This window comes from Arachis hypogaea, chromosome 5 (assembly GCF_003086295.3).
Source record: "Arachis hypogaea cultivar Tifrunner chromosome 5, arahy.Tifrunner.gnm2.J5K5, whole genome shotgun sequence".
Taxonomy (NCBI): domain Eukaryota; kingdom Viridiplantae; phylum Streptophyta; class Magnoliopsida; order Fabales; family Fabaceae; genus Arachis; species Arachis hypogaea.
In genome coordinates this window covers 90,635,662-90,707,750 of record NC_092040.1, presented here as the reverse complement: position 1 = coordinate 90,707,750, position 72,089 = coordinate 90,635,662, and the positions used below count along the sequence as shown (strand labels likewise).

Sequence of the window (72,089 nt, the reverse complement as noted above, 5' to 3'; positions counted from 1 at the left end):
TATTTTTATTAGTTTTTAGTTAAAATTCACTTTTCTGGACTTTACTATGAGTTTGTGTATTTTTCTGTGATTTCAGGTATTTTCTGGCTGAAATTGAGGGCCCTGAGCAAAAATCTGATTCAGAGACTGAAAAGGACTGCAGATGCTGTTGGATTCTGACCTCCCTGCACTCGAAGTGGATTTTCTGGAGCTACAGAAGCCCAATTGGCGCGCTCTCAACGGCGTTGGAAAGTAGACATCCTGGGCTTTCCAGCAATATATGATAGTTCATACTTTGCCCAAGATTTGATGGCCCAAACCGGCGTGGCAAATCAGCCTCAGAATTTCCAGCGTTTAATGCTGGAACTGGCATAAAACTTGGAGTTAAACGCCCAAACTGGCATAAAAGCTGGCGTTTAACTCCAGGAAAGGTCTCTACACGAAAATGCTTCATTGCTCAGCCCAAGCACACACCAAGTGGACCCAGAAGTGGATTTTTACGTCATTTATTCATTTCTGTATACCCTAGGTTACTAGTTTACTATTAATAGGATATTTTGACATTGTATCTGAACATCATGACACTCTACACGTCTCTTTGTGTACCTTCCACAGCATGAGTCTCTAAACCCCATGGTTGGGGGTGAGGAGCTCTGCTGTGTCTTGATGGATTAATGCAATTACTACTGTTTTTCATTCAATCATGTTTGCTTCCATTCCAAGATATTACTTGTTCTTAAACCGGATGAATGTGATGATCCGTGACACTCATCATCATTCTCAACTATGAACGTGTGCCTGACAACCACCTCCGTTCTACCTTAGATTAAGTAGATATCTCTTGGATTCTTTAACCGGAATCTTCGTGGTATAAGCTAGAACTGATGGCGGCATTCAAGAGAATCCGGAAGGTCTAAACCTTGTCTGTGGTATTCTGAGTAGGATTCAATGATTGAATGACTGTGACGAGCTTCAAACTCCTGAGGGCAGGGCGTTAGTGACAGACGCAAAAGAATCACTGGATTCTATTCCGGCCTGATTGAGAACCGACAGATGGATAGCCGTGCCGTGACAGGGTGCGTTGAACATTTCCACTGAGAGGATGGGAGGTAGCCACTGACAACGGTGAAACCCTTGCATACAGCTTTCCATGGAAGGAGCCTTGCGTGTTTGAAGAAGAAGACAGTAGGAAAGCAGAGGTTCAGAAGACAGAGCATCTCCAAAACCTCAACCTATTCTCCATTACTACAAACCAAGTACTTATTTCATGTTCTTTTACTTTTCACAATAAATCCTGATAATTTCTGATATCCTGACTAAGATTTACAAGATAACCATAGCTTGCTTCAAGCCGACAATCTCCGTGGGATCGACCCTTACTCACGTAAGGTATTACTTGGACGACCCAGTGCACTTGCTGGTTAGTTGTGCGGGATTGCAAAAGTGTGATTGCAATTTCGTGCACCAAGTTTTTGGCGTCGTTGCCGGGGACTGTTCGAGTTTGGACAACTGACGGCTTATCTTGTTGCTTAGATTAGGACTGTTTTGTTTTTGTTGGTTTAGAGTATTTTAGTTGAGTCTAGTTTCATATTTTAAGTTTGGTGTCAATTGCATGCTTTTGCTTTTCTTTTAGTTTTTCGAATTTGCATGTCCTTAGTCTCTTTTTTATCTTTAAAAATTCTAAGTTTGGTGTCCTCTTTGTGTTTTTCCCTTAAAAATTTTCGAAAATTAGTGTTTGATTTTCTAAAAATTTTAAGTTTGGTGTCTTTTTGTTGTTTTTCTCTTTCCTCTTTTTAAAAATCAAATCTTTTTCATAAAAATTTTCTCAATCATATCTTTTTAATTGCTAATCTCAAAATCTTTTTAATTAACTAATTGATTCAGTTTTCAATTTGCTTTGATCTTATTTTCTTTTGATTTTCGAATTTTTTATTTTATTTTCCTCTTATTTTTATATTTATTTTTCGGTTAATTCAAAAAAAATATTAAATATATTTTTATCTACTTGCAATCCATACCATTTTCCTTTATCCATTATGGACCTAAGTGGGATTGATCAGTCCAAAAGGACTCTGGGGTCATATGCTAACCCCATTACAGCTGCATATGGGAGTAGCATCTGTACACCTCCCATCAAAGCAAGCAGCTTTGAGCTAAATCCTCAACTCATTATCATAGTGCAGCAAAATTGCCAGTATTCCGGTCTTCCACAGGAAGAGCCTACTGAGTTTTTGGCACATTTCTTACAAATTGCTGACACAGTACATGATAAAGAGGTGGATCAGGATGTCTACAGACTATTACTGTTTCCATTTGCTGTAAAAGATCAAGCTAAAAGGTGGTTGAATAACCAACCTACAGCAAGCATAAAGACATGGAAACAGTTATCAGACAAATTCCTGAATCACTTTTACCCTCCAAAGAGGATGACACAGCTAAGGCTGGACATCCAAGGCTTTAAACAAGAGGATAATGAATCCCTTTATAATGCCTGGGAGAGGTATAGAGGTATGCTAAGAAAATGCCCCTCTGAAATATTTTCAGAGTGGGTACAGTTAGACATCTTCTACTATGGGCTTACAGAAAAAGCTCATATGTCTTTAGACCACTCAGCTGGTGGATCTATCCACATGAGGAAGACAATTGAAGAAGCTCAAGAGCTTATAGACACTGTTGCTAGAAATCAATATTTGTACTCTAGCAATGAGTTCTCTCCAAAAGAGGAAGTCATGACAGTAGTCACTGATCCTAATCCTCAAGAACAGATGATTGAGCTTAATCAACAATTGCTCCTGATGACAGAACAATTAGCAGAATTTAAAGAGATGCTCCATGAAACTAAAGTTGCTAACAAGAACATAGAACTGCAGTTGAATCAAGCAAAACAGCAAATATCTAAACAGATAACAGAGGAATGTCAAGCAGTTCAACTGAGGAGTGGGAAGACACTGAATAACATTGCTCAAAAGAGCAAAAGGCCAAATAAGGAACAATTGACAGAGGATAACCAACCCACTATTCAAAATCCCTCTGAGGACAGTAAGAGCCCGGAGAGGAATACTTTTGGCGTTCAAACGCCAGAGAGGGAAGGAAAGTTGGCGTTAAACACCCATTCCTTGCCCAGTTCTGGCGTTCAAACGCCAGAAAAGGGGGAAAGGTTGGCGTTAAACGCCCATTTTCCACCCAATCCTGGCGTTCAGACGCCAAGGGAAGATCAGACACCTGAGAGTGCTGACAGTAATCCCTCTAACAAGGCTTCTTCCACCACTTCTGTAAGGAATAAACCTGCAGCATCTAAGGTTGAAGACTATAAAGCCAAGATGCCTTATCCTCAAAAACTCCGCCAAGCAGAATAGGATAAGCAATTTGCCCACTTTGCAGACTATCTAAGGACTCTTGAAATAAAGATTCCGTTTGCAGAGGCACTTGAGCAAATACCTTCTTATGCTAAGTTCATGAAAGAAATCTTAAGTCATAAGAAGGATTGGAGAGAAACTGAAAAAGTGTTTCTCACTGAAGAATGCAGTGCAGTCATTCTGAAAAGCTTACCAGAAAAGCTTCAAGATCCAGGAAGCTTTATGATACCATGCACATTAGAAGGTGCCTGCACCAAGACAGCCCTATGTGATCTTGGAGCAAGCATCAATCTAATACCTGCATCCACTATCAGAAAGCTTGGGTTGACTGGAGAAGTCAAACCAACCCGGATATGCCTCCAACTTGCTGATGGCTCCATTAAATATCCATCAGGCATAATGGAGGATATGATTGTCAAAGTTGGGCCATTTGCCTTTCCAACTGACTTTGTGGTGCTGGAAATGGAGGAGCACAAGAGTGCAACTCTCATTCTAGGAAGACCTTTCCTAGCAACTGGACGAACTCTCATTGATGTACAAAAAGGGGAAGTAACCCTGAGAGTCAATGAGGATGAGTTCAAGTTGAATGCTGTAAAAGCTATGCAGCATCCAGACACACCAAATGACTGCATGGGCGCTGACATTATTCACTCTCTGGTAGAAGAGATCAATATGAATGAAAGCCTAGAATCAGAGCTTGAGGACATCTTCAAGGATACTCAACCTGATCAAGAAGAATCAGTGGAAACAAAGGAATTTTCAAAAATTCCTCAGGAGGAGGATAAGCCTCCCAAACCTGAACTCAAACCACTACCACCATCCCTGAAGTATGCATTTCTGGGAGAGGGTGACACTTTTCCAGTGATTATAAGCTCTGCTTTAAATCCACAGGAAGAGGAAGCACTGATTCAAGTGCTAAGGACACACAAGACAGCTCTTGGGTGGTCCATAAGTGATCTTAAGGGCATTAGCCCAGCTAGATGCATGCACAAGATCCTGTTGGAGGATAATGCCAAACCAGTGGTCCAACCACAAAGGAGGCTAAATCCAGCCATGAAGGAGGTGGTGCAAAAAGAGGTCACTAAATTACTAGAGGCTGGGATTATTTATCCTATTTCTGATAGCCCCTGGGTGAGCCCTGTCCAAGTTGTCCCCAAAAAGGGAGGCATGACAGTGGTTCATAATGAAAAAAATGAACTGGTTCCTACAAGAACAGTCACAGGGTGGCGTATGTGTATTGACTACAGAAGGCTCAATACAGCCACCAGAAAGGATCATTTTCCTTTACCATTCATAGACCAAATGCTAGAAAGACTAGCTGGTCATGATTATTACTGCTTTTTGGATGGCTATTCAGGCTACAACCAAATTGCAGTAGACCCTCAGGACCAAGAGAAAACAGCATTTACTTGCCCTTCTGGCGTGTTTGCCTACAGAAGGATGCCTTTTGGTCTGTGCAATGCACCTGCAACCTTTCAGAGGTGCATGCTCTTTATCATTTTCCTTTACCATTCTGGGCGTTTAACGCCAGGTGTGCAGCATCCTGGGCGTTTAGCAAAACGCCCAGTGATAAAGGAATTCTGGCGTTTAACGCCAGCCAGGGCACCTGGCTGGGCGTTAAACGCCCACAATGGGCAATCAATGGGCGTTAAACGCTAGAATGGGTGCCATTCTGGGCGTTTAACGCCAGAAAGGTGGGGGGAGCAAGATTTTGTTTTCAAATCAAATTTTTTTAAATTTCCTTTTTCTTACCCATACTTTTCTACATAAATACATCTCAACCTTTCATCATTCACTTTCAAATTTTCAAAAATCTAAAATCATTCTTCAAATCTTTCAAATCAATCCCAAATCTTGTTCAAAAACTCACCCTTCTCTCAAATTCTTTCCATATCTTCTCAAATCTTCTTTCAAATTTTTCTTTTTTTCGAAATCTCTCCTCCCCACTTTATAAATACACGTTTAGCCCCCTCATTCCTCCACACCATTCGAATTTGCTCTCCTCTTCTCTCTCTTCTTTCCTTTCTTTTGCTTGAGGACAAGCAAACCTCTAAGTTTGGTGTGCTTTTCCGTGATCACTAAGCCAAAATTCATCAAGATCATGGCTCCTAAGGGAAAACAAACCAATTCAAGAGGAAAGAAAGAGAATAATCCAAAGAATCTTTGGAACCAAGAGAAGTTCTTAACCAAAGAACATGAAGACCATTATCACAAAATAATGGGCCTGAGATCACTGATCCCGGAAGTTAAATTTGATCTGAAAGAAGATGAATACCCGGGGATCCAAGAGCAAATTCGAAACAGAGGATGGGAAGTTCTAACCAATCCTGAAATAAAGGTTGGAAGGAATATGGTTCAGGAATTCTACTCAAATCTGTGGCTAACAGATAAGCAGAGAATGACTGGAACTGCTTACCATACCTACAGAACCATGGTCAGAGGGAAAGTTATGTACTTCCATCTGGACAAAATAAGAGAAATCTTCAAATTGCCTCAACTGCAAGATGATCCTGAATCCTTTAATAGGAGAATGGTGAGAGCAGATAAAGGGTTGGATCAAGTTCTAGAGGACATATGCCTCCCTGGAACTAAGTGGATAACCAATTCTAAGGGTGTCCCAAACCAACTCAAGAGGGGAGACCTCAAACCAATTGCAAGAGGTTGGCTAGACTTTATTGGGCGTTCCATACTACCCACTAGCAACCGTTCTGAGGTCACTATCAAGAGAGCAGTGATGATTCATTGCATTATGCTTGGAAAAGAAGTGGAGGTTCATCATGTGATTGCTTGTGAGATCTACACAATTGCAAACAAGAATTCCACTGAAGCCAAACTGGCTTACCCAAGCTTGATATCCTTGCTCTGTAAAGAGGCTGGGGTAAAGATGGGAGTAGATGAATTCATACCCATTGAACATCCAATCACCAAGAAGTCAATGGAAGGACAAATGCAAGACAACTCTATCAAGAGGAGGGCGCAGGAATTCCTCCCTGAGTTCCCTAAAATTGACTACTGGACCAGCCTAGAAGCATCTATCACCAAGTTACAAGAAATTATGGAGCAACTTAAGGAAGAATAGCAGAATCAGAACTGCATGCTCTGCAAATTACTGAAGGAACAAGAGAAGCAGGGGCGTGAACTCCAAGAGTTGAAACGCCAAAATCTCTCCTCTCAAGTTGAGGGAGCATCCACTTCTCAAAATCAAAGTTGTTGAGTCCTAACTCTGTGAAAACTTCTATCATTAGGAGCCTATTTAGATTTTTGTTTTTTTTGTTTTCAGTTTTTATTTTCTAATTTCATCTTATATCTATTTTTTTTTTAGTCTTGTTTTTAATTCATAATTAATAAAATTTAAATTCATGTCTTAAAGCTATGAATGTCCTATGAATCCATCACCTCTCTTAAATGAAAAATGCTTTAATCACAAAAGAACAAGAAGTACAAGATTTCGAAATCTATCCTTGAAACTAGTTGAATTAGTTTGATGTGGTGACAATACTTTTTGTTTTCTGAATGAATGCTTGAACAGTGCATATGTCTTTTGAATTTGTTGTTTTGAGAATGTTAAAATTGTTGGCTCTTGAAAGAATGAGGAAAAAGAGAAATTTTATTGAGGATCTAAAAAATCATCAGATTGATTCTTGGAGCAAGAAAAAGCAGTGAATACAAAAAAAAAATTTTCGAAAAAAAAAGAGAAGAAAGAAAGAAAAAGAAAAAGAAAGAAATAAAGTTGTGACCCAAGGCAAAAAGAGTGTGCTTAAGAACCCTGGACACCTCCAATTGGGGACTCTAGCAAAGCTGAGTCACAATCTGAAAGGGTTCACCCAATTATGTGTCTGTGGCATGTATGTATCCGGTGGTAATACTGGAAGACAGAGTGCTCTGGGCCACAGCCAAGACTCATACACTAGCTATGTTCAAGAATCATTATACTTAACTAGGAGAATCAATAACACTATCTGAGTTCTGAGTTCTTATAGATGCCAATCATTCTGAACTTCAAAGGATAGAGTGAGATGCCAAAACTGTTCGGAGGCAAAAAGCTACTAGTCCCGCTCATCTAATTGGAACTAAGTTTCCTTGATATTTTGGAGTCTATAGTATATTCTCTTCTTTTTATCTTATTTTGATTTTCAGTTGCTTGGGGACAAGCAACAATTTAAGTTTGGTGTTGTGATGAGCGGATAATTTATACGCTTTTTGGCATTATTTTTAGTATGTTTTTAGTATGATTTAGTTAGTTTTTAGTATATTTTTATTAGTTTTTAGTTAAAATTCACTTTTCTGGACTTTACTATGAGTTTGTGTGTTTTTCTGTGATTTCAGGTATTTTCTAGCTGAAATTGAGGGTCCTGAGCAAAAATCTGATTCAGAGACTGAAAAGGACTGCAGATGCTGTTGGATTCTGACCTCCCTGCACTCGAAGTAGATTTTCTGGAGCTACAGAAGCCCAATTGGCGCGCTCTCAACGGCGTTGGAAAGTAGACATCCTGGGCTTTCCAGCAATATATGATAGTCCATACTTTGCCCAAGATTTGATGGTCCAAACCGGCGTGGAAAATCAGCCTCAGAATTTCCAGCGTTTAACGCTGGAACTGGCATAAAACTTGGAGTTAAACGCCCAAACTGGCATAAAAGCTGGCGTTTAACTCCAGGAAAGGTCTCTACACGAAAATGCTTCATTGCTCAGCCCAAGCACACACTAAGTGGACCCAGAAGTGGATTTTTACGTCATTTACTCATTTCTGTATACCCTAGGTTACTAGTTTACTATTAATAGGATCTTTTGACATTGTATCTGAACATCATGACACTCTACACGTCTCTTTGTGTACCTTCCACAGCATGAGTCTCTAAACCCCATGGTTGGGGGTGAGGAGCTCTGCTGTGTCTTGATGGATTAATGCAATTACTACTGTTTTTCATTCAATCATGTTTGCTTCCATTCCAAGATATTACTTGTTCTTAAACCGGATGAATGTGATGATCCGTGACACTCATCATCATTCTCAACTATGAACGTGTGCCTGACAACCACCTCCGTTCTACCTTAGATTAAGTAGATATCTCTTGGATTCTTTAACCGGAATCTTCGTGGTATAAGCTAGAACTGATGGCGGCATTCAAGAGAATCCGGAAGGTCTAAACCTTGTCTGTGGTATTCTGAGTAGGATTCAATGATTGAATGACTGTGACGAGCTTCAAACTCCTGAGGGCGGGGCGTTAGTGACAGACGCAAAAGAATCACTGGATTCTATTCCGGCCTGATTGAGAACCGACAGATGGATAGCCGTGCCGTGACAGGGTGCGTTGAACATTTCCACTGAGAGGATGTGAGGTAGCCACTGACAACGGTGAAACCCTTGCATACAGCTTGCCATGGAAGGAGCCTTGCGTGTTTGAAGAAGAAGACAGTAGGAAAGCAGAGGTTCAGAAGACAGAGCATCTCCAAAACCTCAACCTATTCTCCATTACTGCAAACCAAGTACTTATTTCATGTTCTTTTACTTTTCACAATCAATCCTGATAATTTCTGATATCCTGACTAAGATTTACAAGATAACCATAGCTTGCTTCAAGCCGACAATCTCCGTGGGATCGACCCTTACTCACGTAAGGTATTACTTGGACGACCCAGTGCACTTGCTGGTTAGTTGTGCGGGATTGCAAAAGTGTGATTGTAATTTCGTGCACCAGTGGCTTAGTTCTAGTAAGAGAGGTCGGCGCCACCAGAGTCGAAGTGTGTAACGACTCTCAGGTCGTCACGTTGCAGATCAATGGAACGTACCAAGCCAGGGATTCACTACTACAGAGGTAGTTGGAGAAGGTCAAAAAGCTGACCCAGGAGTTTGACGAGGTCATGGTGCAGCATGTCCCGAGTGAGAGGAACACCCAGGCCGACCTCCTATCAAATCTGGCGAGCACGAAGCCAGAAACCGGAAACCGATCTCTCATACAAGGTTTGGTGAAAGAACCAACGGTGTCCCTGCACGTATCACGAGCAACCGACCTCCCCTTCTGGGTGGACCCAATCATGGATTACCTGAAAAGAAGTAAACTTCTTGAGGACGACAAGGCGGCAAAGGCGCTAAGAAGAGAGGCGGCCAAGTATGCAATAATACAAGGCCAGGTGTTTAAGAAAGGGCTCAACAACCCCTTTTGAAGTGCTTGCACTTCGACCAAACGGACTACGTGTTAAGAGAAGTCCACAAGGGGTGTTGCGGCCATCACATTGAAGGGAAGGCCTTAGCACAGAAACTCGTCAGGGCTGGTTACTACTGGCCCTCGATGATGGCGGACTCCAAAGAATTCGTAAAGAGATGCAGAAGTTGCCAGGAGAACGCCAACTTTCACGAAGCACCGGCAGCTGAACTAAGCCTTCTCATGTCCTCCCGGCCATTCTCACAATGGGGAGTCGACCTGTTGGGGACTTTTCCGGTGGGACCTGGACAGGTAAAGTACCTAATTGTCACCATCGACTACTATACCAAGTGGGTGGAGGCTGAACCACTGGCCAGTATATCATCAGCTAATTGCCGAAGGTTCATGTGGAGGCAAGAGATAACCAGATTCGGTATACCAGAGGTCATCATTTCGAACAACAACACTCAATTCGCTGACAAGAAGTTCGGAGAATTTCTAACTGGCTTGGGCATAAAGCAAAAGTTCTCATCAGTAGAACACCCTCAAACTAACGGCCAAGTCGAGGCTGCGAATAAGGTCATCTTACAAGGCCTCAAAAAGCAACTTGACCAGAAGTAGGGAGCATGGACAGACGAGTTAGCCTTGGTTCTCTAGTCCTATCACACAACTCAGCAGTCGTCTACCGAGGAAACCCCCTTCTGGCTCACCTATGGGGTAGACGCAATAATACCCGTAGAGATCGGGGAACCAAGCCCACGACTACTTTTGGGAGGACTCGAAGAGGCCGTAGAAAAATACCTGGTGGATGAGGCTAGGGAGATGGCTCACTTGTCGGAGGCGGCATTGAAGCAAAGGATGGCCCTACGCTACCACACCAAGGTACTCAAGAGAGAGTTTGAGCAGAATGGCCTGGTCTTACGACACAACGACGTCAGACTCCCGACACCATGAGAAGGCAAGCTGGCGGCAAATTGGGAAGGCCCGTACAGGGTGAAAGAGGTGCTCGGCAACGGTGCCTACAAATTGGAACGACTGGATGGCAAGGAAATTCTGAGGACTTGGAACGCGAATAGCCTAATAAGATTCTATTCCTAGAAGGCAAGGCATGCAAACCGAGCAAGCAACCTACCATCCTAACCAACTTAGTGAGATCCATGTTACTTTATGTTGAGATATTTGCCCTTGTTATGTATTTGCTATCACTTTGTGTTTAGACCAGTTATCGCTATTATTTATCTGCTACTCATCATCTCCTTGTTCGCGTTCAATATTATTAATTAAATCGCTGTGCCGAATAAGCGACGCCATCACGACACAGTATCCCGGGACTTATCACCCCGGGAACCACCAAGGTAACGAACACCACAATGAACGGCTACTAAAACGATAAAAGCCACGACCTGGCTTCACTAATTACCAGCGAAATGGTAAACAAGTATAAGCAAATAAGCTGACTACCAAAAAAGGGGTAAGAGAACATAAAGTAAAACGATTACTGACAAAGCAAGAAAAAAGTAGTTTGTTACATGCCGACCAAATGGCAAACATATTCGCTAAAACTACTAATATTCAAAAGTCTACAAAATTACAAGAAATACAAGCTACTTTTTCGGCTTATCAACAATCTTGCGATCCCTGACTATCTTGAAAACACCAACGGCAGAGGTATCAAAATTGGGAGCCAGTAGCTTCACTTGAGCTTTGAGGGCCTCCTCGGTCATCAAGATGGCGTTCTTGCCCTTCTTCACGGTTTCTTTGTACTTCTTTTTAAACTCAGCAGTTTTATCCAGGGCCGTCTTCACTGACGAGAGGGCCTCATCGCATTCCTTCTCTAGCTCAGCCACCCGACCTTGAGCAGTGTTAAGTTGGCCTTCTAGGGTGAGCTCCCGCTCGGTAAGACGGGCCACGACAGCATCGGAGACCTTGTGTAACAGCCCAGACCACCTGCTAGCACGATATTGTCCGCTTTGGCACACAAGTCCTTACAATTTTGCCTTTGACGATAGGGATGGTGGCCAAAGTCCCCCACACTCACTCGTCAAAATGCGTCATGCTAGGGAGAGGTATCCACACCCTTATAAGGCATGCTTTGTTCCCCTCTCTAATCGATGTGTGCCTTACAATCCACCCCCCTAAGGGAGTCCAGGGCCCTCGCTGGCACATCGATCCGGGCACCGGCTTTGATACCATCTGTAACAGCCCAAACCACCCGCTAGCAGGATATTGTCCGCTTTGGCACACAAGGCCTCACGATTTTGCCTTTGACGATAGGGATGCTAGCCGAAACTCCCCACACTCACTCGTCAAAATGCGTCATGCTAGGGAGAGGTATCCACACCCTTATAAGGCATGCTTCGTTCTCCTCTCCAACCGATGTGGGCCTTAGACCTTGACCTTCTCTTCAACGGTCTTCACTTTCTCCTCAGCGGTAGCCAGCCGCTCTTGGAGCAACTTGACCTCATCTCTGTACCTGGCGTTAGCCTGAACGAAGGACTTGAGCTTGTCCTCCAACGTCCGCGCTCCCGCCAGGACGGATTCCACCTTTCTCGCCACAGCGGCTCCCGAAGAAGAGTATGATACATCCACCTAGCTTGCGAGGTGAGATCCCCACCATAGAAAAACTCCTCCGTGCCAGGAAGTAGCTGGGTATCAATGAAGGTCCCGGCATCGAAGTTCTTCTCCATCACAGTGAGAACACCTTCAGGACTAGAGAACGGCTTCCTCTTTCTCGAGTTGTCAATGACAACCACCTCTGGCTCTTCAACCTCCACCTCCGCCTCTAGTCAGGGTCCTGAACCAGCGCTAGTCCCGACCACCTCTCCCTGGGTAGGTTGGGACTGAACCTCCGGTCTGGAGACATTCTGGGGTGGCACTTCCTAGGCATGGGTAGCAGAGTCGTCATCACTGTCATCACCCAGGAAAGTATGGAACAAACCATCAAGGCCAACTACCTCGGCAGACATTGACACTGAAATAAAACACAGAAGCGAGTTAGTCGTTAAGACGGGCGGATAAATAAGGATAATAACAATACTAGATGACTATTCACGTATATAACTCCTAGCCATATCCCGATCGCCCATAAGGAGATGGGGATTACCGTGATTCTTCCGAAAGACAGGCAACAACACGTCAGCAACCCTCTTGTTCTCGGGAGATAACCCTTTATACGTTATTTTAGTAAAAGCGTTAGCTCTCGCCCCGAAACTCCAGTAAGTCAGGATACGACGTTCCCCTTCCAAATTCAGCTAAAAGGGATGCCGACCTTCAGCCGGGCGGACCTGGAAATATTTATCCTTGAAACCATGGTACAAATCCTCAAACAGGCCAAATATCCTCCGACCTTGGGCTGATCGAAAGGACATAAAACCTTTTTTGGCCCTCCCCTCCTTAGAAAGGTTTGTCAACATAAAGAGGAATAAAAACACCTCGATGGAGGATGGCAGCTCTAAGTACTCACATACCATCTCGAAACAGCGGATAGAAGCTCAACTGTTCAGATGTAACTGAGATGACGCCACATCACAACGATTGAGTAGCGCCATTTGGAAGGGACAGAAGGAGAGGTGAGCCCCCAGGCGAGTAAACATAGCCTTATACATATAGATCCAATCAAGGACCCAGGGAGAGTGTAGGTTTATTTGAAATATCCGTTCGTTGTCGGCAGGAACGAACCTCGTAATTGGTCTCCTCGTCGATCCCTCCGGAAAGATACTCGGATTATCAAAACTCGGTGAGTTCCTCCAAGGTCATTTGATTAGGGGTTTCCTTCACGTCCGAAGTCACCTAGGTGTACCGATCGTAGGGTGCTCTCGCAACAGGAACCCGCTCGACGAGACGTTGGGCCATACCTACAGTGGGGGCATGACAATCGAATTTTCTATCGGTAAAGAAATTCACAAATATAATCGCGTTGTAAGTATAGCTCCTAAACCTACAGAGAATCCTTTCGTACAAAAGTTTTGTTTGTCGCTTAAGCAAACCCAATAAAAATAAATAATCGAAGTATTCAAACCTCGGGTCATCTTCTCAAGGTATTGCAGGAAAGTATGATTTATTATTAGTTACGGAAAAAGATATATTTTATTTTGGGTTTTTGAAATAAAGAACAAGAAATTTAAATGACAAGGAAAATAAATTAATAATTATAAAAATCTTTTGGCAAGGTATGAGAACTGGAAATCCTATCCTAGTTATCCTTATCAGGTGTGATGAGAATTATTTGTTGTTCCCACTTAGTTAACCCTTACTAAATAAAGGAAAGTCAAGTGGACTAATCAATTTGATTCCTCAAGTCCTAGTCAACCCCTAAGGAAAGACTAGCTTTAGAGGGATCCAAATCAATCAGAAAACTTCAAATATTAATCAACAGCTGAGTTTGATAACTCAAGTGTCACCAATTACTTAACCAAAGCCAAAAGGGGAAAATATCTTAAATTAAATTAAAAGCATCATAAATAGAATAAGACAATCATCAATCTGAAATACCTCAAATTATATTAATTAAAAAAATCCTAACATGAATGGTTCATAAGCCAAATTGAAAAGATAAATAACAATTAAAGTAATAGAACAAATAAAAGTAGAAAATAAATTAAAGTAACATTGAACCTGTAATTTGAAAAGAAGTAACCTAAACATAATAGAAATCCTAAATCCTAATCCTAAGAGAGAGGAGAGAACCTCTCTCTCTAAAAACTACATCTAAAAACCTAAAATTATGAATTATGAATGTTGTGTATATTTTTTTCATTGAGTCTCTGCATGTTCCCTGGCTTTATTCTGTGTTTCTGGACCGAAAACTGGGTCAAAATGTGGCCCGAAATCGTCCCTAGCGTTTCCTGAATTTTCTGCTGATTGCGCATGTCACGCGTACGCGTCTGTCACGCGTACACGTTATTCAGCGTTTTCCTTTCCACGCGTACACGTCGTCCACGCATTCGCGTCGTCTGTGTAGACTCCAATACACGCGTTCGCGTCAGGCAAGCGAACGTGTCATTGCGATTTTCTCCATTTCACGCGGTCGCGTGAGCCATGCATCTGCGTCGGTGTTCGCTGGTCATCTCCTTAGTTTCTTGTGTTCCTTCTAATTTTGCAAGATTCCTCTCCATTCTCTAAGCCATTCCTGCCCTATGAAGCCTGAAACACTTAACACACGGATCACGGCATCGAATGGTATAAAGGAGAATTAAAATACGTAATTAAAATATCTCTAGGAAGCAAGTTTTCAACCATAGAACTAAACTAGGAAGGAATCGTAAAGTCATGCAAATCATATGAATAAGTGGGCAAGAATTTGAATATAAACCATAAAATAGTAGTTTATCAACCTCCCCACACTTAAACATTAGTAGCTTAAGGAGATAAAATAAATGAGTAGGGAAAAGCAAGACTCATGCAATGCAACCAATGAATGTGAATGCAACTACATGCTAAAATACAACTACCAATTGAGCTTTACACCAACCCTTGCGTTTAAACTTTGAGCACACAACGATGTTGAATCTTGCTTGATAACTCCAACCACTAACCACCTTCCTCTTGCTCTTAATGCCACAAAGAGCTTTAAGTTGACCATCCGTCTCTAGAAGCCCATATTCAAGTGGGAAAGTAAAGGTCGAGGATAAGAATTTTACCCACTTGAACGTTGTGTTGGACGGTAATGGCTTTGGGAGAGGTGATTCTAATGATCTTGCAAGCTCCACTCCCTTGTGCTTTTCTTTAACAACTTCCACCTCTTTGCAAGCTTTTTCAATATCAACCTCTTCCTCTTGGTAGCTTTCTTCCAATTCAGTCTCTTCTTCATTGCTCACCAAGGGCATGGGAGGTTGTGCCTCTTCTTCTTGAATCTCCATCTTTCGATAAACCTCTTCCAAGTCTTCAACTATGATATGTCTTGGAGGTTGTACACCTTCCTCAACATCAACATCAAACACCTTGGAAGGAGGCTCTATGACTTGACCTTCCTATGGAGGTTCAACATCTCCTAAGTCTGCAACCACTTTTTTCCTTTTCAATACTTGCTTCTTTGTCTAGTTGTTTAAATATAAAATCGTACTCCTCCTTGATGATTTCTTTTCTATGACAACTCCCTTCAACTACTCCTTCATATACAAAGGTCTCTTCTACCTTCACCTTTAGTGCCTCCTCTAGCTCCTTATGAAGTATGGATTCGCGAAGATGATCCCTTCTCTCTTGTTCCATGTCAATAGCATAATTGGGATCATGTTGCTCTTGGATTGATGGATATGGGTGCTCTTCCATGGATGGTGGTGATGGGATGGAGAGATCATTCTGTGGTTGAAAAGGAAGTGTACTAGAGCTTGATGGTTGATTGTTGAAGGTATTCGGTGGTCCAATTTGGGTGACGAGAGCTTGTATAGCGGAGTTTAGATCGGTAAGTGCTTTCTCCATGTAGGTTTGGGGTGGATAGGAGGGTTCATTTATTGGGAGAAAGGGTTCATGGTAGAAAGGTGGTTCATCTTGATAATGATAAGGAGATGGTGTATATTGAGGTGGTGGTTCATGAGAGTAATTGTGTTGGAATTTGTGTGGATATGGGTTAGGGTCATATGGAGGTGAATGGTGGTATGGGGCTTGTGAGTTTAGTGGTTCAAAGCTGTGTTGAGAAGGTGGTTCATAGGCATATGATGGTGGTTGTTGATAATCAAAAGAGTGCTTACCATAGCCATTGCCTTGATATGCATCACAGAATGCTTGTTGATAGTCCATTGGAGGTGGTTTTTGCCATAAGGGTTGATCAAATCCTTGTGGCTCTTTCCATCTTTGATTGTCCCAACCTTGATGCATGTTCTCATTGTAATCTCCTCTTCTTGCAACATAATTGTAACCAGACTCATAGCCAAAGGGGTGAGAGTTCATAGTAGTGAGAGAAAATAAAAACAAAAATTAATAAAAAAGAAAATATTTACAATAACTAATAATAAGGCACACGTTTGCAATTCTTCAGCAATGGGGCCATTTTGACGATCGGATTTCTATCGGTAAAGAAATTCACAAATATAATCGCGTTGTAAGTATAGCTCCTAAACCAACAGAGAATCCTTTCGTACAAAAGTTTTGTTTGTCCCTTAAGAAAACCCAATAAAAATAAATAACCGAAGTATTCAAACCTCGGGTCGTCTTCTCAAGGAATTGCAGGGAAGTATGATTTATTATTGGTTACGGAAAAAGATATATTTTATTTTGGGTTTTTGAAATAAGGAACAAGTAATTTAAATGACAAGGAAAATAAATTAATAATTATAAAAATCTTTTAGCAAGGTACGAGAATTGGAAATCCTATCCTAGTTATCATTATCAGGTGTGATGAGAATTATCTGTTGTTCCCACTTAGTTAACCCTTACTAAATAAAGGAAAGTCAAGTGGATTAATCAATTTGATTTCTCAAGTCCTAGTCAACCACTAAGGAAAGACTAGCTTTAGAGGGATCCAAATCAATTAGCAAACTTCAAATATTAATCAACAGCTGAGTTTGATAACTCAAGTGTCACCAATTACTTAACCAAAGCCAAAAGGGGAAAATATATTAAATTAAATTAAAAGCATCATAAATAGAATAAGACAATCATCAATCTTAAATACCTCAAATTATATTAATTAAGAAAATTCTAACATAACTGGTTCATAAGCCAAATTGAAAAGATAAATAACAATTAAAGTAATAGAACAAATAAAAGTAGAAAATAAATTAAAGGAACATTGAACCTGTAATTTGAAAAGAAGTAACCTAAACATAATAGAAATCCTAAATACTAATCCTAAGAGAGAGGAGAGAACCTCTCTCTCTAAAAACTACATCTAAAAACCTAAAATTATGAATTATGAATGTTGTGTATATTTTTTCATCGAGTCTCTGCATGTTCCCTTGCTTTATTTAGTATTTTTGGGCCAAATACTAGGTCAAAACGTGGCCCAAAATCGTCCCCAGCGTTTCCTGAATTTTCTGCAGATCGCGCATGTCACGCGTACCCGTCGGTCATGCGTACGCGTTATTCAGCGTTTTCCTTTCCACGCGTACGCGTCGTCCACGCATTCGCGTCGTCTGTGCAGACTCCAATTCACGCGTTCGCGTCAGGCATGCGAACGCGTCAGGCACGCGAACGCGTCACTGCGATTTTCTCCATTTCACGCGGTCGCATGAGCCATGCGTCCGCGTCGGTGTTCGCTGGTCATCTCCTTAGTTTCTTGTGTCCATTCCATTTTTGGAAGCTTCCTCTCCATTCTCTAAGCAATTCCTGCCCTATGAAGCCTGAAACACTTAACACACGGATCACGACATCGAATGGTATAAAGGAGAATTAAAATACGTAATTAAAAGATCTTTAGGAAGCAAGTTTTCAACCATAGAACTAAACTAGGAAGGAATTGTAAAGTCATTCAAATCATATGAATAAGTGGGCAAGAATTAAATCACTCAATTAAACACAATATAAACCATAAAATAGTGGTTTATCAACCTCCCCACACTTAAACATTAGCATTTCCTCATGCTTAGCTTAAGGAGAAAAAATAATTGAGTAGGGAAAAGCAAGACTCATGCAATGCAACCTATGAATGTGAATACAACTACATGCTAAAATGCAACTACCAATTGAGCTCTACACCAACCCTTGCGTTTAAACTTTGAGCACACAACGATGTTGAACCTTGCTTGATAACTCCAACCACTAACCATCTTCCTCTTGCTCTTAATGCCACAAAGAGCTCTAAGTTGACCATCCGTCTCAAGAAGCCCATATTCAAGTGGGAAAGTAAAGGTCGAGGATAAGAATTTTATCTACTTGAACGTTGTGTTGGACGGTAGTGGCTTTGGGAGAGGTGTTTCTAATGATCTTGCAAGCTCCACTCCCTTGTACTTTTTTTTACAACTACCACCTCTTTGCAAGCTTCTTTAATATCAGCCTCTTCCTCTTGGTAGCTTTCTTCCAATTCAATCTCTTCTTCATTGCTCACCAAGGGCATGGGAGGTTATGCCTCTTTTTCTTGAATGTCCATCTCTCGATCAACCTCTTCCAAGTCTTCAAATATGATATGCCTTGGAGGTTGTACACTTTTGGTGCACGAAATTGTGATCATCAATGGCGCCATCAACATGGTACGCTCAATTGCAATCTCAACTCTTTATCACAACTTCGGGCAACTAACCAGCAAGTGCACTGGGTCGTCCAAGTAATAAACCTTACGCGAGTAAGGGTCGATCCCACGGAGATTGTTGGTATGAAGCAAGCTATGGTCATCTTGTAAATCTTAGTCAGGCAGATTCAAATGGTTATGGAGGATTGATAATTAAAAGATGAATAAAACATAAAATAAAGATAGAGATACTTATGTAATTCATTGGTGAGAATTTCAGATAAGCGTATGGAGATGCTTTGTCCCTTCCGTTTCTCTGCTTTCTTACTGTCTTCATCCAATCCTTCTTACTCCTTTCCATGGCAAACTGTATGTTGGGCATCACCATTGTCAATGGCTACAGTCCTGTCCTCTCAGTGAAAATGTTCAACGCGCTCTGTCACAGCACGGCTATTCATCTGTCGGTTCTCGATCATGTCGGAATAGAATCTAGTGATTCTTTTGCGTCTGTTACTAACGCCCCACAATCGCGAGTTTGAAGCTCGTCACAGTCATTCAATCCCTGAATCCTACTCAGAATACCACAGACAAGGTTTAGACCTTCCGAATTCTCAAGAATGGCCACCAATAGATTCTAGCTTATACCACGAAGATTCTGATTAAGGAATCCAAGAGATATCCACTCAATCTAAGGTAGAACGGAGGTGGTTGTCAGGCACACGTTCATAAGTGAGAATGATGATGAGTGTCACGGGTCATCACATTCATCAAGTTGAGGAACAAGTGACATCTTAGAACAAGAATAAGCTGAATTGAATAGAAGAACAATAGTAATTGCATTAATACTCGAGGTACAGCAGAACTCCACACCTTAATCTATGGTGTGTAGAAACTCTACCGTTGAAAATACATAAGAACAAGGTCTAGGCATGGCCGAATGGCCAGCCTCCCAAAGAGGGTTCAATCATAAAAACATGATCAAAAGATGATCCGAAGATTGAAAGATTCTCCAGATGAAAATACAATAGCAAAAGGTCCTATTTATAGAGAACTAGTAGCTTAGGGTATACAAAAATGAGTAAATGAAGCTTTCATGTGTAGAGACTTTTCTTGGAGTTAAACGCCAGCTTTTGTGCCAGTTTAGGCGTTTAACTCCCACTTTTGTGCCAGTTCCGGCGTTTAACGCCGGGAATTCTTGAGCTGATTTGGAACGCCAGTTTGGGTCATCAAATCTCAGACAAAGTATGGACTGGAAAGCCCTGGATGTCTACTTTCCAACGAAATTAAGAGCGTGCCAATTGAGCTTCTGTAGCTCCAGAAAATTCACTTCGAGTGCAGGGCAGTCAGAATCCAACAGCATCTGCAGCCCTTTTCAGCCTCTGAATCAGATTTTTGCTCAGGTCCCTCAATTTCAGCCAGAAAATACTTGAAATCACAGAAAAACACACAAACTCATAGTAAAGTCCAGAAAAGTAAATTTTAAATAAAAACTAATAAAAATATAATAAAAACTAACTAAAACATACTAAAAACATACTAAAAACAATGCCAAAAAGCGTATAAATTATCCGCTCATCACAACACCAAACTTAAATTGTTGCTTGTCCCCAAGCAACCGAAAATCAAATAGGATAAAAGAAGAAAATATACAATGAATTTCAAAAACATCTATGAAGATCAGTATTAATTAGATAAGCGGGGCTTTTAGCTTTTTGCCTCTGAACAGTTTTGGCATCTCACTTTATCCTTTGAAGTTCAGAATGATTGGCTTCTGTAGGAACCCAGAATTCGGATAGTGTTATTGATTCTCCTAGTTAAGTATGATGATTCTTGAACACAGCTACTTTATGAGTCTTGGCCGTGGCCCAAAGCACTCTGTTTTCCAGTATTACCACCGGATACATCCATACCACAGACACATAAATGGGTGAACCTTTTCAGATTGTGACTCAGCTTTGCTAGAGTCCCCAATTAGAGGTGTCCAGGGTTCTTAAGCACACTCTTTTTTACTTCGGATCACGACTTTAACCGCTCAGTCTCAAGTTTTCACTTGACACCTTCACGCCACAAGCACATGGTTAGGGACAGCTTGGTTTAGCCGCTTAGGCCAAGATGTTATTCCTGTAGGCCCTCCTATCCACTGATGCTCAAAACCTTGGATCCTTTTTATTATCTTTTGGTTTAAAGGGCTATTGGCTTTTTCTGCTTGCTCTTTTTTTTTTGAATTCACTGCTTTTTCTTGCTTCAAGAATCATTTTTATGATTTTTCAGATCCTCAGTAACATGTCTCCTTTTTCATCATTCTTTCAAGAGCCAACAATTTTAACATTCATGAACAACAAATTAAAAAGACATATGCACTGTTCAAGCATACATTCAGAAAACAAAAGTATTGCCACCACATCAAAATAATTAATCTGTTATAAAATTCGAAATTCATGCAATTCTTCTCTTTTTCAATTAAGAATATTTTTCATTTAAGAAAGGTGATGGATTCATAGGACATTCATAACTTTAAGGCATAGACACTAAGACACTAATGATAATAAGACACAAACATAAATAAAACATAAAGCATAATTTTTGAAAAATAGAAAAATAAAGAACAAGGAGATTAAAGAACGGGTCCACCTTAGTGATGGCGGCTTATTCTTCCTTTTGAAGATCTTATGGAGTGCTTGAGCTCCTCAATGTCTCTTCCTTGCCTTTGTTGCTCCTCTCTCATGATTCTTTGATCTTCTCTAATTTCATGGAGGAGGATGGAATGTTCTTGGTGCTCCACCCTTAGTTGTCCCATGTTGGAACTCAATTCTCCTAGGGAGGTGTTGATTTGCTCCCAATAGTTTTATGGAGGAAAGTGCATCCCTTGAGGCATCTCAGGGATTTCATGATGAGGAATTTCCTCATGTCCATGAGTGGGATCTCTTGTTTGCTCCATCCTTTTCTTAGTGATGGGCTTGTCCTCATCAATGAGAATGTCTCCCTCTATGTTAATTCCAACTGAATTACAGAGGTGACAAATGAGATAAGGAAAGGCTAACCTTGCCAAGGTAGAGGACTTGTCCGCCACCTTATAAAGTTCTTAGGATATAACCTCATGAACTTCTACTTCCTCTACAATCATGATGCTATGAATCATGATAGCCCGGTCTATAGTAGCTTCGGATTGGTTGCTAGTGGGAATGATTGAGCGTTGGATAAACTCCAACCATCCCCTAGCCACGGGCTTGAGGTCATGCCTTCTCAGTTGAACCGGTTTCCCTCTTGAATCTCTCTTCCATTGAGTGCCCTCTTCACAAATGTCTATGAGGACTTGGTCCAACCTTTGATCAAAGTTGACCCTTCTAGTGTAGGGGTGTTCATCTTCTTGCATCATGGGCAAGTTGAATGCCAACCTTATATTTTTCGGACTAAAATCTAAGCATTTCCCCCAAACCATTGTAAGCCAATTCTTTGGGTCCGGGTTCACACTTTGGTCATGGTTCTTGGTGATCCATGCATTGGCATAAAACTCTTGAACCATTAAGATTCTGACTTGTTGAATGGGGTTGGTAAGAACTTTCCAACCTTTTCTTCGGATCTCATGTCGGATCTCCGGATATTCACTCTTTTTGAGTTTGAAAGGGACCTCGGGGATCACCTTCTTCATGGCCACAACTTCATAGAAGTGGTCTTGATGCACCCTTGAGATGAATCTCTCCATCTACCATGACTCGGAGGTGGAAGCTTTTGCCTTCCCTTTCCTCTTTCTAGAGGTTTCTCCGGCCTTAGGTGCCATAAATGGTTATGAGAAAACAAAAAGCAATTTGCTCGTCCTCGAGCAAAAGAGGAAAGAAAAGAGTAGAAGAAGAAGAAATAAAGGAGATGGATGGGGCTTTTGTGGTTCGGCTGAGGGGGAGAAGTAGTGTTTAGGTTATGTGAAAATGAAGGAGTGAAGAAGGATTTATATAGGGGTGGAGAGAGGGGTAGGGTTCGGCCATTATGGGTGGGTTTGGGAGGGAAAGTGGTTTGAATTTGGATGGTGGGGTAGGTGGGGTTTTATGAAGGATGGATGTGAGTGGTGAAGAGAATGGTGGGATTTGATAGGTGAGGGGTTTTGAGGTGAAGAGAATGGTGGGATTTGAGGTGATTGGTGAATGGGTGAAGAAGAGAGAGAGTGGTGGGGTAGGTGGGGATCCTTGGGGTCCACAGATCCTGAGGTGTCAAGGATAGCTCATCCCTGCACCAAGTGGCGTGTAAAATGCCCTTTCTGCCAATCCTTGCGTTAAACACTGGGCTGCTGCCCTTTTCTGGCGTCAAACGCCAGTCTGGTGCCCCTTTCTGGCGTTAAACGCCCAGAATGGTGCCAGATTGGGCGTTAAACGCCCATTTGCTGCCCTTACTGGCATTTAAACGCCAGCAAGCTTTTCCTCCAGGGTGTGCTGTTTTTCTTTCTGTTTTTCATTTTGTTTTTGCTTTTTCAATTGTTTTTGTGACTTTACATGATCATCAACCTATAGAAAACATAAAATAACAATGGAAAATAGATAAATATAACATTGGGTTGCCTCCCAACAAGCGCTTCTTTAATGTCAGTAGCTTGACAGTGGGCCCTCATGGAGCCTCAGAGATGTTCAGAGTAATGTTGGAACCTCCCAACACCAAACTTAGAGTTTGAATGTGGGGGTTCAACACCAAACTTAGAATTTGGTTATGGCCTCCCAACACCAAACTTAGAGTTTGACTGTGGGGGCTCTGTTTGACTCTGTTTTGAGAGAAGCTCTTCATGCTTCCTCTCCATGGTTAGAGAGGGATATCCTTGAGCCTTAAACATAAAAGATTCTTCATTCACTTGAATGATCAATTCTCCTCTGTCAACATTAATCACAGCCTTTGCTGTGGCTAGGAAGGGTCTGCCAAGGAAGATGGATTCATCCATGCACTTTCTAATCTCTAGGACTATGAAATCAGCAGGGATGTAATGGTCTTCAATCTTTACCAGAACATCCTCTACAAGTCCATAAGCTTATTTTCTTGAATTTTCTGCCATCTCTAGTGAGATTCTTGCAGCTTGTACCTCAAAGATCCCTAACTTCTCCATTATAGAGAGAGGCATGAGGTTTATGCTTGACCCTAGGTCACACAGAGTCTTCTCGAAGGTCATGGTGCCTAATGTACAAGATATTGAGAACTTCCCAGGGTCCTGTCTCTTTTGAGGTAATCTCTACCTAGTCAAGTTATCCAGTTCTTTGGTGAGCAAAGGGGGTTCATCCTCCCAAGTCTCATTACCAAATAACTTGTCATTTAGCTTCATGATTGCTCCAAGGTACTTAGCAACTTGCTCTTCAGTGACATCTTCGTCCTCTTCAGAGGAAAAATACTCATCAGAGCTCATGAATGGCAGAAGTAATTCCAATGGAATCTCTATGGTCTCAGTGTGAGCCTCAGATTCCCATGGTTCCTCATTAGGGAACTCATTGGAGGCCAGTGGATGTCCATTGAGGTCTTCCTCGGTGGCAATCACTGCCTCTTCCTCCTCTCCAAATTCGGCCATGTTGGTGGCCTTACACTCTCCCTTTGGATTCTCTTCTGTATTGCTTGGAAGAGTACTAGGAGGGAGTTCAGTAACTTTCTTACTCAGCTGACCCACTTGTGCCTCCAAGTTTCTAATGAAGGACCTTGTTTCAGTCATGAAACTTTGAGTGGTTTTGATTAGATCAGAGACCATGGTTGCTAAGTCAGAGTGGCTCTGCTTAGAATTCTCTGTCTGTTGCTGAGAAGATGATGGAAAGGGATTGCCATTGCTAAACTTGTTTCTTCCACCATTATTGTTGTTGAAACCTTGTTGAGGTCTCTGTTGATCCTTCCATGAGAGATTTGGATGATTTCTCCATGAAGGATTATAGGTGTTTCCATAGGGTTCTCCCATGTAATTCACCTCTTCCATTGATGGATTCTCAGGATCATAAGCTTCTTCTTCAAATGAAGCATCCTTAGTACTGCTTGGTGCAGCTTGCATTCCAGACAGACGTTGAGAAATCATATTGACTTGCTGAGTCAATATTTTGTTCTGAGCCAATATGGCATTCAAAGTATCAATCTCAAGAACTCTTTTCTTCTGATTCGTCTCATTGTTCACAGGATTCCTTTCAGAAGTGTACATGAATTGGTTATTTGCAACCATTTCAATGGGTTCTTGAGCTTCTGTAGGCGTCTTCTTCAGATGAAGAGATCCTCCAGCAGAGCTGTTCAATGACATCTTGGACAGTTCAGACAGACCATCATAGAAGATACCTATGATGCTCCATTCAGAAAGCATGTCAGAAGGACACTTTCTGATCAATTGTTTGTATCTTTTCCAAGCTTCATAAAGGGATTCACCTTTCTTTTGTCTGAAGGTTTGGACTTCCACTCTAAGCTTACTCAATTTTTGAGGTGGAAAGAACTTTGCCAAGAAGGCATTGACTAGCTTTTCCCAAGAGTTCAGGCTTTCTTTAGGTTGTGAGTCCAACCATATCCTAGCTCTGTCTCTTACAGCAAAAGGGAATAGCATAAGTCTGTAGACCTCAAGGTCAACCCCATTGGTCTTGACAGTGTCATAGATCTGCAAGAATTCAGCTAAGAACTGATGAGGATCTTCCAATGGAAGTCCATGAAACTTGCAGTTCTGTTGCATTAGAGAAACTAATTGAGGCTTAAGCTTAAAGTTGTTTGCTCCAATGGCAGGGATAGAGATGCTTCTCTCATAGAAGTCGGGAGTAGGTGCAGTAAAGTCACTCAACACCTTCCTTGCATTGTTGGCATTGTTGTTGTTTTTGGCTGCCATATCTTCTTCTAGTTTGAAGATTTCTATTAGGTCCCCTTCAGAGAGTTGTGCTTTTGCTTCTCTTAGCTTTCTCTTCAAGGTCCTTTCAGGTTCAGGATCAGCCTCAACAAGAATGCTTTTGTCTTTGTTCCTGCTCATATGAAAGAGAAGAGAACAAGAAAGTATGGAGTCCTCTATGTCACAGTATAGAGATTCCTTGAGGTGTCAGAGGAAAAGAAGAATAGAAGGAGAAGGTAGAAGAATTCGAACTTATCAAGAGGGATAGAGTTCGAATTATTCATAGTGGAGGAGTGTCAGTCCTTAAATAGAAGGATGTGAGATGAGGGGAAGAACTTTCGAAAATAAAATAAAAGACTTTAAAATGATTAAAAGAAATTTTGAAAATTGATGAATTATTTTCGAAAATTAAAGTTGGGAAAGAAATAAAGTGATTTTGAAAAAGATTTTGAAATTAAAAATAAAAAAGATATGATTGAAAACTATTTTGAAAAAGATGTGATTAAAAAGATATGATTGAAAAACAATTTAAAAAGATTTGATTTATAAAATTAATGACTTGGCTAACAAGAAATTTAAAAGATATGATTCAGACATTAAACCTTTCTCAACAGAAAAGGCAACATACTTGAAATGTTGAATCAAATCATTAATTGTTAGCAAGTATTTTTGAAAAATGGAAAGAAATTGATTTTGAAAATATATGATTGAAAAGATATGATTTGAAAAAGATTTGATTTTGAAAAATTATGAAAACTTGAAAAAAAATTGAATTAAAAACAAAAGCTTCCCTTTTGTGCCATCCTGGCGTTAAACGCCCAAAATAGTATCTATTCTGGCGTTTAACGCCCAAAATGCTACCCTTTTGGGCGTTAAACGCCCAGCCAGGTACCTTGGCTGGCGTTTAAACGCCAGTTTTCCTTCCTCACTGGGCGTTTTGAACGCCCAGCTTTTTCTGTGTAATTCCTCTGCTGTATGTTCTGAATCTTCAATTCTCTGTATTATTGACTTGAAAAGACACAAATTAAAATTTTTTTGAATTTTTAATGATGAGGAATAATCAAAATAAAACTAAGATCAAATAAACAATGCATGCAAGACACCAAACTTAGAAGTTTGTATACTATTGACACTAACAAATTGAGAATGCATATGAGAAACAACAAAACACTCAAGACAAGAGAATTTAAAGATCAGAGCAAGAAAATCATCAAGAACAACTTGAAGATCAATGAAGAACATAATGCATGTAATTTTCAAAAATTAGAAGACTAAAAACATGCAATGGACACCAAACTTAAAATTAGACATTAGACTCAAACAAGAAACATAAAATATTTTTTATTTTAAGATTTTATATTTTTTTTTGGATTTTTTGAGAATTGAGTGTAAAAGAAAATAAGGATATCAAAATTCTTAATGAGAATTCCAGGAATCATGCAATGTTAGTCTAAAGCTGCAGTCTAAAAAGATTAGACATGGCTAGCCAAGCTTCAGCAGGACATTACATTCAAGAGCTAAATTGATGAGAATCAATCAGCTTTGGTGATGATGAAAACATCATCTGAAACTCTAGAATTCATTCTTAAGAACTCTGAAGAACAAAATAAAATAAAATAACCTAATCTAAGCAATAAGATGAACCGTCAGTTGTCCAAACTCGAACAATCCCCAGCAACGGCACCAAAAACTTGGTGCACGAAATTGTGATCATCAATGGCGCCATCAACATGGTACGCTCAATTGCAATCTCAACTCTTTATCACAACTTCGGGCAACTAACCAGCAAGTGCACTGGGTCGTCCAAGTAATAAACCTTACGCGAGTAAAGGTCGATCCCACGGAGATTGTTGGTATGAAGCAAGCTATGGTCATCTTGTAAATCTCAGTCAGGTGGATTCAAATGGTTATGGAGGATTGATAATTAAAAGATGAATAAAACATAAAATAAAGATAGAGATACTTATGTAATTCATTGGTGAGAATTTCAGATAAGCGTATGGAGATGCTTTGTCCCTTCCGTCTCTCTGCTTTCTTACTGTCTTCATCCAATCCTTCTTACTCCTTTCCATGACAAGCTGTATGTTGGGCATCACTGTTGTCAATGGCTACAGTCCTGTCCTCTCAGTGAAAATGTTCAACGCGCTCTGTCACAGCACGGCTATTCATCTGTCGGTTCTCGATCATGTCAGAATAGAATCCAGTGATTCTTTTGCGTCTGTCACTAACGGCCCACAATCGCGAGTTTGAAGCTCGTCACAGTCATTCAATCCCTGAATCCTACTCAGAATACCACAGACAAGGTTTAGACCTTCTGGATTCTCAAGAATGGCCGCCAATAGATTCTAGCTTATACCACGAAGATTCTGATTAAGGAATCCAAGAGATATCCACTCAATCTAAGGTAGAACGGAGGTGGTTGTCAGGCACACGTTCATAAGTGAGAATGATGATGAGTGTCACGGGTCATCACATTCATCAAGTTGAGGAACAAGTGACATCTTAGAACAAGAATAAGCTGAATTGAATAGAAGAACAATAGTAATTGCATTAATACTCGAGGTACAGCAGAACTCCACACCTTAATCTATGGTGTGTAGAAACTCTACCGTTGAAAATACATAAGAACAAGGTCTAGGCATGGCCGAATGGCCAGCCTCCCAAAGAGGGTTCAATCATAAAAACATGATCAAAAGATGATCCGAAGATTGAAAGATTCTCCAGATGAAAATACAATAGCAAAATGTCCTATTTATAGAGAACTAGTAGCTTAGGGTTTACAAAAATGAGTAAATGACGTAAAAATCCACTTCCGGGCCCACTTGGTGTGTGCTTGGGCTGAGCATTGAAGCTTTCATGTGTAGAGACTTTTCTTGGAGTTAAACGCCAGCTTTTGTGCCAGTTTGGGCCTTAAACTCCCACTTTTGTGCCAGTTCTGGCGTTTAACGCCGAGAATTCTTGAGCTGATTTGGAATGCCGGTTTGGGCCATCAAATCTCGGGCAAAATATAAACTATTATATATTGCTGGAAAGCCCTAGATGTCTACTTTCCAACTCATTTAAGAGCACGCCAATTGGGCTTTTATAGCTCAAGAAAATCCACTTCGAGTGCAGGGCGGTCAGAATCCAACAGCATCTGCAGCCCTTTTCAGCCTCTGAATCAGATTTTTGCTCAGGTCCCTCAATTTCAGCCAGAAAATACCTAAAATCATAAAAAAACACACAAACTCATAGTAAAGTCCAGAAAAGTGAATTTTAAATAAAAACTAATAAAAATATAATAAAAACTAACTAAAACATACTAAAAACATACTAAAAACAATGCCAAAAAGCGTATAAATTATCCGCTCATCAACCTTCCTCAACATCAACATCAAACTCCTTGGAAGGAGGCTCTATGACTTGACCCTCCCATGGAGGTTCAGCATCTCCTAAGTCTGCAACCACTTTTTCCTTTTCAATAATTGCTGCTTTGTCTAGTTGTTTAAATATAAAATCGTACTCCTCCTTGATGATTTCTTTTCTATGACAACTCCCTTCAACTACTCCTTCATCTGCAAAGGTCTCTTCTACCTTCACCTTTAGTGCCTCCTCTAGCTCCTTATGAAGTATAGATTCGCGAAGATGATCCCTTCTTTCTTGTTCCATGTCAATAGCATCATTGGGATCATGTTGCTCTTGGATTGATGGATGTGGGTGCTCTTCCATGGATGGTGGTGATGGGATGGAGAGATCATTCTGTGGTTGAAAAGAAAGTACACTAGAGCTTGAGGGTTGATTGTTGAAGGTATTCGGTAGTCCAATTTGGGCGACGAGAGCTTGTATAGCAGAGTTTAGATAGGTAAGTGCTTTCTCCATTGAGGTTTGGGGTGGATAGGAGGATTCATTTGTTGGGAGAAATGGTTCATGGTAGGAAGGTGGTTCATCTTGATAATGATAAGAAGATGGTGTATATTGAAATGGTGGTTCATGAGAGTAATTGTGTTGGAATTTGTGTGGATATGGGTTAGGGTCATATGGAGATGAATGGTGGTAGGGGGCTTGTGTGTTTAGTGGTTCAAAGCTGTGTTGAGAAGGTGGTTCATAGGCATATGATGGTGGTTGTTGATAATCAAAAGAGAGCTCACCATAGCCATTGCCTTGATATGCATCACATAATGGTTGTTGATAGTCTATTGGAGGTGGTTGTTGCCATGAGGGTTGATCAAATCCTTGTGGCTCCTCCCATCTTTGATTGTCCCAACCTTGATGCATGTTCTCATTGTAATCTCCTCTTCTTGCAACATAATTGTAACCAGACTCATAGCCAAAGGGGTGAAAGTTCATAGTAGTGAGAGAAAATGAAAACAAAAATTAATAAAAAAGAAAATATTTACAATAACCAATAATAAGGCACACGTTTGCAATTCTCTGACAACGGCGCCATTTTGACGATCGGATTTCTATCGGTAAAGAAATTCACAAATATAATCGCGTTGTAAGTATAGCTCCTAAACCAACAGAGAATCCTTTCGTACAAAAGTTTTGTTTGTCACTTAAGAAACCCAATAAAAATAAATAACCGAAGTATTCAAACCTCGGGTCATCTTCTCAAGGAATTGCAGGGAAGTATGATTTATTAATGGTTACGGAAAAAAGATATATTTTATTTTGGGTTTTTGAAATAAGGAACAAGTAATTTAAATGACAAGGAAAATAAATTAATAATTATAAATTTTTTTGGCAAGGTATAAGAAATTGAAGTCCTATCCTAATTATTCTTATCAGGTGTGATGAGAATTGGACTCTGCTCCCATTTTAGTTAGTCCTTACTAAATAAAGAAAAGTCAAGCGGACTAATTAATTTGATCCTCAAGTCCTTGTCAACTCCTATGGAAAGACTAGAGTTATTGGAGTACAAATTAATCAGCGAAGAATTCCAATTTCAATCAATAGCTGAGTTTGATAACTCAAGTGTTACTAATTACTCAACCAAAGCCAAAAGGGTAAAATAAATCTAAATTAAATTAAAAGCATTCATAAATAAAATAAGGAGAAAAATAAAATCTGAAATACCTTAACTTGCATTATAAAAGATATCAAATGTAATATGGAAAAGTTCATAAATTAAATTGGGAAAATAAATAAAAGGAACATTAAACCCGAAAATTGAGAAGAAGAAATCATAAATCCTTTAAGAGGAATCCTAATCCTAAAACTTAAGAGAGATGAGAGAGCCTCTCTCTCTAAAAACTACATCTAAACCTAAAATTGTGAAATATGAATGTTGTATGAATTATTTTATGAATGGATGCATTCCCCCACTTTATAGCCTCTAATCTGTATTTTCTGGGTCGAAAACAGTCTAGAAATCACCCCCAGCAATTTTTGATACGTACAGGTCGCTGCAAAGCCACACGGAAGCGTCATCCACGCATTCGTGCGGATTGGGTTTTTGCTAGGTCACGCGTCCGCGTGATCCACACATTCGCGTCGCCTGGCTTTGGGTCAGCTATAGCAAATTATATATCGTTGCGAATCCCTGGATGTTATCTTTCCAATGCAACTAGAACTGCGTCATTTGGATCTTTGTAGCGCAAGTTATGGTCGCTTTAGTACCAGGAGGTCAGGCTGGACAGTTTTAGCAGTTTCTTCAGATTCCTGTATTCCTTCCACTTTTGCATGCTTCCTTTCCATCCTCTAAGCCATTCCTGCCCTGCAATCCTTGAAATCACTTAACGCACATATCACAACATCTAATGGTAATAAGAGAGGATTAATATTAGCAAATATAATGCCAAAGAAGCATGTTCTCAATCATAGCACAAAATCAGGAAGGAAAATGTAAAGCCATGCATTTTGTATGAACAACTGTATGAAAATTGATAAAATCCACTCAATTGAGCACAAGATAAACCGTAAAATAGCGATTTATCAGGGCACCACTCAGAGTCAGTCTAAGAGACCGGGAGACTGGGACTAGCCCCGAAAACTACAGTTTGCCTACTCCATAGCTATGATCAAACAGGGGATAAATCTACAGCCAAAACAAGGCCAAGAAAGCAAAATCCTAGAATGGTAACCTTCCTAGTATATCTACTTAATGTTAAAAAAGCCAGCGAACATGCAATTCAACCACATGGGCAATGCGCATACAGAACCAGAAAAATAAACAACGCGTCAGCAGAATAAACTACACAGATTAAGGGAGGGAAGAAGAAGCTTACTAGGATAGTGATGATGGTTGAAGAGGCTGAGAAATCAGGGAAGATTTGGGTGAAGCAGAGGCTCGTAGTAAAGAACTTTGGAGGAGAAGAGAGAAGGCAAAAGAAACGTGATAACAGTGAAAGGAAATTGAAAGGGAAACCAACTCTGAGAAGTGTGAAAGGCAGGGATAGAATAGTCATTTCTCGCAAGATTTTGAATCACCCATTAAGAGCATTAAATGCTCGGCGCAAAGAATGAGGCGAGAAAGGACACTCCTCTACAACGAAGAAGCCTACACATGCGCAAGAGGCGCGTCCTGACCACGAACGACCGACGAGACGACAACACGCGAAGGAGGAAATAGAACACGCCAACAACGGCGTTCACGACCATAACTGGCGCGTTGTGGGGCACTGTTGCGGCCCAACCCAGCTGGCCGATTGGCCGACTCGGCCCATTGATGACCTGACCTAAGCGGTCGGATCGGCGGGCGTAACCCATCCGGTTTACGACCCAGACACTAGCATCCCTGCTGCCAGCTACATGGCAGCTATGGGAGAGAAAGTTCCTGAAAGGAGACCTTTCTTGTGGGACCCGTCATACTAATAGGGTATATATGGGGAGGGTCTTATCCCTCCCCTAGGTACGTCAGCATACTCCTTACTCTCAGACTGTCTGCGTACTTTCTGACTTAAACGTTGGAGTGTCTTTGTAGGTGATATCTCTCTCACCTCTCAAAAAGCGCGGGAAGTCGACCACATCCGCATCTCACTCTGCAGACCCAAAACGAAGCTGATTCTCACCTTTACACCCAAAAGACAACCCCGACTTGTCCGGAATCCGAGAAACCGAACATCATTAAAGTGCGAATAAACTTGATTCATTAGAAACCTAATTTACTGTAGCTTAGGGCAAGCGCTCCAGCTCTTAACAATTTGAATAAGTCAATATGAGAATAAAGGGATAATTATTAATAATTACTTTGAGTCTTTGACTTCTATCTGTTCTATCTGACCCTTGGTGCGTGGTTTTGATAGGGGATATAATTTTTAATTTGCTGGTTAGTATCATATAATATATAGACTAAATACATTGACCAAAATTGGTGGTGGTATTTCAATTTTAATTTTGCAATTATTTTGCTGATGCAAGTTAATCTTTTTTACTGGTGCTTCAATCAAACTTTATTATCTAAGAAACTGAGTTTCATCGTGACAAAAAAACCGTGGCCCAAAATATTGTAGTGCACACAAATTAATTTGAAAGTAATTGTCTATATTCTATAAATCTAGACAGAAAAAATTGATACATGACTATATAATTAATAGCTAGTCCCATAAAGTTTTTAGTGGATGTGAATTATGTGATGACATTTTTTGACACACCATCAATATATCTAAAACCATCTAGAATTTTCGCTCCGTTTTATTTATATTGTAATATATCGAAAATGTGAATCATTTTTATTGTTTAAAATTAAATTTTAAAAATTTTAAAATTATATTCTTTGAATTAAACACTGCTTTTATCAAGTCACCAAAAAAAATACTGTTTTTATCCTCACATTATTATTATTATTATTATTATTATTATTATTATTATTATTATTATTATTATTATTATTATTATTTGGACAGAATAATTCTCACATTAGTAATGTGAGGATGAGGAGGTGTAATTGGAAAGAATACATGACAGCTTTAGTTTGCATTTGAAATGACAATTTTGTCCCAATACCACTCATTTTTTTTTTTCAATAGGACTCTAAAATATAAAAATATCCTCAAATGCTAAATCACTCGAAAAGCTAATTTTGTTGGTAATGAATTAGAGGAGTGTGTTATGAATCATTATAAAATGTTGATCTGTTTTTTATGAGTATAAAAATAATTTTTTTAATTAAAAACTACAAATTAAACACTTAAATTTGAGTGAAAGTAAAAAATTGAGAGTCAGAAGATAAAAATAAAAACATTGAAAATGAAATTTAGGTGGAATAAAAAATTGAGAGTCAATTTTGAATAAAAAACAAAAAAAAATTAAAAATCCAAATAAGAGAGTCCAACTTTATTATTCAAACAATTTTTTAAATGTTAGAATAAACACATAACCCTCAGATTTAATCTAACACTCGGAATTATAGTATTCATACAAAATTAAAATACATTAAATTTGTATTTAATTAAAAAAGATTTAGATTCTCTAAATTTTGAATTTAATTTTAGAGGGTAAAGTATGATCTATCACCATTTATTTTTTAAGTGGGACCAAGAGAATATCTGAGAGAAAAAATATTCAATAGTGGAGATCTCACTTTATCCTCTAAAGTAAAAAATCTAAAATTTAGAGTTCAAGAAATAAGAACCCCCACCCGAAAACCTCAAATTCTTCATCTTCATTCTGCAGAACACTCCCTTAAACCCTGACAACATTTTCTTTCACTTGCGCCACTAGTCCACTCCAACCCTCTGCCGCTTTTACACCCTCTCTTTTTGCCTCCTCCACCATCCCCGTCGACTAGATAGACTTCGTCTTCACTTGCTGTCCCTGTTGTTCCTGCGTCGCCCTTCGCCCTTCGCCGCGCCATTCGCCGGCTGAGCTGTACCCTTTGTCGCCGCCTCCCTTCGGCTTCACCTGCTGTTCCTGCATTTTTGGCTTCCCTTCCTCTTCTCGGCTTCGTCAACACTTCACCCTGCTCCATTTGCTCCACGGAACTTTGTCACCCATCTCCTACACTCTGCTTCCGCCAAGAGAGAGGGAGCTTCTGCGCCACAAAGTATCTCACCCATCATAGGATTGAGTTTGTTCAGGAGACGAATCCTCAACAACTAGCTTTTCTCTTTTTGGATTGCACCCTGGGAAAAAAAGTATGAATCAGAAAAACAAAATAAAATTGATGATAAATACTATCTAAACCAGTGCTTACTTTTTGGGTGTACTCTAAATTTTTTCTTTGTTTTTTGTTTTTTTTATTGATGATGATTCTTCACTTCTGAAAGTTAATGAGAAACACTCTGTTAATACATCAAATTTTGAAAATAAATGGAAAAGAAAGTGATGATAATTTCAGAATATTACTCATCATTCAATTCAGTTTCTGAATTGGAATCCTTCAGAATCTGCTTCCTTTTTTTGGATTCCATTCTGGAAGACAAACAATCATTAGTAAAAAACACCCTAAAAGTGACAAAATACACCCAAAAATATTACTTACTTTTTGGTCGTTCTAGTGGGTTGTTTCCTTTTTGGTTCCTCTAAGTCTTCTTCAGACTTAGAGGAAGAATCAACTTCAGTTTCGGATGTATCACTCTCAGATGATGATGAACTTGCCTTGTTCTTTTTTTCTTTTGTCTTTCTTTTCTTTTTCCTTCATTTGTTCCAACTTCTTTTTTGTTTCTGCTTTCTTTGTGATGCCCTAAAACAGTAGAAATGTTAGTTTACAGCATCTACATAAATAAAATACATGCAAATTAGAGAAGGTATTCAGTTCACTTACCATATGTTCATCTTCTGCTCTCATCCTTGCAACCAACTGCTCTCTATTCTAATTGCTAACCCAGGGCAGTCCACGTTTTCCTTTTCATTTCTTGTTTTTGTTTTTTGCCAAATGGAAATAGATTATCATCAAGGCAAAGAGGCAGCCGTCAATTGATTTTTTCTTTTTCAGATGGTAATTAGTTATGCCTTTGATGATGAAATTCAGCACTACATGGGCTCCCCAATTGCCCTCAATTATTTTGTCCATCTTAAAAATTGGAGCTAGGTACACAGGAGAGATTTTGTTTATTGTTGTTGGCAACAAGAATGCCATCTGAATATAGAGGATGAAAATCCTCTTGAACATCAGACGATCTTGTTCATTTTCAACACCAATACTCATCATCTCATCGGTCACATTCTTTAGAGTCTTCCCCTGAAATCTTCTAAAAATATGTTTGTTTTCTTCAAAAAGTTTCTTATAACTCACTTTCTCAGGAAATAGATGTCCTACAAAAAAAAAACAATTTAGACTACAAATCACTTGAAATACACCCAAATATCACTCATATACACCTATATTTGTTTCTTGATTACATGATAGCAGAATAAGATATTACGAAGAATGGAAGTATAGAGGTTTTCTGTAATCAATTACCAGATGCATTGAGGTCAAGGGCAGCCCCTATTGTGCTGGGTTTAACTCTAAAGGAACCATAGCTTGTTTTGAGTGTGTTTTTGTCCAAATTAAAGGAGTTAGTCAACTCCTTTAATAGTTTGTTGATGAGCGGATAATTTATACGCTTTTTGGCATTGTTTTCAGCATGTTTTTAGTATGTTTTAATTAGTTTTTATTATATTTTTATTAGTTTTTAGTTAAAATTAACTTTTCTGGACTTTACTATGAGTTTGTGTGTTTTTCTATGATTTCAGGTATTTTCTGGCTGAAATTGAGGGTCCTGAGCAAAAATCTGATTCAGAGGCTGAAAAGGACTGCAGATGCTGTTGGATTCTGACCTCCCTGCACTCAAAGTGGATTTTCTGGAGTTACAGAAGCCCAATTGGCGCGCTCTCAACGGCGTTGGAAAGTAGACATCCTGGGCTTTCCAGCAATGTATAATAGTCCATACTTTGCACAAGATTTGATGGCCCAAACCGGCATTGCAAATCAGCTTCAGAATTCCCAGCGTTTAATGCTGGAACTGGCATAAAAATTGGAGTTAAACGCCCAAACTAGCATAAAAGCTGGCGTTTAACTCCAGAAAAAGTCTCTACACATGAAAGCTTCAATGCTCAGCCCAAGCACACACCAAGTGGACCCCGGAAGTAGATTTTTACGTCATTTACTCATTTCTGTATACCCTAGGCTACTAGTTCACTATTAATAGGATCTTTTGACATTGTATCTGTACCTCATGACACTTTACACGTTTTTCATTGTATTTTCTACAGCATGAGTCTCTAAACCCCATGGTTAGGGGTGAGGAGCTCTGCTGTGTCTTGATGGATTAATGCAATTACTACTGTTTTTCATTCTATCACGCTTGTTTCTATTCTAAGATATCACTTGTTCTTCAACCTGATGAATGTGATGATCCGTGACACTCATCATCATTCTCGCCTATGAACGTGTGCCTGACAACCACCTCCGTTCTACCTTAGATTGAGTGAATATCTCTTGGATTCCTTAATCAGAATCTTCGTGGTATAAGCTAGAATTGATGGCGGCATTCAAGAGAATCCGGAAGGTCTAAACCTTGTCTGTGGTATTCTAAGTAGGATTCAAGGATTGAATGACTGTGACGAGCTTCAAACTCCTGAGGGCTGGGCGTTAGTGACAGACGCAAAAGAATCAATGGATTCTATTCCAACCCGATTGAGAACCGACAGATGATTAGCCGTGCTGTGACAGAGCGCGTTGAACATTTTCACTGAGAGGATGGGAGGTAGCCATTGACAATAGTGAAACCCTACATACAGCTTGCCATGGAAGGAGTCTTGCGTGCTTGAAGAAGAAGACAGTAGGAAAGCAGAGATTCAGAAGATAAAGCATCTCTAAAACCTCAATCTGTTCTCTATTACTGCAAAACAAGTACTTATTTCATGTTCTTTTACTTTTTACAATCAACCCCGATAATTATTGATATCATGACTAAGAGTTACAAGATAACCATAGCTTGCTTCAACCCGACAATCTCCGTGGGATCGACCCTTACTCACGTAAGGTATTACTTGGACGACCCAGTGCACTTGCTGGTTAGTTGTGCGGAATTGCAAAAGTGTGATTGCAATTTCGTGCACCATTTGTGATGCACCCTCATTGGCGGGATGTGCATGAGTCCACTAAAACTTAATTCCCGAACAATCGTTTTCTTTGCCTTGTTCATATTTTCAAATTTTTTACTCAATAATCTGGTGGCACACTTCAAGTCTTTGGTTTGCTGTAAAAAAAAAAAGCAAAATTAGAGTCATTTAAATAACATATATTTGTATTAGAAAAAATTAACTTGTTCTAAGACATATATTTATGCTTACATTGTATTTTTTTTCACTTTTGTTCTAAGACATATATTTATGCTGTCAATAGATAAAAAATACACCCAAATATGAGAGACATACACCCAAATATCAATCAGATACACCCAATTATCAGCCACATACACCCAAATCGAGTCCTATAAACATTTTATTTTTTTAGTTAAACAAAATTAAATGAGTTCAAAATCATATTCAATTAAACTAAACATGCATAAAATGATACTACAAGGTCAAGCACAATTAGAACAGTACCAGTTAGACTTCAATACTCCTATAATATATATATATATATATATATATATATATATATATATATATATATATATATATATATATATTATATGACATTATATGAGTTCAGAAAGATATTTAAGTTCAAAATGCCACTAGAAGCAACAATTGCATTCCAAGTCCGACATATACACCCAAAAATCCGCCATATACACCCAAAAATCATTTAGAAGAGGAAGAGTCTTTCATGTAAGCATGCACAAACCTACTTAAAAAATATGTAAACATGCACAAAACATGTACCAAAACATATCAAAACACACGTTAAAACATTCACTAGAAGTACATAAAATAGCGTAAACGAAGAGCAGTTTCATCAGAACATTAATATGAGATCTAAACCAAGAACAGTAAAATAGAGAGAGAAATACTAACGATATAGTGTTTTGATTTCGAAATAAGAAATAGAAATGTGAAAGCCCTAGAAGAACAGTAAAACAGTACCTTGAATAATGTTTGTTCGTTCTTTCTGGTGATTTTTTATGGAGATTTGTATGTTTTCTTCTTGATTTCTTCTACTCTTCGCGAGGAGTTGGAAGGTTTCTTCAGAATCGTAGTTGATTTCGAATGTGGCTTGAATCTCGACGATTTGGGTATTGATTGAGGAAGAAGAGGAAGAGTCTGTCATAATGAGTGTGGTTTGGAAAAATGCAATGGTTGATTAAGGCGCGTGTGTTTACGCTCGATTATAGAGGAGTGTAGTGCGAGTGCTTTTGTTTGGGTTTGGGCCAATTCACTACTAGAAAATTAGTTATTACACACGGATATTTCCGACGGATTTTATCCCACAAAAATACAGACGAAATTTCAGAGGAATTTTTTGTCGGAAAACAAAAAAAATGAATTAGCATAAATTACAGACGGAAAAAAGAATCCGTCGATAATTCCATCGAAAAAATTAATTTTTTTCGTGGAAAATGGTTACAGACGGAAGATCCGTCTGTAATTTAAAATTTTCTGTCGGAAATATTAAAATAAAGTTCAGCAAACTAACTCCTCATTTCACATATTCTTCCCTGCGCCTCCACACCCTCCCCTCCAAATGCTCTATCAGCGGCACTTCTCAGCCTTGCACCGCCGTCGAACCTTGCGCCTCCGCCGCACCGAACCTCCATTGCACTGAACTTCTATTGCCCCGTCACACGCCTTCCCGGCTCTTCTATGTGTGTTGCTCGCGTCGTTCCCTTTCTAACCCTAATGTGCATTTCTCCGCCACCGTCTTCATCGCCTTCGTCTACCTTCGTGATTTTATAAAACTACAGCACTGATAGCTCATTCAGCGGCACTAACCATAACCAATGGCATCCGCCGAGCAGCCATTGAAGAAGCGAAAGCACGATACTCTCCTGAAATCCCCACTACCACACCACCGCCACTAGCACCGCCGCCATAATCTCCTCAAACCCTAGCTCGTCCGCCTACTCCTCCTCCTCCGCCTCTGTCACATGATGAGGTCGTCACCAAGCAGAGGAACAAAGATGAGGTTCGAACCATGTTTGAGAGCTACCGTCGCATCAAGCTCTTCTTAGCAAAGAAGGAAGGTGATTTCATCCATGACCTTGAACAGAGCTTCTTCGCTCTCGTAAATGCTTCCAGAGGTAAACACTACTAAACAACACTTCATAGTTCATTCTCTATCTTTTTGGAGGGTATAAATTTAAAATCAAGGTTAATGAATTTGAGTTTATTTATACCATTCAGACCCTAATGTACCATTCTTCTCTTCTTCAGAATATAGCATTTTCTCATATCTTTCTAATTCAGTATTGCTTACATCACCATTTGCAGGTCTGTGAACTGGACTTGATATTCAACTTCTATAAGGTTTGTCCCTGCAACTCCATGTCATAATTTATGTTAATAAACAAATAAATTGTAATAATAATTAGTTATTTCCATTGATTCTTCAAGGTGGCCACCCTGAACAAAAAATGCTATGTTTCCCTAATTCCCTTAATCAAATATTGTTTCGTATTTTCAATGCTTGGTTCATTTGCCATAACTAAATAATCTTATAAGAGTAGATACTTTATTTGAATTTTGATCTGAGCTATCATTTCCTGTGTATAATATTGCCTGAAAATTATTCCCAACTATTAATAATGTTAATGTCTTGCTTCACGATGCAAAACTAGAAAGAACAAGTTGCTAACATAGACCTTAATCACGCTAACACGATGATCTTCACGGTTAACAAATGGATGCAGTTTCTCAGTGGAATAGAGAATTAAGGGAATAACAAAGTACTTCCAAGTCTGCAATGATAAAAAGGTAGGTCATTCATATTCTTTTGTTCTTTGTCTTTATTTGATAATGTTTTGAATACTAATTAAAATGAAAATCAAGACTTGAAACTAGAGTTTGTGAAACTAAAAATGAAGCTAAAAGAGATCAAGAATTCCACACTGATCAAATCAGGAATTAGCAACCCTATGGTAAGTGCCTTGCTTTCGATGCATTGAGGCTCTTTATGATTTCCAAAGCATCTTGGTACCTACTTTCTCTGGCTTGGGCATGGACAGGGACTGCAGTAATTGGAGTTAGTTCAACATGCATATTTTACTTAATCCTTATTGTCTGTTTGAAAAATTCTTCTCACTCCTATCCCTAAGAAACTCATCTACACTTAACATCTTTGTAATGCTCTCATTTTGCTGTTTCTTTGTTATAGGCCATGACTATCCTCACAAGTCATTTTCAAAGAACAAATTGGTTGAGGACATTGTTGGAGCTCTAATTTCTTTGCCACTAATTTTTTCATATGAGCCATGGTGATTTAAGCATGACAGACACCATGCAAAGATGAACATGTAAGTAGTGTTTCTCAATAATAATTTTAGTGGAAGATTTTGTAAATTATCAGCAGTTTCCTTCTTATTTTATTGTGCTTTCAAAACTATAATATCTTCATTGTTATAGGTTGTATGAAGATATTGCTTGGCACCCTGTTTGGAAAGATGAGTTTGATTCATCTCCTGTTTTGCAAAATGCAATAATATATTTCGAACATGGATGTCTATAGCTCACTGGTATGGTACATTATGAGATTTTTATTCTATGTGATCAACTATGCCCTCTGGCAGGTTAATGTAGCACTTTGATTTGAAGAAGTTCAGGACAAATGAAATAAAGAGGGTCAAGATAAGTTTAGCTTGTGTTTTTGCCTTTATGGCGATTGGATGGCCGTTAATTATTTATAAGACAGGAATCATGCGATGGATCAAATTTTGGTTCATGCCATGGCTGGATAATTTTACTTTACATCTAAAATTTGATATATGGTTATACCATTGGAGTTGGTAACATAGTTTTCAGTATCATATCATATCATAAGCCGCACTGATTATTTTTTTTATAAAAGATGATCATTTCAATAGTGTTTATAAATTGTAAAATGGATACTATTAATTTATTCTCATACAATCTGACAATCCCTTTTTCAGGCCTTTTCCTAACATATCTTGGGCTATACTTGATGAAAGGTCATGGACAACTGGCACTTCTCTACCTTGTTCCATGTACCTTAGGTAAGTAAATTAGTAGTAGTAGTAGTAAAAGTACATGAAAAACTAATGAAAATGTTCCTTATCCATTCTCGTGTTATGTTATTTGCTGAGAATGTTTAATAATTTTTCTATTTTGCAAAGTTGTCACAAGTGTTGTAGACTTAATTGAAATTTTTTTCATGTCTTTTTTGTTGTTGTATACTTATAATTAATGTAATAAATATTATTGTTATTATTATCTAAATTAATAACAACTTATCTTGTAGGTTGTTGATGGAAAACTTTCTCAAACTTGCTACTTTATAGCTCTGGATTTATGCTATAAATAGCTCAGTCACAAGTAAGTGTCTAACTAATTTTATTTCTAGTGGTCTCGTGATTTTCTATGCACAGTATTTGCAATTTCTGTTATCAAAATATTAGTAACTAGCAATCACCTAACTCTATTTATCTTCAGATATGTTATCCTTTTAGCTTTTTGCTTCTTCCCATGACCCAATCAGGAATAATTTAACAGCCACTTCCCTTTATACAATGAGTATAGCTAATCATGTCATGGAAAACTAGGACAGGTTTAAGCTAGAGACTAACAAGTTCATGCTAATACAGAAAGAAAAAGCATAATATCATTTATCTTGAAGGAGCCTATTAGTGCAATAGGATGGTTGTTACTCAAAGAACGAAGATAGTTATGCTATTTGTCTAAGTTGTTAGTTATTGTATTTTAATCTTTTGGATATTTATCTAATAATAATAACTTCACTTGCACCCCATAATAAAAAAATTCTTATATATACTTGCTTCGTGTTTTTCATTATTAGTGAGGTAGATCATGAATAATTTGACTTTCTTTCCTGCTTACATCATCATTACTGTTCATCTAGGAATTGTTTTGAAAATGGCTCGCTTAATTAAGAATGGTTCTTTAAGAGAGCAGAAGTCTAGTGCAGAACCTGTCAGCAAGGCTCCTTCTAAGATCTTTAATTGTTTTGAAAAGGATTTTTATGGTATATTCATATGTAGCTGTTGCTATAATCTTGTTATTTTAGCTATAGGTTTTCTTTCCTGTTTTTCTTATTTATTCCGATTTCTTCATAGGCTATCCATTTTGGTTTTAAATTGGCTATTTTCTTATTTATTCCGATTTCTTCAAGAACCGTGTAACCTATTGTATGGTCATATCATGTATGCCTCATGCTTTCCATTGTTTTCCTCCATTCTAAAATATCTGTCACTTTGAGAATTTGGTATCTTGATTTCGGTATTCTCATTTTCATTGAATTTTACATTGTTAGGTTTAGTTTTAGGACAGGATGATATATATATCTTTTCTTTGTTGGCTTAGTTTGCTAATGCATTATTAATCTGTTTGATTAGATACATGATTTATGTATCTATTTTACTGAAGTCCATATTGTAGTAATGCTTGATGCTACATGAATATCACATTGATTCTTTTGGAATTTTATTCTGGTCAAATACATAATATAATACCACTTTATCAATTTAGCTATTAGTCTGAGTGTCTAGACTTATGGTATGGAACACATTGCATTGTATACTGTTGACATCTGAATATTAGTTTGGATTCAATTTTATAAAATTCAAATCAAGTCAAAGGGAGTTACTATGACAGCATTGCTTGCCAAGGCTACAGCACTTGCTCTGGTTAAACACCCTGTTGTTAACTCTAGTTGTAGATATGGTAATAGCTTTACCTATAATAGCAGCATCAACATTGCAGTTGCTGTTGCTACTGAAGGCAGACTGATTACTCCAGTGCTTTAGGATGCTGATAAGAATTTTTAACCGGTTTTTTTTTTATTTTAAATGTACAACCCTAGAACATAGATATTGAACCAAAGCTTATCCAAATAAGTTAGTATGCTAGATCAATAGAGGCTGTTGAACTTTAGCAAAGATTGACTTCTCTGTCCAATTAATCTCAAAATTTTAGGTTTAACTTTGCTCTGAGTGCAAAATACACATTTATAGACTCTGGGTGCTAATTCTTCATTAAAATACAAACTAGGTTGATGTAATTAAAATTGAATAATACAAACTAGGGTATATAGATATCTTATTCACCGCTTTTAATTTCTTGCTACAATAATAATACATTATCAGATCTCTTAATAGCCTGCATAGCTGCATATATAAATCTCTATACATTTTTTTTAATTTATATAATGGGAGGTTATTTAATTAGATCAGATCTCTTACTGAAAAATGGTCTTTTGGTGTGAGTAATAACTTGAAAATAGTCCCTAAAAAAAAAGTTGTTTTATTCTTTTTCAGTTTGAATCGGTTATGTTTTTTATATATGTAGGACTTGGTTTACCCCAAATATATATACTTTGTTCATAACTTCATGCAATCTTCTTCTATACAGGATAGAGGAGCTCACCTCCGATTGTGTTAAAGTGAAAAAGTTTAATGATGCTCGTAGATTGATCTATCAAAGCAGATTGAGCTGAGTGTAAATTTCAAGAAGGTAATATTTTGAAGAAGAGAGTAACTATACTGGAAAAGAAACAAATGAGTACTTTTAAAATTAAAAGGGAATTAATCGTTTAATCTATTCTATTTTGGCTTCTTTTTTTTCCTTACTTGTTTGGTTATTTTGCATTCCGACGAGTAATTTGCAGAATTCAATGGACCAAGTGGTTGATAATGGCATAGCAAACCTAAAGATTATCACTCTCAGTATAAGGAGCATATTATGAATTTACTAAATGATAGAGAATCAAGTGTTAAATCCATAATCAATGTGATTGATGAAAGAGTCAGGAGTTTTGATCAGAGTACTATACCATATTTGATCCTCCAAAGAGATGGACAACTAGAAGATCATGAATGTCGAGATGTGCATATAAGCCCTCAGGAATGGATAATGCTGGCACTGGCACGACACATCAGGAATGCACTAAAGGACTATGATGATGATGAGGATGAAGATGACACTGAAGACTATAGCTGATAGTTTTAGTATGGTTGAACAATATACTAGGAATTATAGTTGATGATCAATACACTTTGTTTATGTTTTGAATTATATTGACTTGCTTGTTTATAGTACTTTTCTTTTAGTTTGATAATACCATGAATTTGTTTATTTTTTGAAATATAAATATTCGAATACAAATTAGATAAAAAATTTGTATTAAATTTATATTTATTTTGTATGAAAACAAGTTTATTTTGTAATTGATAAAATAAAAAAATTCTATTTTACCTTACTGACGAATTTACAAACGAATTTTCTGTCTGTATTTATAGACGAAAAATCCGTCTGAAAATCCGTCTTAATTACCGACGGAAAATCTGTCGGAAAGTTGGTCGGCTTCGGGAAATGGATGGAAAATTTACAGAGGGAAAATCTGTTGGTAACTGGTAAAATCCGTCGGTAATTTTTCGACAGAAAAAAATCCGTCGATAAATAATTTTCGATTTATAGAGGGACAAAATTCGTCGATAATTTCGTCTGTAACTAAAAATTCATCTGTAATAAAAACTAAATCTATCTGTAAATCTGTTTATATTAATTTATTTTTTAGTTGTAATTTGTATAATTTGTAAGCTAAAAAAATTTATATATATAGCAGGTCTGATAGATAATATATATAAGGGGCCGATTATTGTATGTTTCATATGTTTAAGTATAAGTTACATTAGAAAAGACAATGTATTCTACAAGCTATCCAAAAAGTAGTCATTAATTATGAACTTAGGACAAAAGAAAATTAAAGGGGAAAGAAAAACATGCAATTTCAATTAAGAGTGTACATATCAAACATTGTTTCCAAGACTTTTCCAAATGAAGAATAGCAATAAAAATTTGTACATATGCATGTGCTTCTTAATTAGCTTGCTGACTAAGATACTAATAAAACCATTACAGTACATTCATTAATAATGCTGATAATTACGTGGAATTCGATCTAGTATATATAACTTAACAAGGAAAATTCTATCGGCCAAAATAATTGACTTGAAATTTATTTTCTTTTCCCTCCTTGCATAATTATATTTTTTGTGGCTTGAAAGAAAATAAATAACAATAAAAATAAATAAAAATAAATAAAAAAATTGCTTAGAAAAGGTATTCTTATTGAATATATTACTTTTAAACTTCTTTTAAGGCAACGAAAGTTTCATTTAAGGAGAAACAGTTTTCATTGTAGTCTTTATCATGATGTCTGCTACTGTGTTTGCATCTCTCAAGATTAACCGGAGATCAGCACACTATTTCCAAGACATGATATCTTTGATTTTTAACACTAAAGAATCAATAAAACCAGAGTAATTTTGTAAATTATTGACAATAGTAAAAGCCTTCACACAGTCTGTCTCACATATAATGTCTCTTTGCCCGAATTCCATGCTAAAAGAAAGTCTCTCCAAATAGCAAACATCTCTCCTTGCAAAATGTTACGACCCTCAATTGTTCCCAAACAACCTCGTTGCCACCTTCCCTTCCAATCTCTGCTAATACAAACAAAATCAACTCGAGCACCATTAGCGGGATAGCTAGCATCACAATTAATCTTAAAGGTATCCACTGAGGGGAGAATCCAAAAGCCACTAATGGTGAAGGGGATAGACAATCGTTGCAACTCAAAAATATTCCGGAGGTCTAATGCTCGTGAGGATGAAAGATCTTGTTATTCCTTGAAAGCCAAATCCACCAGAGAAGAGAAAAGAATCTAAAGGGGCGCTGTTTGCTATTATGTAAGTACCAATTCATCAAATTCACTGGTTGATAGGAGATTCCTAAAACTTGCCGAACTAACTGGGCTTTTGGACAATCCCAAATGCAATGTAAAACCGATTTCTGACCTAAAAAATATTGTAAATAGTTATCCATATGCAAAATGCCCTTCCTAAAACGAAATGTAGCAGTAGAAAGAGCCTCCAAAAGACATATCCATGCATAATTATATACGTTGCTATATGAATTTTCTTAACAAATATTTTAAGAACTTTTTTTAATTATAAAAAATTAGAAGCCATTTAAATTTAGTTTGTATTCAAAAGTCATTAAAAAACCCCCTAAATTTATTAAAATTTTAATTAAATATTTCCATTTTTAGGTTTATAAATAATATTTTAGAATATTTATTAATACTTTGATATAAATTATATTGAAATTTAAAATTCGTACTTGTCATAAATTTAATATCATAAACTCTCGTATAAAAAAAAATAGATTCTCTCAATTTTTTAATTATTTAATAAATTGTGATTTCTCTTTTCTTACACTTTTCAAGTGAGATAAAAAAATATATAAAAAAATATTAAATAATAATCACACTTTAACAAATTATTAAAAAAAATGGAAAGAATTCCTTTCTTGTTCGTTGTATAAATATGTGCTTTCCATCAACCAAGATTTACATACACATCATTTACCATCAGATCAACCAAAATGACGTCACTAGTGTTTCTTTTTGCTCTTCTCTTTGCTTTGTGCACTCATCCATTTCTCGGTGAAGCTCAAGGAGGGCCAATCATGGAACTAGTGATTGACACAGATAACAATACTCTCCAGGCCGGCAAGGACTATTATATCCGGCCCGTCTCCATCAGACCATCCATCATATGTCGCTGGCTGCCATGTACAGTTGGCGCCGGCTTAGCCCTTCAATCAACAACACCAAACAAAACCTGTCCTCTTAACGTTGTGGCCGAACGTGGGACAGGTCAGGCAGTAACATTCACACCGGTTAACCCTAAAGCAAATAGGGAAATCTACACTAACTCCGATTTGAACATCAAATTCGACGTTAAGTCGAATTGCTCTGAATCCACGGTGTGGAAGTTAGTGAGTGATGCTTCAAGTGGACAAAGGATTGTGACAACTGGTGGTGTTATTGGAAACCCTGGAAAAAACACAGTTAACAATTGGTTCCAGATTCAGAAGGATGATAATGATTACAACTTCTATTTCTGTCCTAAGGTTTGTGAAACTTGCAAGCCAGTTTGTGGGAACATTGGTGTGTTTCAAGATAGTAATGGGAGTTCGCTTGTTGCTATCACTGATCAACCATACAAAGTTCGGTTCCAGCCAGTATCTTCTTAAATCGGTCAAATTAAAGCTCCAATTAATTAATAATGATATGACAAATAAATAAAGTATTTGCATGTGTATTTCTTTGTTTTTACTATATAGTTTGTAACTTTGTGACACTGATATTATATTGTTCAGTGTTGGCTTGGATTTGTTGATGATATATACACAAGAGATGGAATAGTAAATAAGTCATCTAATAATTAGTGAAATGCATCTCATGCTGGAATAAAATTGCCGTTCATGTCATGTTGTTATCATTAAAGTGCGAATAAACTTGATTAATTAGAAACCTAATTTACAGTAGCTTAGTGCAAGCACTCCAGCTGTTAACAATTTGAATAAGTCAATATGAGAAGAGAATAAAGGGATAATGAATAATGACTTTGCTGCGTGGTTTTGATAGGGGATATGATTTTTAAGAAAATTGATACATGACTATATAATTAATTGCTAGTCCCAAAGGTTCCATAAGGTTTTTAGTGGATGTGAATCATGTGATGACATTTTTTGACACACCATCAATATTCTAAAACCATCTAGAATTTTCGCTCCGCTTTATTTATATTGTAATATATCGAAAATGTGAATATTTTTATTGTTTAAAATTAAATTTTAAAAATTTTGAAATTAAATTCTTTGAATTAAACACTGCTTTTATGAAGTCACCAAAAAAAAAAATACTGCTTTTTATCCAGTGAATAATTTGGTGGTCCTTACTTATTTTTTCACTAACTGTGGTGAAAATTTAAATAAACAGTTAAATCATTATTAAATTTGATTTAACAGTAGGTTATATTTTGTCAATTATAATTAATTTTTTTTTTGCAATTAATGGTATATGAACTACAGTCTAATAGAATTTGTTATTTCGATAAAAAATTTTGTTGAATCCTAAATTTCACCTACACAAAATTGAATTTCATAATTTTCAACTAATTAAACATACAATTGTCTCTCTTCATCAACATCAATGTCATCATCTTTTTCACTCTAATCTTAATTCTGTTGATGTTCAACTACACATCTCCTAAATTTCATATTTTGCATTGTTACAAGCTTATTTCTTTATCAAATTTACGGCGTATATCTTATCTCTCAATCTCTTTACTTAGAGGAAGCAATCCGAATTCCAATGTCTAATGAGGTAAGTTTTTTTATCAATCTAAAACCCTAAATCATACTCTTAGGATTAATTTTGATAAATTTCTTGCATCATGTCATCAAATACCTAGCCTAAATTAAGATTATTTCTAGCATTATTTACTTATTTAATTAGATTATTATTTATCTACTGCAAGCAATGTTAAATTATTAACGACTTTAGATGAGGAGAGAACTGTCGAAACTGTATTCTTGTTGGGTGCATAGCATCGATGGAAGACAGTCACCTGTATGGGGACGATGGTGGCGATGAGTATTGTTGACTCATCGATTGTTCTAGAAATACTCTCTTTTGCACTACCCGTTTCCATTATTTGAATTGTCCCTGTTCGATTTTGGCACAAAATTTTTCAATTTTGTAGTTTTTGATGCGGTGGACGAGAAAATATTTTTTCTACATTACAGTGATGGACCAAATCTAGTAAACTCCTCTGTCTCCATGACTTAGCAGTAAACCAGAAAAGCTTCACCTTTATGAGATAATATAACCCTGTTCTTTACATTTTCCATTTTATCACTTCATATTTAATTTATGATTTTTATTGATTATTCTATTTGTAATTGTGACTTCAACTGAAACTGGTTTTAATTTTAAAGTAACTACTATAGCTTATGTTTCTACAATAATGTGTTGAAAAAGGTAAAGATTGTGTGTTACTTATTATGCTGCAAATTAAAAATTAGCTCCCCTTTATCGTAAAATCTAACTAAGAATACATTATGCATATATATATCTTCAATTGTTTTTTGAACTTATACAAATCTTTGAGGAGGGGTTGGCTTCAAATCTTCTTGTGTATATAATTATCAGCTTCGCTGAAATACTTTACATTAATTAATGCATTTTTTTAAGGTAAATAATTCTGAATTTTTAGTGAGTTGATGAAGTAAATTTCGCTCATAATACTTATCATTCATTGTATTAAAAGACAAATTGAAGGACTTTGATATAATTCTTTTGAATTGCATAATATGTAAAGCTTAAATGAGCTTCCTTCTAATATAAATAAATCAATTTAAATAAATATTATCTTTTTCTTAATGCTATAATATAGATTATTAACACTGAAGTTATATAAGATCTGATTTAAAACTGTTACATTGTTCTTTGTGATTTAGATTTATGTTTCTAAAATATTTTTCTTTATTATCTTTTCCAGTTGCACAGTTTGGATTTTGGATCACCAATATAGATAATATCCATTTTTTCTACTAGTTATGAGTCTCAAGATAAAGGACCATCAATTAGAGCTTGATTAATTATGTTATGTTATTTAATTTAATTTCATAATTATGTGTAATTGACATTGTTACGCAGCCAATTAAGACTCAATAATTAGTATCTTTGATTTTATGTCCAACTTAAGGCCACAATTTCATGTTGCTAATACTCTTGAATTGTGATGTAATGTCATGTTATTTACTATTGTGCATGAATTAATACTCAGTACTTTTATAATTATATGATTGTGTCACTGAGTAACATAAATAGTTAGCAATCAATACATGTTTAATTTTGTAAAAGTATGTTCATAAACTCTAAAAATAAATAGTGTCATGACTTCAAATACAAGTCTTTTAATTAGTGAATATAGATATAAATTTAGAGAAATTTCATATAATAAAACTACAAAATTAAAAGCATGTATTTTATAACATTTTTATGAAAGAACTCCTAAGGATAATGAATGTTGACCGACCAATATTTTGATTGCTATAAAATAAAAGAAAAAGATAAATAAGTGATTCATCCATAATATAGATAATAATTAAAGTTAAAATCTTTGTAAGTACACTCATAATATCCAAACTGACACAACTAAAATAAAATTAGATGATAATTAAAGCTTGAAAATAAAATTAGTTTATAATTAAAGCAAACTACATAATACGGACTACATATGCCAATAAAAAAATGCTTAGGTATTGGTCCTTCATGCTACCACCTGGTGATTCTCCCACTCAATTGCATCTTTAAGAATCTCATTCTTTAACTGATTGAAGAGACTAGTAACCAAGTCCACCGCTAAGAAGCAAGTTGTGTTCCAACTGTTTCATGAGTAAAAAACAATAAAATAAGAACACATAGTTTAAAACACTATGTTATTAACATAAAAAGAAACATGTTATAGAAATGGTCACAGAGATTATGATAAAGGATAACAAAGGACCATTTTATATTATTTTCTTCTATTTTTATAGACTCTAATGTGTGATAAAATAATTAACTCATCCCAATTTCTCAAAAATTGAGATGAATTAAAAAAATTGAATGGCTCTTGCAAGTCTCTTGTATCTCATACTCGTGAAAAGAAATACTTCAAAATGGAAATATAATCACAAAACAATAGACAACTTAGAATAATGAATTTAAAAGGGTCAATTGTTGTCTTTGTATGATCTATCACTAACTAACCTGCATAGTATAACTAATGAATGAATTGAAGTTAAAAGAATTGAGTTACCAACTAACTTACATAACATTACTAGTGCATAAATTTGAATATCCTTATTATTATATAAAGAATAATATAAGATCCAAACATTCTGATATAAAGCACTAAGAAAATGAACCTCCCTTAATTGCTTCTAGTAAACTTTTTAATAACCAAACATATGTTTGCTGCCACTCATCACACACAAAAGTGGCCACAAAGACAACTGTGCGGTTATGGTTATTAACACCCGAAAAAATAACAAAGCAGACAATGATATTTGTTCTTTTTGTAAGTTGCGTCAAAAGCCAATACATCACTAAACAATTGATAATCCATTTGGCTTATTTCATCACACCAAAATAAATTTTTTATCGAGTGAAACCTATCAACCTCATATCTTATAACCATGAGAGTGCTGCAAAAATATGTGCAGTGCCTAATCCATCCTTCTTCAATATATTTATTTGCTCAATGTCTGCAACAGGTATTTTTCTGTGATCAGGAAGCATTGCAGTAAAAATTGGAGAAAGAACGTAAAAGGTCATGATTATGCAAATCAGAAAATTTGGAGATTGAGAGATAAGATATACGCTTTAAATTTGATAAAAAAAAAAAGCTTGTAATAGTATATGAAACTTAGAAGATGTATAGTTGAACATTAATAGAATTAAGATTAGAGTGAAGAAGATGATGACATTGATGTTGATGAAGGGAAACAATTATGTGTTTAATTAATTGAAAATTATGAAATTCCATTTTATGTGCGGATAAAATTTAGGATTCAACACAAATTTTTATCCAAATAACAAATTCTATTATGCTGTAGCTCATATACCATTAATTACAAAAAAAAATTTAATTATAATTGACAAAGCATAACCTGCCGTTCCGTTCATTTAAGTTTTTACCACAGTTGATGAAAAAACAAGTGAGGACCACCAAATCATTCATGTTATTATTATTTTTTTGGGATAGAATCCTCACATTACCAGGATGAGGAGGTGTAATCAGAAAGAAGTCAAAGAATAGGATTTGGATCCAAAGTTTGAATTTCACTTTAGATAATAAAGTGTGATCTCTCACCATTGATTTTATAGGTGGGACCAAAAATAAATATAAAAGAGAAAATATTCAAAGGTAGAAGATCTCACTTTACTCTTTAAAATGAAATTCAAACTTTAGAGGATCTAAATCCAAAAAACACATGACGGCTTCGTCTGCCTTTGAAATGACAATTTTATTCCAATACCACTCGTTTTTATTTTATTTTTTTTCTAACAAGACTCTAAAATATCAAAAATATTCCCAAATGCCAAATCACTCGAAAGGCTATTTTTTTTTTTGTTGTGGATTGAAAAAGTGTGTTATAAATAATTATAAAAAATTGATATATTTTTTATAAATATAAAGATAATTTTTTTAATTAAAAATTATAAATCAAAACTCAGATTTAAGTGAGAATAAAAAATTAAAAATTAAAGAATAAAAATAAAAAAATGAGAATCAGATTTGGGTGAAATAAAAAATCGAAAATTAATTTCGAATAAAAAACAAAAATAAAATTCAGAAAATTCAAATCAAAATCCAACTTTATTATTTAAACAAATTTTCAATGTTAGAATATAAATTTGAGCTTCAGATTTAATCTAACACTCAAATTTATAGTATTTATACAAAATTAAAATACACTAAGTTTCTACCTAATTAAAAAACACCACTTGTAGTACAATACAAAAAAATAAAAACCCCCACCCGAAAACCCCAAATTCTTCATCTTGATTCTGCAGAACACTCCCTTAAACCCTGACCACATTTTCTTCCACCTGCGCCACCTGTCCACTCCAACCCTCTGCCGCCGTTACACCGTCTCCTTTCGCCTCCTCCGCTGTCCCCGTCGACTAGATATACTTCGTCTTCGCCTGCTGTCCCTGCTGTTCCTGCGTCGCCCTTCGCCATTCGCCGGCTGAGCTGTACCCTTCGCCGCCGCCTCCCTTCGGCTTCGCTTGCTGTTCCTGCGTCTTCAGCTTCCCTTCCTCTTCTCGGCCTCGTCAACACTTCACCCTGCTCCATTTGCTCCACGGCACTTCGTCACCCATCTCCTACACTCTGCCTTCACCAAGAGAGAGGGAGCTTCTGCGGTGCTACGACGATGGCACTTCAGATTTTGTGATGGCAGTTTTGGGCGGAGAAATGTGGCCGATTTGTGGTTCTCTGGTAATTTTAGTAGATTTGAGTTTCATTATAAAATTAAATTTACTACCGAAAGAAACAAGTTTTCAATTGAATTCCATCAATGATGTTGCGTTCTTCAACAAGAGCTTCTCTGCGTTTCTTTCCGCAGTATACTCAATTAGGTATTCTTTCTAGTCCCAAATCCTTCCGTTTTCCCATTACTCCCTCTTATTCCACTCATATTCATGCCCTTAAGGACAGACCCTATCTCGTAGATTCTATTAGGAATCTCCAGAACCTTGATTCTGCTCTGCATTTGTTTCACAAAATGCTTTCCATGAACCCTTTGCCATGCGTGAATGACTTTAACTTCTTGTTTAGCTCTATTGTTAAGATGAAGCATTACATAGCTGCCATTTCTTCAATCAAACATGTGTTCTCCTTAGGATTCAAATCGGACATTTTTACTCTCAATATTGTCGTCAATTGTCTGTGCCGTTTGAATCACACACCCTTTGCCTTCTCCGTGGTGGGGATGATGTTCAAAATTGGCTTGGAGCCCAATGTGGTCACATTGAACACCATTGTTAATGGTCTTTGTATTGAAGGCAATGTGGATTATGCTATTTGGTTTGTTGACCACATGGATAACATGGGATATCAACCCGACAACCACTCTTTTGGAGCAATCATAAATGGTTTGTGCAAAATTGGCAAAACCCCTGCTGCCATTATGATTCTAAGGAAGACAGAAACAAGAAACTGCAAACCAAGTGTTGATGTTGCAGGTTATAACGCAATTCTGGATAGTCTTTGCAAGGATGGGATGGTATCTGAGGCTTTGAGTCTATTCTCGGAAATGACAACGAAAGGTATACAACCCTCTACGATCACTTACAATCGCTTGATTCAAGGACTCTGTACTTTCAGCAGATGGCAAGAGGCTGCGTCTTTACTGAGCGAGAGGAAACAAAAGGGAATCATGCCCGATAAATATACTTTCAATATTTTGGTGGATGCTCTTTGTAAAGAGGGAAAGATTTCAAGTGTTAGAGCCATACTTGGTCAAATGGTTCGAATGGGAGAGGAGCCTAACGTTGTCACCTATAACTCAATGATTGCTGGTTATTGTTGCCAAAATCAAATGGAGGAGGCCATGAAAGTATTTGATTTGATGGTTCACAAGGGATGCCTACCAGATGACAACACTTATACTACATTAATCCATGGATGGTGCAAGATCAAAAGGATTGATAAGGCTATTTATCTCTTGGATGAAATGATCAATAAAGGTTTAAATCTGAATGTTGTGACTTGGAATACTCTTATCTATGGATTTTGCAGAGCGGGGAAACCGTTAGCTGCTAAAGAATTGTTTTTTACAATGCACAAGTTTGGTCAACATCCTAATCTACAGAGCTGTGCCACTATATTGGATGGCCTATTCAAATGCCATTTGTTTTCTGACGCAATATCATTATTTAGAGATATGGAGACAAATAATTTGGATCTTAATATTGTAATTTACAACGTGGTGCTCGATGGGATGTGCAATACTAGAAAACTAAATGATGCATGTGAACTCTTCTCTTGTCTTCCAGCAAAAGGCTTGAAACCTGATCTATATACTTATGCAATAATGATCCAAGGTCTATGTAGGGAAGGACTTGTGGTTGATGCTGAAGAGTTACTGATGAATATGGAAGAGGATGGCTGCTTGCCAGATAGCTGCACATATAATGTCTTCGTCCAAGGATTACTGCGTAGAAATGATGTGCCAAGGTCAATAAAATATCTTCAGATTATGAAAGACAAAGGTTTTGCAGCAGATGCCACCACCATGGAATTGCTTGTAGATTATATCTCTGCCCACAAAGAAGAGAATGCTTTTCTGGAATTTGCACAGAAAATTGTTTGAATATATGAATATAATCTTAGTTCATTATTTGATTTGAGGATTTGATGTTTGGATAAGTTTGTCTGGACTTGTTGAAGAATATGAACTGACACTACCATGCTGCTCTTTGATTTCAAATTGTCCACAGCAGAGCAAGAATCTCCTTCCTGAGAAGGTTAGCTTATTCTTCATATTTCAACCAAAGCTCAATGATGCAAAATCACATATCAAAGATGGAAATTTGTTCAATAACATAAACTCCCAGCCAGTGTGGAAGATATTATATGGTCAAAGAAGCATTCTATATGAGCAAGATATCATTGATAATTGAAAATATGCGATGCCTTGGTGTCTCTTGGAAATTGTAATTATGTATAAAGTATTTTGTTTATCACAGCTTACATGCCATTGTAATGGCCATTTTGCCCCTAATACTTGCCGAGGACTTTTTATGTCATGTCATTTTGTAAATGTTGAGGCCTGGCAGCCGCTGGTGGGTGCAAATGTGTACATATGAAAATGAGAATATGTGAAATCAGAAATGTTGCCATCATATATTAAAAAGATGCACAATATATCACATCGCAAAACTATATATTGCCACGATAAAAATGAAGGTTAGATACAAATAAGTAGATTACGCGAGTTAAACCTTAAAATGATCTTTAACATCGGCCGTGAGTATTAAAAAGATCTCTGAAATTTTAACTACACTAATTTAATATGTGAGATTCGAAAAATTATACCACATTAATTTTGAAAAAGTATAGGGAACCAATGGCCTAAGTGTACAATGTGTACAATGGAGGTTTAGGAAGTATTAAAGATATGACCATTATTGTTACATTGTCCTATTAGGTTGTGCTTTTGGGATGTTCATTTTATTCATAGACCAAAGATTTAGCCCATTGTACACATTGTATGCTTAGGTCATTAGCTCCCTAGCACTATCCATTAATTTTATATCCTTTTTCGATTAACTGAGTCATGATTCGGTTAGTGAGTTGGCAGAGATAAGGGTCTCTCATCCCCTTAATTTCAAGGTGGCTACTCCAATGAAGATTTAATGATTATCATCATGTGAAGATACATCATTTTGACCATTGGATGATAGATTGTAGGGCTTGATTTGATTTGAAGTAAAAGTGTTACTTTTATTTAAAATGTTGCTAAATAAATAAGTTACACTTTTTGAACAAGGATCATCATGAGAAGATGTTTTTGCCATCTTCATGGGAGTAGTTGCCTAATTTCAATTGGGGTGTACAAAACAAACTTTACAAAAGACTTTCCCAACTGAATATCGATATAGAGTAGCAATGATACAAGTTTGTATTCTTTGCTGGCTCAAGTGCCGAATCAATTACCGACATGACTTGGAAAATTGATGTAGTAGTAAAACTTAACAAGGAAACTAGACACTATTGATTTGGCCATAATAATTGACTTGAAACTTTTTCTTTTTCTTTCATACATAAAGATTGATTTTGAGATCGGCACAAGTCACTAATTCAATGCTCTATATATATGACTTCCATTCAACCAAGATTTACATATACATCTTAACATTTATATTTTAACCATGATGAGAACACTCCTTTCCTTTGCTCTTCTTTTTGCTTTATGCACCCAACCCTTACTTGGTGAAGCTCAAACCAACCCTGGTGGCCCAATAAGTGAGCCAGTGAAGGACACAAGTGGCAATAATGTCCGGGCCGGCGCGGACTATTTTATCCGGCCGGTCACAACAATCCCAGCCATTTGTCGCCGGCCGGGATGTGGCACTGGCTTTGCCCTTGCATCAACAACACCAAACAAGACCTGCCCCCTCAATGTTGTGGTCGTAGGGGGCAACGGCCAACCGGTGAAATTCACACCGGTTAGCCCTAACAAGGACGGTGTCATTACAACCTCTACTGACTTGAACGTCAGATTTGATGTCAAGACGAATTGTGCCGAGTCCACGGTGTGGAGGCTACAAAGTGATGGCTCAACCGGAAAAAGGATTGTGAGCACTGGTGGTGTTATAGGAAACCCTGGAAAGAACACAATTAGTAATTGGTTCAAGATTTTGAAGGATGGTAATGATTACAGCCTTCAATTCTGCCCTACGGTTTGCAATACTTGTAGGCCAGCTTGTGGGAACATTGGTGTGGTTCAAGATAGTAATGGGAACGTTCTTGTTGGTATCTCTGATCAACCATACAAAATTCGGTTCCAGAAATCTTCCTAAATTAAACCTCCAATCTCGGGACAGTATTTAATAAAGTTTGTTCAGTGTTAGCTTTATTCACATGATACATACTACTAAATAAGTGGGTGAAGACTCGTGTGTAATTTATTTTTATGTGAAATTAATAATAAAAAATTATTAGATAATTAATTATTATATAATAATTTTTTATTATTAATTTTACAACAAAAGATAATTACATATGAGTTTTAATTTGTAATCTGAAAAAAATAAGACCATGTTAAAATAAAATTTGTCCTTTTGCGTTGTCATCATGTCCTTTTTCTTTCCAATCAATATACTAAAGTATCATGTCCTTTTTCTTTCCAATCAATATACTAAAGTATCATGTAGTAGCTAGATGCTCTGATTTAACTATATTACATACATAACTTTATACATGGTTTATTTATGCATCCTTTTGGTCCTAAATAACTGAATAAGTATTTAATCAGAATCATACATAAACATATACAGATTAAGGAAATAATTTAAAAAAATTGGTTTTTGAAAAAATGAAATTGTTTGTACAAAATTATCTTTAACAACTTTTAAATTTCTCATACTTTCTTTTTTTTAATTTATTTTCTCGTTCTTTCATTTAACTAGCATAAACATTCATATATTTATTATTAAATAAAGTCAAAAATAGACATTTGTTGAGTGGACAAAATTAAAGGTAGTAAAGGCTATATAGTACGTAGCAGCCAGACGATGATATATATGGTTCATCTTTTCGGTTCACTAAAATCCATGCGCACTTTAATATTGGCACTTTGGCAGTGAGATAATTGAAGTCAATCATGAATAATGTCCAGATATGGTTGGATTAATTAATTGACCAGAATATCATAAGTATACGATATGATGGGGATGCTCATGGTTAGTAATTACTTTACGTCACTGCCTTTGAAAATCCAAAACTTTCTACACATCCTTATCCACATGAAAATTCGAGCAATTAGCCGAAGAAGAAAAAGTTAACGTGTTCCCATTGTAGGGACAAATTAAAGAAACTATACTCGTAAAATACATATAGTACATGTGTGATGATGTTGATGGCATGCAATGACACCAGTTCGTTTGATTGTGACCTTCAAATGTTTATAGCAAGGTTCTGAAAATCGAACCGGTCATCAAACCGTTTTAATTACTGGTTTATTGGTTTATAGATTTAATCGGTTTGACTGTGGTTGAATTGAAAAAACCGTTTTATAATAAAATAATAAATAAAATATAAATAAACATACCAAAACTATATTCTTATCAATTTATAAACTCAAAAATTTTTAAAACACTCTTAAAATATATGTTTCCAAGCACTTTTGTCATCATCATCTTCAACTTTACACTCATCACTCAATTAAAAAATCCACAACCCTAATTTTCTATGATTTCTTTTGGAAAAATAAAATCTCATTCAAGAAGGAAATCATAGCTGTAAGTAATTGAGAATATTTGTGAGACTCAGCACCAAGACATAGAACAAGTATACATATAGAGAAGTATCAACAATCCAATTCTCAATTTCATGAATCACCCTAAACTCTGAAATCAATAAATCTAACAACAAAATTCAAAAATAGCATACTCATCAATTAAAAAACAGCAGCAGCAGGGTTTAGAACAAACATTTAATCACTAACAATACAGAACCTTGTGTATTATTAGTTGATATGATGCAGGGTACTTTTCTGGATTTTTATTCTCCCTCTCTGAAAATGACAGTTTTTCATACAAAATTGCCCCTAACAATACAGAACCTTGTGTAGAATTCTGCACAAATATTACAAACAGGATTATATATTATCAGTGGCAATATCCAAAAGTTTAACAAAGGAGAATATACCTTGGGAAGCTTATCTTTCGGTGGTGGACCCAGATAAAATCCTTCTTTTATACTATCAATAAACAAAAATCAACATGACAACAAAAGAAAACATACAAATGTAGATAGTTATGAAGGAATAGAAACTCATTCATACCCTGGAAATAAGAATGACGATTTAAAGGAGCCATTTCCAATCACTGGGCCATCAGGTTGAAAGAAAAAGGATAGCTGAATGATTTCCTGAAAACAGAGACAAGAAAAAAAAATCTATCAACAATTAATCATGCTTCGCCCTTCAAGCAATCAGCTTCAAGCCTTCAACAATCAATCAGTTCAGTTTCAGTAATCAGTAAACAACAATTATTAACCAAAGTTCACAGTTCAGTTTAGCAGGATCAGTTGAATCAGTTCACAGAGTTTCACACTACACAGTTCAAAGAAAAATAAAATAGGGAGACAGAGTTTCAAAGTTTACAGTTTCGGTGTTCATCATGTGACTGTCACAGAGCTTCACAAAATCAAAGATTCAAAGAAATACTCAATCAAACTCATCAGGAATCAAACAACCATAACTAAAAAAAATATTACCTGGAACTCTGGAAGCTCGAAGGCACCTTCAAGGCTTCAACAGAACATGCAATAAGGAGAGTGGGAGACAGCAAAGGGACGACGGTGAGAGTGAGGCGTTCTCAGTTCTCGACGGTGAGAGTGAGGCGTTCTCAGTTCTTGACGGCTGCTGCGGTGGCTCGACGGCGGTGACTCGACGGCCGTGGCTAGACCCGTGTGAGAGTGAGGCGTTCTCAGTTCTCGACGGCTGCTGCGGTGGCTCGACTGTGGTGGCTCGACGGCGGTGGCTCGACCCGTGTGAGAGTGAGGCACTGAGGCGTTCTCACCTCTGAAGCAGCTTCACTGAAGCTCGATGAATGAGAACTGAGAAGGGAATTAGGGATTTGGTAATTGATTTAGCCTTTTAGGGTTTCAGAACCTTGGAAACGGCAGCGTTTTGTTGACAGCCAAAAAACCGGCCGGATCACGGTTCGGTTCGACCGACCGGTTCACCGGTTCAGTTTCGGTTTTCAAATTTTACGGTTATGCTGATTGACCGAATCGTTTTTTGGTCCGGTTTACGGTTTGACCGGTTCGACCGGTCGGTTCGAACCGATTTTCAGAACATTGGTTTATAGTAGAAAAAATTTTAAGTGTATCGAAGAATACATTATTTTAATTATTTTAATCGTTGATTTTAATTAATATATATTATATATATTTTTTATAATTTAGATTAACGGTTAAAATAATTGAAACACCGATATTTTTAATATATTTAAAATTCTTCCGTTAGTATAATATAGTGTTTTTATTTTTAAATCATTTTCATTATCTATCCAAAACGTATGTAAACAAAGTATCTAGAGTAATCTTTAATTTTTAGAACAAAAACAGATGTCGTATATATGTGCAGATCTCACCAAAATAAAAGGACAAAAGAAACTAATGACTTGAGACAAGCTATAACGTGCTCGTTTCAATCGCAAAGGGGAGATGAATTAAAAACTTCAATGTAATTAGAAAGTCTTGAGTTCGAGTAGGAAAGATATTGGAGATATAAAATGAAAAAATATTTAATAATAAAAAAATATTAGCCAAAAACTACTAAATAAAAATAATAATGCTGACATAGTTTAGAGGTGTAGAATCTGATATACATAAATTGATGATAATATAGTTTAACAAGATAAACTTTGTTGAGTTTGGCCAAGATTGTTGACTTGAATTTCTTTCTAAATTCATGGTTATACAAATCCATAGGTTGAGGTTATCAACTCATATACATATTATTGGCCATCCAGCCTCCTATATAAGCTCCCACATCAACTCAACTCTACATAATCATACATCAAAATTGTATACATATAAATTTATAACTTAATAATGAAATCAATAATTTTATTATTGATCATTCTTTTTGTTTTCTGTACTCAATTTTTGTTAGGTGAAGCCGGTCCTTCACCTGAACAAGTAGTTGATACAGAAGGCAAAAAAGTTCGAACCGGCATAGAATATTACATCCGACCGGTTCCTACGACTCCATGCGACGGTCGAGGACCATGTGTGGTTGGTAGCGGCTTTGTTCTCGTAGCACGGTCAGCAAACGAGACTTGTCCTCTAAATGTTGTTGTGGTGGAAGGTTTTCGAGGTCAAGCAGTGATATTTACACCGGTTAACCCTAAGAAAGGCGTTATTAGGGTTTCCACCGATCTGAACATAAAGACCAACTTGACAACAATTTGTACCGAGTCAACGGTGTGGAAGCTTGATGACTTTGATTCTTCAAGTGGACAATGGTTTGTTACAACCGGTGGTGTTATAGGAAACCCCGGCAAAGATACAATTAGCAATTGGTTTAAGATTGAGAAGTATGATGATGATTACAAGCTTGTGTTTTGTCCCACGGTGTGTGATTTTTGCAAGCCACTTTGCAAGAATGTTGGTGTGTTTGTGGATAGCAATGGAAACCGCCGTGTAGCTCTCACCGATCAGCCATACAAAATTCGGTTCCAGCCATCAGCTTAATAATTAATTAATTACGGGTTTCAATTTGTGAATAAATTTGTTGAAATTTCAGAGACAGTTAATTTCATGTAAAATTAATAATTAAAAATTGTTAAATAATAATTTAATTAAATCTAATAAATTATTTAATAATTAACTCTCATCTATTAACTTCATTTAAACTACGTTAACTCTACCTGAGTTTTCTTAGTTGAATTTGTTGATGTGATGAGATACAATAAATTAGTGATCTTATATTATTGGGAAGCAACCTGCTGGAATCTCATATCCTTTTTATTTTGAAGGGGTTTGTAAACAAAGTCTTTTATTCTTGTATTTGATTTTATGATGATTAAATAAATTATTTTATTATAATGTGAACTTGAATACTAACTTTATATATAGTAGTGTTACAACTATATAGAGAATAAAAGCATGTTGTCTACTCCGCCACTTAATTAATTAGCAACTAAGTGTTCGTACAAAACTAGAAGTAATATAAACACGAGTATTAAAAGTTGTAACAGGGGAGTGAATATGAAAATTGTGAAATGTCTTATGATACTTTTTCCGCTTCTTGCATTTCTTCTTTTATTCTATGAATTCTATTTTTTTTTTTTATATATCCCTAGCTAATTTTCTAATTTTAGTGAATCCTTTCTCAATACCGTCAAAATAGTGTTTTCATTGATCATTCTATCTAATATTTGAAGTGATTTGGTGATCTCAACTACGACCATTTTGTATGACAAAAAAATTGCAGATTAAAGTTCAGATTGAACAATCACTGCTTAGCATTGGCAACAAAAATTCAAGAATTAGTGATGAATACTAAACATACACAAAGCTGAAGAGGACGACTCAGATCTATTAGGACTTGAAGTAGCTAGTAAAGGTGAAGGAGGTACAATGTAATTAACTACGAGATTTTGGAGAACCATTAAAAAAAAAATAACTCATATGGTGAGACAGTTAAAGATTTTATAAAATTCTCTTTTAGGTGTTGGCCTTGTGTAGAGACTCTGTTTTAAGTATTATTCTCACGAAATTTATAACATAACATACATTTTTTTTTAAGTGTTGCCATCAATGACACTTTACTCCATTTTTTATTAGTCAAAATAAATTTTATTAGTTAAAACTTTTTTTATAAATAACGCTTTTCAGTTGACTGACTCTTAACGAGAGCACTAATGTAATGAGAATACTATTATCACAAAAACTAGTTCATATGATTGGAAAATTCAAATTTTACAAGATTTTTTGTAAGTTAATTTTCCAATGTAGGACTCTTTTTTTGATATTGATACTATGAAACTCATAACATAATAATCTCCAATATATTGATAATATAAAATAATGCTCACTAAATATATTTGTTCCCAATTGCTTTAATTTGATTTAGGTGGAAATTTAGAATATGTCAAAACGATATACGAAATGATGAAGTCAAAGGACCAAAAAATATAGAAAAATATGTTGTTCATTAATACCATCACAAGTATAGTACGAAGCTTAGTTTGAAATTTTGAATCCTTCACATGGCCAGTTGTATCTTATTCTATGAATTGAAATCTAAGACTACTTTTTATAAATTACATACCCACAGATTATAGATAGCTAGATATGTTAACGTAGGTAGATCCATTCCTGTCTATAAATTCAATCTCTTCTTACACCTTCTTTGACTACAACAGTTCGGTACAACATGAACACAACATTTATGGCACTATTGTTCCTTCTTATTTTCTTGATCACAAAACCAATGTTAGGTTCAGCCGGTGGTGCACCGGAACAAGTGGTTGACACATCCGGCAAGGTCGTTCGAGCCGGTGTAAATTACCATTTTGTCCCTGCTTCTCCGAATGTAATAGGTGGCCTTGCCTTCACTAGCATAGGTATATTCACATGTCCTCTTGCTGTTATATTTGCCAATGACTCCAAAGGCCTACCATTGGTCTTTACCCCAGTTAACTCTAAGAAAGGCGTTGTTCGTGTCAACACAGATCTCAACATTAACTTCGCATACGGCGATTCGATGTGTCCTCAGTCCACAGTGTGGAATGTTGGCAGCCGTGATAACTCGACCGGACAGAGGTTTTTGACCATCGACGGCGTTATCGGAAACCCTGGTAGAAAAACTGTTGCTAATTGGTTCAAGATTAGGAAGTATGAGAATGGTTATAAGCTAGTTTATTGTCCAAGTGTGTGCAAAGATTGTTACTATAAGTGTAGTGACATAGGGATATATGTCGACCAATTTGGTAATAAGCGTTTAGCTCTTAGCAATGTTCCATACAAAGTTTGGTTCCAACCTGTGTGAAGCAAAAGATCAGACTCCAATATTTACCAAACAATCTTTATGAATGTTTAGTGTAATAATAATGCCGGAGCCATTAATCGTTGCAGATTTAAATTTCATTTAAGAGTTTATTATGATCAATAAGTTATTATATGTATAAAATAAGATAAGTGAATTAATTATTCAACTAACTCAAATTAATTAAAAACATCTTTTCTTTTTAAAATGTATTATCTTCACCAATTAATACTTGACGTGACATTTGTCAAACTGAAATATGGTGTAAAAATACAGTAATGCACTAGTTTTGTACTTTAATTTATGTATAAGTTATAAGATGCAATTAACATTTCAGTTCAAATTTTTAGAAATATAAAAATATTTTACAAATAATGCACCTTAAATATAAAGGAAAGTATAGGTACGGTATACAATGAAAATTAAATATTAAATAATATAAATAATACATATATCGAATATTCAATTCATTAGATATGTAGATGATTTTTCTAATATTAAAATTTAGGTGAGTAATTTAGAGTGTAGTGTATTTTACTTGAATTGGGTCAATTTTAAAACTCATTATTCATATTGTTTAAGAAAGTCATTAATTACCTAACACAACCCTAAATATTATCATGACACTTAAATTAAAGTTAGAAAACCAAACAAGTGGCTGATGAGAGAGAGAAACAAGCATAGCAAGTGTATTTCGAGTTATTGATAAATTAAATCTTTATTATTATATATTAGTCCATTGTATGAGTTGAAATCAATGACCAATTGACCTCATTCCACACTAATTAGACCATTGAATTAGACCCAATTATTAACCCACACTCGAGCACTACAAGAAAGTATTAGAATGACGATTGATTTTAATGACTGAAAAAATTGATTGTTAATAACAACTAAATTAACGACTGATAAATTATAATTATAATCAAAATAAAATTGGTCACTAAAATTAGTCGCTATTTTTTTATTTGGCGACCAATTTAGTAATTAAAACAGAAATAATATCTTTGAAATTGTTGGTGACAAAAGCGGTCGTTATTTTTTATTTTAGTGACCGATTTTGCAACTGATAGTAAAATAGGGTGAACAATTGTTTGGTCGCTAATTCAGTCGCTAAATTATTGGTCGATAAATCAGTTGCTAATTGTTAATTTAACGACTGATTTTAGTGATTAACATAATCGGTCACTAATAGCCACCGAATTAGCGACCGACTAGTTTCATACAACTAAAATATAGACGGTTGCTAAAATCGGTCGCTATTTTTTAATTTAGCGACCGAAGTAGCAACCAAAACAAAAGAAGAAATGTCCTTGAAACTCTTGGTCATAAAATCGGTCGCTATTTTTTAATTTAGCAACCGATTTTGCAACCAATTTATAGGTAAGTAGAATAACGTCATTGGTTACTAATTCAGTCACTAAGATTATGGTCACTAAATCGGTTGCTAATTTTTAAATCAATTATCGATTTTATAAATTAATCAGTCACAAAAGCGGTCGCTAAGTTAAAAAAAAAAGATATTATCTAAATTACCCAACCTAACCCTAAGCCACCCACACCATTCTCGTCTCCTCCAATCTTCTGCGCGCGTTGACGTCTCCTCCAACCTAACCGTCGGCGTCGTCTTCTCCGGTCGTCAGCGCCATCTCCGGTTGTCTTCTTCATTTGCATTGAGGCCAGCTCACGGAGGAAGAAGCAAATCAGATCTGTTTCAAAGAGGTAAATAAAAACGCTCTTTTTCTCAAATTAGATCTATTTTCAGGTTTTGTTTTGTTCTCTGTTTTTTATTTCTTTGTTCTCTGATATGATTCTACAACCCTTCCAAGAGAAAGAAATCGAGTGCTCCACACACACCCTATCCTATCATACTTATTCTTAATTAATAATAAAATAAATTATTCCATTGAGAACTTCATAGATTTATAGAATCGGTTACTATAACTAATTTACTAAATCGCGCAAAAAAACAAAAAACCCAGAAATATTAAGTGATTAGTCGATATTCAAAATAAAAGATTTAATAGACAATTGAAAAAATAGATGGTTGAATCAAAATAATTCCTTTCAAGTTCTATTTATTTTGAGGGCAATATGAATATTCTATTATGTTCCATCAAAACATTAAAAAGATTATATGAGATATCTTCCGTGGAAGTAGGTCAACATTTCTATTGGCAATTAGCGGGGTTCCAAGTGCATACCCAAATACTTATAACTTCTTGGGTCGTAATTGCTATCTTATTGGTTTCAGCCATTTTAGTTGTATCCTTATACCCGTAATAGGTATTGGTATTTATCCAGATTTTATTTCTCATTCTCGGTTGACAAGGTTGAAGCCATTCTATCAAATTTTTTCTAAATTTTTTTAATGAAAATTAATACAACCCCCAAAAAAGAGAAATAAACCACATAACAAAATTGGAATTAATTATATATAAATATGTTTGTTGTTTGTGAGAACCCCTTGAATCATTACATTACTACTTAATTTAAAGGGTTCTCGACAATTCCATTTTTTCTTTATTCTTTCTATATTCATATCAAATATATTATATATAAATAGAATATCGAATATATACTAAAATTTCTAATATATTTTATATATTAATATATTAGATATGTATATATACTTATCTCTTATGATGTATATATTCTCTCTCTCTAATACCATTGTAAAGGTTTTTCGATTAGATTTCCAAGCACGGATCGTGAAACCTTCTCGAAACTTCTTCCTTCTTATTGTTCCAATTGTGTAAAGGTAATTGCTTTCTTCTAATTCTTTTATTTCGGTTATTTTATTTTGGCGTTGGTGAATTTATGAGAATTTTTGTTCTACGATCAGCTTGATATGCAGTTTCGTTTTTTTTTTCTTGAAAGAAAAATTATATGTAATGTAATGTGAAGCAGTATAAATTAAAATTCATTATTAATTGGTTGTTTTTGAAACATTGAAGGATGTGTGTGAAGTGTGAACTATATTATAGTACATTAAGAAAATTTTTTGCTAATCCGATAATTTCTTGTAGTGAAGCCTATATTTTTAAATGCACTTGTAGCAGCTATAAACATCATAACTCCAATAATATAAAAACAAATTTAATTGAATTGTGTTTTATGCTATCTACAAAATACACATATTTTAAGTTTATAAAAAAGTGAATTCCATCATTCAACACTTAGATAATTTAAACACAAAATTTATAGATACCATAAAGTTGTCCTTTAGTTGAACACTGTGGATCTCAACATTGTTCGTGTTGATACGGATCTCAACATTGACTTTCAAGACTATTTAGTTGTTCCCGGAGTTCTTTGCTTTGTGGAGGTTCAAGGACTGTGATTATTCGACTCAACAGTGGTTTGTGTCCACTGGTGGATTCTTAGGCAATCCCGGTAGAGACACCATTGATCCGGATGTGTGCCCTAGTTGTAGCCATCCATGTATCACGTAGGGTGTAATTGGTTCGGTTTGGTTTGGTTTTGGATCGAAAACTAATCGAACCGACCTATTTGGTTTTACAATAATGCCAATCGTTTGGTTTATTGTTTTTAGGACAACCAAACCAAACCGAACTAACAGCGGTTTGGTTCAGTTGATTTTTTTGGTTTTTTTAAATCTAATAATCAGAATTAAATCATCAAAAAATGAAGTTTAAAATCGTCAATAAAATAAAATAACAAGCAAGAGTATATAACATCCAAATTCAATACAAATTCAACTTGTCTCAACAATAAAACATAAAACAAAGACAATTAAAAATGTCTAGCAAACAATAAAAACAAGCACACTTTAAAAACTGAACAGCCACTTTAAACCAAATAAAAACCAAAACAGCCACCATGCTTAATCTGAATCCACATCAGACTCATCATCATCTTCTCCGATTGATGCAATTTCTATAAATACAAAACAAAGAAATCAATATAGATTATAAACATTAACATAATATAGATTATAAATTATAAACATAAACTATGAATACATAACAAGGAATAACAAATACAGCAATTTTATTAAAAAATCAGCATTTAAATTTGTTCAAAAAGCCACTTCCAGCATTTATGCAACAACAACAAATTATGAAACATACTAAGTTCAAAGCACAGTCATGAAAGCAAAATAAAGCAAGCAACTATTAGGTTATTAAAGCGACAGCAACATACTAGGTTATTAAAGCAATAGCAATACATAAAGATAAAAGAGGCCTGCTACACATACAAGTCTTTTTGACTTACAAGTCTTACAAGTTGCTAACGGGTCTTTTAATGCGTTATTCATCCGTTTCCTGTTTTCAAAGCGCTACAATGTATTATGAATGGTTCCTCTTCCTCTTCCTCTTCCTCTTCCTCTTCCTCTTCCTCTTCCTCTTCTTCTTCTTCTTCTTCTTCTTCTTCTTCTTCTTTATTTTTTTTCGATTTTCATGGTTTCTGAAATCAAGTTTTTCCTCTTCCTCTTCCTCTTCCTCTTCTTCGTTTTTTCCGATTTTCATGGTTTCTGAAATCAAGCTTTGAAATCGTTTTGAAGAAGAAGAAGCAGCAGAAGATGAGGAGGAGAAAGAGAAAGAGTTCTGAATTATGCAACGAATTTTGGGTGTATTTCTTAAATCCTTTGGGTGTATTTTCGTAATCCTTTGGGTGTATTTTTGTAATCCTTTTGAAGATAATGGAACTTCAGAAATACACCCAAACGATTACAGAAATACACCCAAATGATTATAGAAATACACCTAAAGGATTACAGAAATACACCCAAACGGTTATAGAAATTCACCCAAACGATTATAGGAATACACCCAAAGGATTACAGAAATACACCCAAAAGATTACAAAACTACACCCAAAGGATTTAAGAAAATACACCCAAAATTCGTTGAAGTACATCTTATGCATAATTCAGAACTCTTTCTCTTTCTCCTCCTCATCTTCTGCTACTTCTTCTTCTTCCATAAAGATTTTACCATGAAAAATAAAAAAAACGAGAAAACAGAGAGAAGAGCACGTAAATGAAGAAGAAGAAGAGGAAGACGAGGAAGAAGAACGTGCAGAAACGAAAGAAAAGGAGAAGAAGAAGAGTAAGAGGAAGAAGAACGTGCAGCAAAAAGAAGAAAGAGAAAGAGAAGGCAAGAAAAGAAAGAAAAAAAGAAGGAGAAGACGAAGAGGAAGAAGAACGGTTCGAAGCGCGTTTTGAGCGTTAGTTTTAATTGGACTTGTAAGGCTTACAAGCATTAATCGCTTGTATGCGAAGAATTTCTAAAACAATCAAAGGCTATAAAAACAATCAAAACGGAAATACTATTTGGTTGGTTAACAATAAAGTTGGGAATAGTATATAATGATTAATCTTATAGTGAATGTAAAAAATGCTTGTGAGTGTGCCTAATATAGTAGCATAAAATGTGTTTCTAAATTAACAAAATTCTTTTTATTATTAATAAATTTAAAAAATATTTTTGTCCAACAACTTAATAATTTATAGTTCTTTTATGTGTTCCTAATATATTGTTTTTCCTTATAAAAGAAAAAAATAAACACAACTAATTAAAAAGATAAATTCTTCCTAAACTTTGACAAAAAATATTTAACATTTGCATTCTCTCCATTTCAAACTTCATCTCAATGGATTCTTAAATATTCTTTTTGGCATATAATATTTTTGGCATAAATTATCTCTAACTTGCTCTTCATTTCAATACATTTCAAAACTTTTTGGCATGTAATATTTTTGGCATAAATAAAATTATCTATGAGATCAGCTTCCAAGATGCCAAAAAATACATTCATTCACCATAAGATACAAAACAAAATAATATAAAATAAAATAAAATAAAAACATGTATAGAAAATGCAACGCGTGCTTTTGGAAGTAGAATGAAAATTTTTCCATCATGTATCATGTATGTATGTATGTGAGTGGCAAATTTTATCACAAAAATTGGATTTTGTTGCCAAATTTCTACCAAGTACCAACAGACATGCATGAACAACCATGTATGTGAGTGCTGCTCAGCGACTGGAATGCTGCTCTACTTAGGGTTTGTTGCTACGACTTATGACTGGACGGTGGCTTCGAGCGATGGTGGAGGGTGAACTGGATGATGCTTCTAGGCTTCTAGCTACACGACGACGCTGCTCTTTGCTACGCCTGCGAGTCTGCAACGGAGATGAATGGATGACTTGTGACGGCTTCGAGCGACGGTGGAGGACTTCCTTGATGGTGGATGACGCTCTCTGGTTCTCTGGCTCTCTCAAGCTCTCATTCTCTCAGTCATGGTCGCATAGAGGAGGAAGAATGGAAGATGGAAGGGAAAGTGCAAAGTGGGTGTCTGTGTGAGTGAGGCTGTGCGAGTGAAAGGGAAAGAGAATGAAGGGGTTTCAGATTTAAGCTTTTATACCTAGGTTAAACTAAGGATAAACCAATAAAAAGAATCACTAGAGAACATCTGCCTCGATTCGGTTCAGTTCGGTTCGATTTCTACCAAACCAACCGAAAACCGAACCGAACCGATCAGTTCAATTAAAAAAACAAAAAAAATCGATTTTTTTTTGTTTTTTATCTGGTTGTTGTAATTTTTGGTTCGGTTTTACGATATTTTTTAGTCCAGTTTGATAACTTACACCCCTAGTATCATGTATGGATATAGGGATATACGAAGACAAGTATGAGAAGCGTCTTGCTTTGAGTTCTGTGCCATACAAACTTCGGTTCCAAATTATCTGAAACTTCAAGTTTATATTAACTAGCTTATTAATCTTTATGAATAAGTGTAATTAATGCACAATAATGCCATTCTTACGATTAAGGGTGGAAATAGGCCAGACGGCCTGTCAGGGGCCTGCAGCCTGGCCTGGCCTAGTCTGATAGGAAATAGGCCTAGACTCAGGCTATTAAAAAAGCCTGGCCTAGTCTGATAGGAAATAGGCTTAGACTCAGGAGCCTATATTCTTTAAAAGGCCAGGCTAGGTTTTTGTTTTTGAAATAGCCTGTTAGGCCTGCCTGAGCCTAGTAAAAATGCTATTGGAAAGATTTGAACTTGGATTTTCTATCTTATAAAAATACCTTTATCCACTCAACCATTTATCTCTTTAATTATATATGTGTATTTTTATTTTCTTAATATCTTTAATCTTTGATGTTGGAATATCAAAAGTCAATCAAATAAAATAATTCTAAAAACTTTTCCTCCACACTAATAAAGAAATAAACATACACACAAGCATTTTCTTTTCTCTTCTCCACTTTACACGCTCTTACCAGCTACTATCCTCTTTATCTTCTCTTCTTTTGACTGTACGTACTTCTTCTTCTTTCTCATATCATTATTTTTTATTTTTTTATTTTTTATATTTGTTGTTATAATGTTAATTATTTTTCATCAATTAGAATTTTATTCTGTCAAAGATCTTTTTTAAGTTCAATTTTTTTGTTTGTGTTATGATATTATTTCTACTTTTTTGAACATAAAATTTTATCAATTTTTTTTCATTAAAAGGTTCTTACTTTATGCCATTGATATAATGAAAGCAAAAAAAACATGAGATAATGTTGTCTGTTAATTTATGTTTAAGCATTATAATAGGCTTTAGAAATGACTGAATCTGTAACTCCAAGTAATCCATTGGCCAATTTTATTTCTTTAAATGGAGAAAAAATTAATCGGTCAGTACAAACACTGCCAACAACAAATACTGACATTGCACCAACACAGACAACAACTATTACAAATCAACCAGTCACTGATGAACTCTTTTATTTGGATATGTTACATATTTTGGAAGTACTCAAGTGGGAATATATTCATATATATTATCTTTTTTTAATTAATAGTAGTTATTTATTGATATTTTGTCTTTGTTTTCTATCAATATTATTCATAAATTTATTATTTTATATTTTATAAATTTAAAAATTAAATTATATCTTAAATTTAATTATTATTAAAAATAATAGGCCGATTATGATAGGCTTCAGGTCAGGCTAAATTTAACAACAGGTCAGCCTCAATACTCATTAAAAAATCTATACCAAGCTACA

At 36.3% G+C, this 72,089-nt stretch overlaps 5 protein-coding genes and 2 long non-coding RNA genes across 8 annotated transcripts; 6 read left to right on the top strand and 1 right to left on the bottom strand.

Annotated features, from left to right (window-relative positions):
* Window positions 1-38,866: 38,866 nt before the first annotated feature.
* LOC112801853 (uncharacterized) lies at window positions 38,867-44,548 on the top strand. Of its 2 annotated transcripts, XR_003202119.3 has the most exons (9): window positions 38,867-39,468; window positions 39,659-39,694; window positions 40,078-40,141; window positions 40,542-40,680; window positions 40,790-40,899; window positions 41,314-41,397; window positions 41,643-41,716; window positions 43,769-43,870; window positions 44,025-44,548. It is a non-coding gene; the product is annotated as an uncharacterized lncRNA (long non-coding RNA). The 2 variants fall into 2 exon arrangements; XR_011881684.1 differs by lacking the exon at window positions 40,790-40,899.
* Window positions 44,549-46,804: 2,256 nt separating this feature from the next.
* Window positions 46,805-47,458, top strand: LOC112801851 (miraculin). The gene has a single exon (XM_025844796.2). It carries the CDS (start codon window positions 46,805-46,807, stop codon window positions 47,456-47,458), a length of 654 nt encoding a protein of 217 aa, XP_025700581.1.
* Window positions 47,459-52,752: 5,294 nt separating this feature from the next.
* On the top strand, window positions 52,753-55,689 carry LOC112801850 (uncharacterized). Its single transcript, XM_025844795.3, has one exon. The coding sequence runs from the start codon at window positions 53,342-53,344 to the stop codon at window positions 55,136-55,138; it is 1,797 nt and encodes a 598-aa protein (XP_025700580.1). The 5' UTR covers window positions 52,753-53,341; the 3' UTR covers window positions 55,139-55,689.
* A 681-nt stretch (window positions 55,690-56,370) lies between these two features.
* On the top strand, window positions 56,371-57,625 carry LOC112801849 (miraculin). Its single transcript, XM_072237433.1, has 2 exons — window positions 56,371-57,465; window positions 57,523-57,625. The coding sequence occupies exon 1, from the start codon at window positions 56,700-56,702 to the stop codon at window positions 57,348-57,350; it is 651 nt and encodes a 216-aa protein (XP_072093534.1). The 5' UTR covers window positions 56,371-56,699; the 3' UTR covers window positions 57,351-57,465; window positions 57,523-57,625.
* A 1,166-nt stretch (window positions 57,626-58,791) lies between these two features.
* On the bottom strand, window positions 58,792-60,143 carry LOC112799751 (uncharacterized). Its single transcript, XR_003201203.3, has 4 exons — window positions 59,770-60,143; window positions 59,336-59,421; window positions 59,200-59,251; window positions 58,792-59,126 (listed from the first exon to the last, which is right to left on the bottom strand). It is a non-coding gene; the product is annotated as an uncharacterized lncRNA (long non-coding RNA).
* A 705-nt stretch (window positions 60,144-60,848) lies between these two features.
* On the top strand, window positions 60,849-62,115 carry LOC112801848 (kunitz trypsin inhibitor 5). The gene has a single exon (XM_025844793.3). It carries the CDS (start codon window positions 61,114-61,116, stop codon window positions 61,753-61,755), a length of 642 nt encoding a protein of 213 aa, XP_025700578.1. The 5' UTR covers window positions 60,849-61,113; the 3' UTR covers window positions 61,756-62,115.
* Window positions 62,116-63,406: 1,291 nt separating this feature from the next.
* On the top strand, window positions 63,407-64,155 carry LOC112801847 (miraculin). The gene has a single exon (XM_025844792.3). It carries the CDS (start codon window positions 63,443-63,445, stop codon window positions 64,055-64,057), a length of 615 nt encoding a protein of 204 aa, XP_025700577.1. The 5' UTR covers window positions 63,407-63,442; the 3' UTR covers window positions 64,058-64,155.
* The last annotated feature ends 7,934 nt before the right edge of the window (window positions 64,156-72,089 follow it).

What these genes read in the sequence shown, in the direction of transcription:
- LOC112801849 (XM_072237433.1), top strand. Translation starts at nt 56,700, where the DNA reads ATGATGAGAACACTCCTTTCCTTTGCTCTTCTTTTTGCTTTATGCACC.
- LOC112801847 (XM_025844792.3), top strand. Translation starts at nt 63,443, where the DNA reads ATGAACACAACATTTATGGCACTATTGTTCCTTCTTATTTTCTTGATC.
- LOC112801851 (XM_025844796.2), top strand. Translation starts at nt 46,805, where the DNA reads ATGACGTCACTAGTGTTTCTTTTTGCTCTTCTCTTTGCTTTGTGCACT.
- LOC112801848 (XM_025844793.3), top strand. Translation starts at nt 61,114, where the DNA reads ATGAAATCAATAATTTTATTATTGATCATTCTTTTTGTTTTCTGTACT.
- LOC112801850 (XM_025844795.3), top strand. Translation starts at nt 53,342, where the DNA reads ATGATGTTGCGTTCTTCAACAAGAGCTTCTCTGCGTTTCTTTCCGCAG.